At 53.1% G+C, this 63,772-nt stretch overlaps 5 protein-coding genes across 5 annotated transcripts; 4 read left to right on the forward strand and 1 right to left on the reverse strand.

The window, feature by feature from the left end:
- The first annotated feature begins 9,402 nt into the window (after nucleotides 1-9,402).
- Nucleotides 9,403-13,824, forward strand: LOC136313964 (serine protease 44-like). Its single transcript, XM_066244293.1, has 7 exons — nucleotides 9,403-9,519; nucleotides 9,749-9,994; nucleotides 10,093-10,165; nucleotides 10,394-10,550; nucleotides 11,166-11,431; nucleotides 12,180-12,334; nucleotides 13,585-13,824. The coding sequence occupies exons 1-7, from the start codon at nucleotides 9,403-9,405 to the stop codon at nucleotides 13,822-13,824; spliced, it is 1,254 nt and encodes a 417-aa protein (XP_066100390.1).
- Nucleotides 13,825-21,262: 7,438 nt separating this feature from the next.
- Nucleotides 21,263-24,448, forward strand: LOC136314434 (putative serine protease 45). Its single transcript, XM_066245329.1, has 5 exons — nucleotides 21,263-21,332; nucleotides 21,600-21,747; nucleotides 22,213-22,487; nucleotides 23,508-23,671; nucleotides 23,993-24,448. Exons 1-5 carry the CDS (start codon nucleotides 21,284-21,286, stop codon nucleotides 24,224-24,226), a joined length of 870 nt encoding a protein of 289 aa, XP_066101426.1. The 5' UTR covers nucleotides 21,263-21,283; the 3' UTR covers nucleotides 24,227-24,448.
- A 5,089-nt stretch (nucleotides 24,449-29,537) lies between these two features.
- Nucleotides 29,538-36,829, forward strand: LOC136314067 (serine protease 46-like). Its single transcript, XM_066244418.1, has 5 exons — nucleotides 29,538-29,619; nucleotides 30,276-30,453; nucleotides 30,578-30,837; nucleotides 31,588-31,751; nucleotides 36,575-36,829. Exons 1-5 carry the CDS (start codon nucleotides 29,538-29,540, stop codon nucleotides 36,827-36,829), a joined length of 939 nt encoding a protein of 312 aa, XP_066100515.1.
- A 7,816-nt stretch (nucleotides 36,830-44,645) lies between these two features.
- On the forward strand, nucleotides 44,646-48,569 carry LOC136313965 (probable threonine protease PRSS50). The gene is made up of 4 exons (XM_066244294.1): nucleotides 44,646-44,863; nucleotides 46,308-46,591; nucleotides 47,757-47,923; nucleotides 48,339-48,569. Exons 1-4 carry the CDS (start codon nucleotides 44,646-44,648, stop codon nucleotides 48,567-48,569), a joined length of 900 nt encoding a protein of 299 aa, XP_066100391.1.
- Nucleotides 48,570-49,770: 1,201 nt separating this feature from the next.
- TMIE (transmembrane inner ear) lies at nucleotides 49,771-59,109 on the reverse strand. The gene is made up of 4 exons (XM_066244919.1): nucleotides 58,710-59,109; nucleotides 55,444-55,561; nucleotides 51,388-51,537; nucleotides 49,771-51,124 (listed from the first exon to the last, which is right to left on the reverse strand). Exons 1-4 carry the CDS (start codon nucleotides 58,803-58,805, stop codon nucleotides 51,039-51,041), a joined length of 450 nt encoding a protein of 149 aa, XP_066101016.1. The 5' UTR covers nucleotides 58,806-59,109; the 3' UTR covers nucleotides 49,771-51,038.
- Between the last annotated feature and the right edge of the window lie 4,663 nt (nucleotides 59,110-63,772).

Consider the following 63,772-nt stretch of genomic DNA (forward strand, 5'->3'; position numbering starts at 1 on the left):
AGAGGGATAGACAGGGACAGACAGATAGGAACGGAGAAAGATGAAAAGCATCAATCATTAGTTTTTCATTGCGCGCTGCAACACCCTAGTTGTTCATTGATTGCTTTCTCATAAGTGCCTTGACCGCGGGCCTTCAGCAGACCGAGTAACCCCTTGCTGGAGCCAGCGACCTTGGGCTCAAGCTGGTGGGCTTTTGCTCAAACCAGATGAGCCCGCTCAAGCTGGCGACCTTGGGGTCTCGAACCTGGGTCCTCTGCATCCCAGTCTGACGCTCTATTCACTGCGCCACCGCCTGGTCAGGCCCCATTACCTTTGTTGAAAATATTGTCCTGCCCCCATTGAACATTCTTGACATCCTTGTTGAAAATTATTTGACTGTATATGTGAGAATTTTTCTGGTTTTTCTATTCTATAATTCTATTCCAATGGTCTATATGTCTGGTGGTAGGCTAGTTGCACAATGTTTTGATTACTGTAGCTTTGTAGTAAGTTTTGAAATCAGAAAGTGTGAGTCCTCCAATTTTATTCTCTTTTTCAAGACTATTTTGGCCATTTCAGATCCATCCTTGAGAGTCAGGTCCTTGAGATTCCATAGGAATTTTAGAATGGCTTTTTCTGTTTCTGCAAAAGAAGCCATTGTGAGGTAAGTTCACGGACCTTTTTCTGTCTCTGCATTAGGTGGTTCTCTCAAAGCTTCCTCATTCCCAGGGGCAGGGCCTGGGTTATGTACCTCCTCCTTTCATCCTTAGTTGAGGAGGTGCATGGGGAGAACCCCTCATGGTCCCCTGAGCTGGCCTGGCCTGTTCCTTAGAAGGGAGCAGCCCTCAGTGCCTGACAGACAGGTAATACGAATAACGTAAGTTCCTTTCATTGAGGTCCTTCGATGCGGCACTTATGGTGCTGGTGTGAGCATTACCCACGGTAGCTTAGTTTAACCACATCACAAGCCTACAGCACAGACACACCTATTCTATAGGTGTGGTGAGGTCTGAAGACATTAGTTTAAGGTCCGCCTATGAGTGCCTACAGGACTCCTGGACCCGCAGTCTGCCCTCCGCACCAAGCTGAGGAGGGGGCATTTGAGGAGGGGGCATTTGAGCCAGGCCTTACAGGATGAGTATTTGGATTTTTCAGAAAGAGGAGAGCCTGACCTGTGGTGGCGCAGTGGATAAAGCGTCGACCTGGAAATGCTGAGGTCGCCGGTTCGAAACCCTGGACTTGCCTGGTCAAGGCACATATGGGAGTTGATGCTTCTAGCTCCTCCTCCTCTTCTCTCTCTGTCTCTCCTTTCTCTCTCCCTGTCTCTACCTCTCCTCTCTGAAAAAATGAATAAATTAAAAAAAAAAAAAAAAGAGGAGAACAGCATTCTAGGGAGAGGGAAAAGCATATACAGTGGCTCAGAGGTCTGAGGGAACTTGTCATGTTTAGTTTTACAGGTCTGGAGCAATGAGCTGGTAACGATGGACAGAGAAGGGGGTTGGAGTCAGAATATGAGTGGCCTGGAATGCTGTGCCAAGTTTCTAGATACTGTCCAGGCAGGACTGTAGACTAGGGAAAGATGTTGAGTCCTGAGCAGGACCTGAGACAGTGGTGGGGGTGTGTGTGAAGGAGGTAAGTTTAAAAGGTTGAATCCAGGCCCTGGCCGGTTGGCTCAGTAGTAGAGCATCGGCCTGGCGTGTGGGAGTTCTGGGTTCAATTCCCGGCCAGGGCACACAGGAGAAGCGCCCATCTGCTTCTCCACCCCTCCCCCTCTTCTTCTTCTCTGTCTCTCTCTTCTCCTCCCGCAGCCAAGGCTCCATTGGAGCAAAGTTGGCCCGGGCGCTGAGGATCGCTCTCTGGCCTCTGCCTTAGGTGCTAAAATGGCTCTGGTTGCAACAAAGCAACGCCCCAGATGGGCAGAGCATCGCCCCCTGGTGGACATGCCGGGTGGATCCCGGTCGGGCGCATGCGGGGGAGTCTGTCTGACTGCCTCCCCGTTTCCAACTTCAGAAAAATACAGGAAAAAAAAAAAAGGTTGAATCCTCAGTTCTTGTTGACTGGCGGTGAGGGAGAAGTTGAGCGTCTCTGGCTGAGCTGGTTAGTGGTGAGGTCACCAGCGCAGGTTTGGGAAAGGACAAGAAGAGTTCTGCGTGATGTTGGGTACGTCTGGGAGTGGAGCTCACACTATGGAGGGAGCTGGCTTCAGGGCCTAGGGCCTCTAGGGAGACTTTAGGCTAGATGGAAGGATCGAGGGGGCTGTCATCAGAGGTGATATCCAGAATGTTCAACCACGACTGCAGTTTGGGAAGTAACCAGTCATAATATCCTCAGAAGATGCTAGTTTTCCCATTAACTTTTCAGTTTCCAGTTCTCACCTGTGCAGGAACTAGAGCCTGGGGTGAGCGTGGGGAAGGCGGGGCGTGCCATCCGCCCAGGGCTGTGGGGTGCAATCAGTTTGCTCGGCCCGGGTGCTCTCCCAATCCAACAGTTTGTTTCTTTCTCCTCCAGGGAGATTCTGGGGGCCCCTGCTCTGTCAGTATGATGATATGTGGGTCCAGATGAGGATTGTAGGCTGGGGCGTTGGCTGTGGTTGTAAAAATGAGCCTGAAATTTATACAGACATTGCCTTCTGTGCTAAGTGGATAGATAGTTGCAGTGGTAAACCAGACTACCTCTTTGTATCCAGGGGTGATCCTCATCCTCCCCTTGTGTCTGCTGCTGCCCCTGCCGTGCATCCTGGAGACCCCGTGATCACCGCCACACGGTCTGCCCTGAGGCCTCCCCGCCCACCCCCACTCCTTCTCAGTGTCCTGCCCTCCGACCTGTCCAGTTGGGACCCACTGACCCTGTCAAAGCCACACCACAGAGAGCAGAGGCAGGACTGGAGTCCCACAGTGTCCCTGTCTGGTGCTCCAGTCCCCTGCCTCAGCCCCGCCCACATCTTGGCTGTGTTCTGCCTGCTGGGAGGGAAGGGTGAAAGCGTCCCAGCTGGAGGGCCAGCTGCCCTGTCAGGTGGAGCAGGTGCTGCAAAATGGACATCTTGGAGCACGTCTCCAGGGAAGAGACGTTGTCAGTGGTGAACACCATCAGACCTGGGTGGTTCCAAGCTCTCACCTGACGCTGTCACGCCAGTCAGCTTGGTGATGGTCCAGAGAGAGTGACCAAGACGTTGCCCTGTCCCTGCTGTGGTGTGGTTTCCACAGGACTCAGTTGTGTTGGGTGGGGAGAAGTCCCTGCACCTCAGCGCAGATCCCTCTGTGTGGCCAGCCTGTGCCACACAAGCCTTCCTGGGTCAACCCAGTCTTGGAACCCTCTTCCTCAGTGCCCTGGTGTCCACATCCGGGCTCACCCCAAGCTGTGCTGAGACATGAAGGAGTGTGATTTCTAACGTCAGCTGATAAATGTTTGGAGAATGGCTTGTTTGTTCTGCATCTCAACTGGTCTGGGCTGTGGGGCCACTGAAGAGAACTTAGCTCACATTTCTTTTAGGAAGAGGTTTCTGATGCTTTCTGACCCCTGCAGAGAGAGGGGTGAGCCTTGTGGACCCTGATGTGAGTTCCACAGATGCTTCCAGCACTTGGGTCTGGCTGTGTTCTCCTCAGCCATCAGCATGTCTGCAGGGAACTTTGTAGCTGAGTTTGCTGAGATTTCAGATTGCCTCTGGGAAGGAGGAAGGGAGAGAGATTGGAGCAAGAGGACTCAGGGCATTGCATCTGGACTGACCGCAAGCCCTGTTAACGGCCTGTTTCAGCAACTCCCCCTCTAGGATGTAGAGCCTTGAGCACAAGATCCCGTTGGCCAAGCTACGCAAAACACAGGGCTGAAGCCCAGGGAGAGGATAGGCTGGGGTTTACTGTGTCTGTGCTGGTTCACTCCCTTCACTGCCCTATGGGCCCAGAGTAGCTCGTGGCCGTGATGCAGAGCCCCCGACTGCCCCGATTCCCTTCCCTGTTCATGGAGATGGAGGGTTACCTTCTTTGGGGAGGGGATTTGTGAGTTTTTCATCTGAAAAGAAGATCCATGTGAATATTTAGTTGGATAAAGAAATGGACTGGGGTCAAGACTGATAATGGGTCCCCTGGCATCTTTTGACCCTTTCTGTCTGGGCGAATGGGTGATCAGGTAAAGACTGCATTTCTGCCTGACCAGGCGGTGGCGCAGTGGATAGAGCGTCAGACTGGGATGCGGAAGGACCCAGGTTCGAGACCCCGAGGTCGCCAGCTTGAGCGTGGGCTCATCTGGCTTGAGCAAAGAGCTCACCAGTTTAGACCCAAGGTTGCTGGCTCCAGCAGGGGGTTACTCGGTCTGCTGAAGGCCTGTGGTCAAGGCTCATGTGAGAAAGCAATCAATGAATAACTAAGAAGTCGCAACGCACAACGAGAAACTGATGATTGATGTTTCTCATCTCTCTCTGTTCCTGTCTGTCTGTCCCTGTCTATCTCTGCCTCTGTAAAAAAAAAAAAGACTGCATTTCTAAGCCACCCAATATATCTGAGTGTGGCCCTAACTCTGGCCAATAAAGTGTAAACACATGGGGGGGGGGGTGAATTTTGAGAAGTATTCTTAAGAGTGAGGACAGCCCTTCCTCACCTCGTCCTTCTCTCCTGGCTGGAATGTCTGCACGGTGATGGGATTTGGGGACATGAGAAGCATGCTTAGGGTAAGGAACAGGAATTGAGAAGAAACTGGGCTCCCTGGAACTTGTAGGGTGACCATCACAGCTCTTGATGCAAGAGAGAAAAAACTTGCTCTTTTAATTAAGCCACTGTCATCTTTAGTCTCAGTTATTCATAGAAAAATCTCATCCTAACAAATTCAATTTGGTATTCTCTCTGGGGCTTTATTTCTGGGTGGTAATGAATATAAGTATTAAAAGTCGTTTCTTTAAATAAATTTCTTTCATTTATTGATTTTAGAGAGAGAGAGAGAAAGGAGAGGAGGGGAGAGAGGGGGAGAGAGAGAGAGAGAGAGAGAGAGAGAAACATCAATTTGCTGTTCCACCCATCCATGCATTCATTGGCTGATTCTTGTATGTGCCCTGACTGGGGATCGAACCTGCAACCTTGGCCTATCTGGATGATGCTCTAGCCAGCTGAGCTACCTGGCCAGGGCTAAAGTCATGTCTTACTAAGACTAAATTCCTTTTTATTTCTATTTTGCTATATACCATTGCTTCCTTCTGTATTAATTTAAACATTTTTTTCAGGTTAAATTGTTATGTCAATAAATTACTATTATCTCTTAGTAAAATTTTATATTGTTTTCTTTATAAAGGTATATTTTATAGATAGTAAAATGTGCACATTGTCTCATACAATTTTATACGTTTTCGCAAATGCTAACATCACACAATTTTTTTTTTTTTTTTGTATTTTTCCGAAGCTGGAAACGGGGAGGCAGTCAGACAGACTCCCGCATGCGCCCGACTGGGGTCCACCCGGCATGCCCACCAGGGGGCGATGCTCTGCCCATCTGCGGCGTCGCTCTGTTGCATCCAGAGCCATTCTAGCGCCTGAGGCAGAGGCCACAGAGCCATCCTCAGTGCCCAGGCCAACTTTGCTCCAATGGAGCCTTGGCTGCGGGAGGAGAAGAGAGAGACAGAGAGGAAGGAGAGGGGGAGGGGTGGAGAAGCAGATGGGCGCTTCTCCTGTGTGCCCTGGCTGGGAATCGAACCTGGGACTCCTGCACGCCAGGCTGACACTCTACCACTGAGCCAACTGTCCAGGGCCTAACATCACACAAATTTTTACAGAGAATATTTCCATCAATCCAGGATATTCCCTTGCGTCCCGTTTTAATCATCTCCTCCCAGAGGTATGCACTGTTCTGATTGCTATTGGATCAGATTTGCATGTAATTGAACCTCATATTAATGGAGCGATACAGTAAGTGCTCTTTTGTGTCTGGCTACTTCCCTTCCACATACTGTTTTTGAGATTCCTCCATGTTGTTTTTGTATCATTAATTCATTCCTTTTTATTGCTGAATAGTAATCATCATGTGACTATTCCACAGTTTGTTTATCCTCCCATTGATGGACATTTGGGTTGTTTCCAGTTTGGGGCTATTATGACTAACACTGCCAATAAACGTGGAGTACAGGACGTTTTGTGTCTATATGCTTTCGCTCCTTTTGGGAGTAAAGCTGGGGGGGAGGGGGGATCATAGAATAGATGTGTGGTTAAATATCCGTCCTATGGTGGGAGGTCCTGAGCTCTTCCTCACTGAAGGTCCCTCGTCTGACATTCAGTAGTGTGTCGGGAGTTGCTTTTCTTTTAAACTTATTATTACTATTATTTTAATTTTTATTTATTCATTTTAGAGAGGAGAGAGAGAGAGAAGGGAGGAGGAGCAGGAAGCATCCACTCCCATATGTACCTTGACCAGGCAAGCCCAGGGCTTCGAACTGGCAACCTCAGCATTTCCAGGTAGATGCTTTATCTACTGTGCCACCACAGGAGTTGCTTTTCAAATAGTGTAGTTTCTTTGCTGCAGATAGTATAGTCTTCCTCCAAAATAGTAGCAGACTGTACTGTGACGCTCTAAATAGGAAGTAGCAGAATCACCTCACAACATTGTTATTCACCACAGCAAACTAGCACCATGGGAATTGCCAGATCATGCAGCCCCACCTAACAAGGCTGCCTGACTTTACCTCGTGATGGGAGGAACTACAACGCACTGTGGCCACTCATCTGGGTGCACTCACCCCCTCAACATTTCTCATTTCATCACACTCCTTTTGCCATGGAAGGTAATCTATTCACAGGTTCCAGGGATTAGAACGGGGACAGCTTTGGGAGGCCATTATTCTGCCTACTGCAGGGTTGTTTTCAGATGTTGGCTATTGTAGTCCCTCCTTATCTGTGTGGAATACATTTCAAGACCTCCAGTGGATGCCTAAAACCATGGATAGTTCTCTTTCCTATATATACAGTTGACCCTTGAACAACATAGCTTTGAACTGCATGGGTCTACTGATATCTGGATTTTTTCCATAAATATGTATAGTATTGTAAATGTACTTTATCTTTCTTATGTTTTTCTTTTTCTTTTTTCTTTCTTTTTTTTTTTTTTACAGAAACAGAGAGAGTCAGAGAGAGGGATAGACAGGGACAGACAGACAGGAACGGAGAGATGAGAAGCATCATTAGTTTTTCGTTGCACATTGCGACTTCTTAGTTGTTCATTGATTGCTTTCTCATATGTGCTTTGACTGTGGGCCTACAGCAGACTGAATAACCCCTTGCTTGAGCCAGCAACCTTGGGTCCAAGCTGGTGAGCTTTTTGCTCAAGCCAGATGAGCCCACGCTCAAGCTGGCGACCTCGGGGTCTTGAACCTGGGTCCTTCCACATCCCAGTCCAACACTCTATCCACTGTGCCACCGCCTGGTCAGGCTGTATGTGGATTTTTAACTGTGAAGGGTATTGGCATCCCTAGCCCACATGTTGTTCAAGGGTAAATTGTACTATATACTATACACACCTATGATAAAGTTTAATTTAGAAATTAGGCACAACAAGAGATCAACAACAACTCGGAATAAGAAAAGAACTATTATGGGAACTTCGATTCCATCCCCCTGTGGGAAGTGATAGTAGTCATGGTGATTGAACAGATGTGAGTGAATGTGGGCCAGCTGCTCAAGGGTATTGACAGGTACCAGCCTGAAAATTGGGCCACTGGAGTGCTATGTGGAGACATAGGCCAAGGAGATGGCTATGCTCTGAGAGCCAACCTGGCTGTCCCAAAGCTGTACCGGTTCCACCTAGCCTTTTTTCAGACCATAATCACTGCCCAGATCCTGCTAAAGGCCCTCACCAACCTGCCCCACACTGACCTCACGCTGTCCAAGTGCATGATCCAACGGGCCCATTCAACAGATTCTGTACCTCGGGAGACCAGCCGGGCACCTGCCACTTCCAGGCCTTCTGGCAAGCCCTGGATGGAGACACGGACCTGTTGGAAGGTACAACTAGTTTGGAAGATTCTGCCCGGAAATTTATCTGCCAATTTGTGAGTATCACTTGTCAGCACATCAGCTGCTGGCTGCCGGCCGAGATGCTCGGGGACCTGATGGACAGCCAGCTAACGGTGTGGATGAGCAAGCGCGGCTGCAGCACCGATGAGCTGGGCCAGACTGTCATCGCCAGGGGCATCATGGAGCAGATCGGCTTTGACAGCGTGTCTAGCTTCATGGCCTCCTCCCAATAACTTTGGAGGTGTTTAATAAAGTTTTGTTGCCTTAAGGGAAAAAAAAAGAACAATGATAACAATATCATGTAATAAAAGTTACGTGAATGTGGTCTCTCTCAAAATAGCTTGAAGTGTGTACTCACATTTTTATCTAAAGGAAGCACTTTATACCTCCTCTTGGGCATGTCCGAATTGCCGGCATCGTTATTCTTTTTTTTTTTTTTTTTTTTTTTTTTTTTAGATTTTATTTATTCATTATAGAGAGGAGAGAGAGAGAGAGAGAAGGGAGAGGAGCAGGAAGCATCAACTCCCATATGTGCCTTGACCAGGCAAGCCCAGGGTTTTGAACCGGCAACCTCAGTGTTTCCAGGTTAACGCTTTATCCACTGCGCCACCACAGGTCAGGCCGGCATCGTTATTCTTGTGCTTTGGGGTCATGGTTAAAATAAGGGTGACTTGAACACAAGCACTGTGATTCTGAGACGGTCGACCTGATATTGGAGATGGCGATGAAGGGGAGTAGGGGTAGCCCAGAGAGCGTGGACACCCTGGACAGAGGGTTGATTCACATGCCTGGCCGGACAGGGCAGGGGCACGAGATTTCATCATGCTTCTCAGAACGAAGGGACATTTAAAACTTATGAATTGTTTATTTCTGGAATTTTCCATTTAATATTTTTGGACTGCAGCTGACCACGGGTAACTGAAACCACAGAAAACGAAAGCGTGGATAAGGGGGGACGACTGTATTATGAATTTAGCTACTATAAACATTTGAACAGTTATTTTTGTGTGTGTGTGTGAACATAAATCTTTATTTCTCTGGGATAAATGCCCAGGAGTGCAATTATTGGGTCATATGGTAGTTACATATTTTATTTTTTAAGAAACCGCCAATCTGTTTTCCAGGCAGGTTATAATATTTTACATTCCTACCACAATGGATGAATGATCCAATATTTCCGCATCTCTGTCAGAATTCGGGCTTGTCACCATTTTTAATTTTAGCCAGTCTGTTAGGTGTGCAGTGCTATCTCATTGGGGTTTTAATTTGCATTCTGCTAATGGCTCTTATCATGTGGGTGTTGATTTTTCTTTTTTAAGGTAGCAGTGGTTAGTAATGTTAAGTGCAACCTTTATGCTAAGGAGTTTAAATTTTTATTGCAAACAAGTAGCGGAGGTAAACGCTGAGAAAGGCCTAATCCAGGTGCATCAGGGAGTTGGGGATGCATCTGCGTGAACGTGAACGTGAACGTGAGCGTGAACGTGAGCGTGAGCTGAGCGTGAGCGTGAGCGAGAGCGAGAGCGAGAGCGTGAACGTGAGCCTGAACGTGAGCGTGAACGTGAGCGTGGTGCTTTGGGTGGCTGCCTCTCATGGCCAGGGACTTAGGCCGGGGCACGCTGAGTGCCTGGGAAGCGCCCCAGTAGAGTCCACGCAAGTAGAGTCCACTCACCTGAGTGACGACTCCACAGCCAGGTGGTGCCAGGCCCTGACCCCCAGGTGACCCAACGGCGGCCAGCCGCTGTGTGATGTGATTTTTCCCAGGACTCCCGTTTCCCACCAATTCCAAGGCAGAGGCGGGCGCCGCCGCGAGGGGGCGCCACCAGAGGGCGAAGGCCATGGCGGTGCTCACGGTGTCCCTGGGCCTCCTGCTCTGGCTCCTGCTCCTTCAGCCCCGGCGCCATGGGGCCCAGGCGGGCGCGGAGGGGGCGCAGGGCGGGTCTGCGTGGCCCTCCCTCTCCGCCACCCCCTCCCCGACGCCCTCGGGGGGCGCCCGCCAGGACCCCGGGGCGACCCTGAGGAGGACACTGCCACCGGTAGGGGCTCCCGGACTCTATGAGGCCCCCGCAATCCCGAGTGGCTTCCGGGTCCCTCCATTTGGTGGCGTTTACTCTGAGGCCTGTGATTCCCACAGGCTCTTTCAGCTCCACCGACACTAGCAGCAGCAGCAAAGGCAGAAGCAGGGGGAACCCGGCCCATTTCCCCAGGTGATGTTTCTGGGTTGAGCCAACGGGCCTAGGTCCCTGCCTGGGCGGGAAGGAGGGGCTGAGGGGCTGTGACTTTTCCCGGGGGAGTCTGGGTGGCCCCAGGCCTGCCCTGGAGTCCTGAGAGGACATGCCCACCGGCTGAGGACTGTGGGAAGGCGGCCATGGCCTCGCTCTGGGCATTCTCAGCCGCCTTACCCCTCCCTTCCTCCCCTCCCTGACCTGCCCCAGTGTGTGGCCATCGGACTATGAGGATCGTGGGTGGAAGGCCGGCTTCAGAGAAGAAGTGGCCCTGGCAGGTGAGCCTGAGGGTGGAGGATGAGCACGTGTGCGGAGGCTCCCTCATTGCCAGCCGGTGGGTGCTGACGGCGGCCCACTGCATATACGGGTGAGTGTTCCAGGCTCTGGGCCTGGCTGGGGGGCCCCGGGCCAGTCCTGTCCTCCCTGATCTGAGTAAAGGGGTCCCGGTCCCTCCTCTTCAGGCTGTAGTCAGAGGTAGGCTGGAAAGGCAAGACGCTGACTCGGGTTCAAAGCCACTTGTGTCAAGCCGGTGCTGATTAGCCTCCACCAAGTGGCAAGACGGGGGGGGGGGGGGGGGGGGGGGGGGGGGGGGGGGGGGGGGGTGGGAGATGCCAGGGGGAGACTGTGTGTGGGGACTATTTAAGGGGAGTGAAGTGTGCAGAGCAGTGTGGCTAGATCAGTGGTCTCAAACTTCAAGGGGCCTAGAAACACCTGCAGAGTTCCTTAAAACACAGATGGCCTGTCCCCAGCCCCCGAGTTTCTGATTCAGAAGGTCCGGTGTGGGACCCGAGGATTTGTATTTCTGACAAAACCTCACGTGCTATGTTGCTGCTCATTGGAGGACCAAACTTGGAGAACCACTCAGAGAGTGGCCAGGGGTCTGGGGGAGGGGCTGATGGCTGGCACCGGAGATAGGGCTGGACTGGGAAGAACCCTGGGATGTGTGCAAGGGGACTGTAGAACCTGCAGCATCTCTTTGCAGCTTTTGGGAGTACACAGTGGTGCTGGGAGGCATATACAGGAAGAAGACCTCTCCAACGACAGTCACGGTCCCAGTTCGAGACATCGTTATCTACCCGGATTACAGCTTTCTTGGAGTAATCCAACATGACATTGCTCTGATTCTGCTCGAATTCCCCGTGAATTACTCCTCACACATCCAGCCTGTGTGCTTCCCTGAAAAGTCTTTCATGGTGCAAACTGACACGGACTGCTGGGTGACTGGATGGGGACTACTGAGGGAAGAAGGTAAAACTGCCGCATACTCAGGCCGGGGAAGAGGCTGCCTGGGGCCCCGGGCCGGCCTGCAGGCTGAAGGGAGACACCGGAGGCAGTTCTCTAGCAAGAGGGGGAGGGCGGAGGGCGGAGGGGATGGTGCTGGGGATCAGTTGGATGGCGTTGCCGTTTCTGTTTGTATGTCAGGGCCCAGGGGCTAGGGTGACGAGCAAGGGGGGGTTTAGCTCAGGGAAGGGGAGTTGATGAGTCTGTTCATCGGACCTGGTCCGAATTGGAAGTACCTGCCCTGGTGCTGAGGGAGTTTTCTGTAGGTGAGCAGAGGCCTCTCGGTACAGCTGTAGGGCCTCCTGTCCTTGGGGAGAGGCTGGATTTGGTATCTTGGGGCACTCCTGTCCAAGAGTCTGTGATCCTGCTCCAAACTAAAGATTCTTTATTGGGTTATAGGATACCTGTCACTGTTACTAATGGTACTCGGAGTGACAGATATTTGGTTTTGATTTCTCAGGCTGGTAAGGAGGGCCTACCTCTTCCTGTCCTGATGGGTCCTTCCTTTTCTTGTCTTGGTTTTGATTTTTACTCCCTGCTCTGCTCATGCCAACTTGGGTTTCATTCCCTCCAATGTCAGGTGTGGGCAGTACTCAGTGTCCTGAGAGGGTGTCTGTGAACATACTGTGTGAGACCCAGAGTGGGTGCCAGAGTCTCCTGTCCTGGCCCACTAGCAGAGCCACCTGCTCCTTAATTATCTTCACAGATTCAGGAGATCAGAAGGCAGAAGTGCTTCAGGAGGCTGAGCAAAAGATCATTCACTATGAGAAATGTAATGAGATCATGAAGAAAAAGTTGGAAATTAAGAGTAACGTAGTCAGGAGAGGGCATGTCTGTGGTTACAATGCCCAAGGAAAGGATTCCTGCAAGGTCAGTCCATGGCCCTTCTGTCCCCTCTTCACTGTGGTTGTCCCCGGAGGTCCTTCATCCACAGGCAGCAGGGCCTGCATCCCCTGCCAGCGCCTCTATTCACCCTTCATTCAAATTAAGGGGACCAATGGGACAGGGGGCTGAGGCTCTGCTGGGCATGCCTGACCCAGCCCTTCAGTAGAGAGGAGCTCATTCTGCCTGGGGGGCCGGGGGGGGGGTTCAGGCAGGGAACACGGTACCACAGGTCACACGGTTTGAACCCCTTCTATGTGGTAGGCAGTGTACTCAGGGCAGGACTTGATTCATACTGCTGTCTCAGTGTTACATATTCTCTTTGTATTCAGTATTTCTATGTACCTTTTTTTTTTTTGTATTTTTCTGAAGCTGGAAACTGGGAGAGACAGTCAGACAGACTCCCGCATGCGCCCGACCGGGATCCACCCGGCACGCCCACCAGGGGTGACGCTCTGCCCACCAGGGGGTGATGCTCTGCCCCTCTGGGGCATTGCTCTGCCGTGACCAGAGCCACTCTAGCGCCTGGGGCAGAGGCCAAGGAGCCATCCCCAGCGCCCGGGCCATCTTTGCTCCAATGGAGCCCTGGCTGCGGGAGGGGAAGAGAGAGACAGAGAGGAAGGGGGGGGGTGGAGAAGTAAATGGGCGCTTCTCCTATGTGCCCTGGCCGGGAATCGAACCCGGGTCCCCCACACGCCAGGCCGACGCTCTACTGCTGAGCCAACTGGCCAGGGCCTCTATGTACCACTTTTGAGTATGTGTACAAATGGTTTTTAAATTTTTTCAACTTCCAAATCTCCTCAGTAGCCTGGGCATGGTGGGTGCCTGGGGAGCCCCACGCCTGCCCGTGTCCCCCTGCCTTGGAGGGCAGTCAGCCTGTTATGGTTGTTCCTCCTCCATTCCCGGGGAGCCCCACGCATGCCCGTGTCCCCCTGCCTTGGAGAGCAGTCAGCCTGTTGTGATGTTGTTCCTCCTCCATTCCTGGGGAGCCCCACGCATGCCCGTGTCCCCCTGCCTTGGAGAGCAGTCAGCCTGTTGTGATGTTGTTTCTCCTCCATTCCTGGGGAGCCCCACGCATGCCTGTGTCCCCCTGCCTTGGAGGGCAGTCAGCCTGTTCTGGTTCCTCCTCCATTCCCGGGGAGCCTCACGCATGCCCGTGTCCCCCCTGCCTTGGAGGGCAGTCAGCCTGTTGTGATGTTGTTCCTCTTCCGTTTCTCTGTTTCTTTTTCTTTCTCCAGGGAGACTCGGGGGGTCCTCTGGTCTGTGAATTTAATGACACATGGGTCCAGGTGGGGATCGTGAGCTGGGGCATCGGCTGCGGTCGCAAAGGATATCCTGGGATTTACACAGAAGTTAGTTTCTACAAGGACTGGGTCATTGACCAGATGAGTGGGCTTTCTTCTGGAGGCTCGGCGGTCTTCCTCCTCCTCCCTCTGTGTCTGCTGCTGCCCCTGCCGTGCATCCTGGAGACCCCGTGATCACCGCCACATGGTCTGCCCCGAGGCCTCCCCGCCCACCCCACTCCTTCTCAGTGTCCTGCCCTCCGACCTGTCCAGTTGGGACCCACTGACCCTGTCAAAGCCACACCACAGAGAGCAGAGGCAAGACTGGAGTCCCACAGTGTCCCTGTCTGGTGCTCCAGTCCCCTGCCTCAGCCCCGCTCACACCTTGGCTGTGTTCTGCCTGCTGGGAGGGAGGGGTGAAAGCGTCCCAGCTGGAGGGCCAGCTGCCCTGCCAGGCGGAGCAGGTGCTGCAAAGTAGACATCTTAGAGAACATCTCCAGGGAAGAGACGTTGTCAGTGGTGAACACCATCAGACCTGGGTGGTTCCAATCTCTCACCTGACGCTGTCACGCCAGTCAGCTTGGTGATGGTCCAGAGAGAGTGACCGAGACGTTGCCCTGTCCCTGCTGTGGTGTGGTTTCCACAGGACTCAGTTGTGTTGGGTGGGGAGAAGTCTCCGCACCTCAGGGCAGATCCCTCTGTATGGCCAGCCTGTGCCACACAAGCCTTCCTGGGTCAACCCAGTCTTGGAACCCTCTTCCTCAGTGCCCTGGTGTCCACATCCGGGCTCACCCCAACTTGTTATGAGACATTAAGGCATGTGGAGTTTCCTGACGTCAGTTGAATAAATGTTTGGAGAATATCTTGTGTGTTCTGAAGCTCTGCTATCCTGGACGTTGTGAGGTTGCATATAACCACCTTGTGGTGGACTAGCTTCCCATGTAGCTTAGGAAGTATGCAGAGTTTTTATTAAGCCCTAGAGTGAGCAGTGCAGCTCCATCTGCTCACTGCAAGTCCTAGGAATGGTTTTAGGCAGCCGGGTCCTGCTCCCTGTGTTCCTGGGATGGTTGTCTGCAGGGAGCTTTATAGCCTAATTTAAAAGCTTCTACAGCTCAGAACAGGAGGTCAAGAGAAACTGGACCTGGAGCCAGAGTGACGTCGGGGCAGGCAGAACGTCTGTCCTCTCCTGCTCCCCCCCACGCTGTTACCCCAGATTGGCGTTCCCCTCGGGAGGAGGGCAAGTGAGAGGCTCTCTATTGGGATCTAATTCTTTATTCTCATTCCAGGGTCCCGTGTCCCTGAGTCTCTGTGTCTAGATGCTGACCACCTCTCTCCCAATATTCTGTTCCCTGCTCCCGCAGGGGCAAAGGCCTTCCTCCCAGATTATCCAAGGGCTTCAGGGGGCAGTCTATGTCAGTCCATGTTGCCTGAGGATGGCTGATGTTGAGAGACTGAGAGCTTACAGCAAACCCCATCTCTTAATACAGTCCAACCAGCTGCTTTAAGAAGCCACTGACCATTGGTTGACAGTCACTTTAACTTCTTGTTCCTATAACTTGGTCATCAGGTAGCTTTCCTCCTTCTTAGGGCTCCACTCAGCCCTGCGGTTCATGCTGTATCTGCATCAGAATTCCATCAGAATTCCCTGCAGGGCTTGATAAACTACCGACTGCTGGTTCCACTCCCAGAGTTCCCAATCCCGTTTGTCTGGGTGGGATCTGAGGCCGTGTATCTTGAACAAGTTGCTAAGTGCTGCTGCTGCTCCGAGGACCACACTTGGAGAACCACTGCTCTGCAGCAACACGGACAGAAGGCCACCTCCTCTTGACTGCCTTGGCATGGGAGTGATGCACATCACCTCTAGTCACCTCCTATAGGTGGGAATTCACGTGACCCCCCCCCTGGATGCCAGGCTGGGGAATGTGGTCCCCAGAGCTGGACCCTTCACACTGGACAAGAGAAGCAGGAATTGCTGCGAACCAGCACGGCTAGTAATTCCAGGTCCTGGGTGGGAATGGTGCAGAATTAAGAAAATAGACCTAAAGAGAAAAAGGATGGGCTTGGGATCACTTCCTGCAACGCAGAAGACAGTGTGCAAAAGGCAGGCCTCCACCCCCCTACCTGCTTTATTCATAGGGCAAAGGGAGGCCATTAGCAGATCAGAGGGATCATTAAAACAAAGTCACACTTCCAAGGTATCCCAAGAATTCTACCAAGTGCAGAAAACTCTCACCAGACATAACATCTTAACTTCACAAAACAAAGGAATAAAAGGAAATTGCCTCCAGTCTTTCCAGGGATGTGGAGGATAGGAGTAGTATAAACAACCCAGCACCACAGCTAACATGGAGGTGTGGAAAAAAACAGCCTTTAGCAACTTCACAGAACAAGTGAGGTGGGGGGCTGGGCAGACTGTCAGCTTACTGCCAGTTCCCCACACCTCTGCCCCCAAAATCTAAACTCCAAAGACCCTGTTGGCTTTCAGTCCCCGACAAGGAATCTTAGGGGTCATCTCCAAATCTCTGCCACACCAGCGGATTCAAAGGTGGCATCCTTTTGTAAAAAACCCATGAAAGCCTGAGCCCTTCGCGTCTTGAAACGGCACGGTGCAGTGGGTGGTCTGTCTGTGGTCTGTGGAAGAGGAGGAGTGCCTCTCCTTTCGGCTTCCCGAGTCCTTGTTCAAGTCTTAGGTCTCTCAAAGACATCTTCCCTGATCCCCTGTCCTTACTGTTCTCTTGTGCTTTCTACCTCGTCCCAGATTCTCAAACCAATATAAATAGTGAAGCTCTCCGATGCACCAAGCTCAGGGGACCAAAAGTGTGGTCAGAGGCTGAGTGACAAGGTACCAACACTGCTCCTGGGGTTTGGGTGTGCCTTCCCTGGCCATGTTCTGGGGGCACTGTGACCAGTTTGAGACACTCACTGAGGGTGCTTTCACGGGGCAATCACAGATTCAGAGCTCCGAGGTCACCCTGCAGGAACAGGTACGAGGTGGGGGCACAGGGCAGTCAGTGTTCAGGAGGACTCCAGGGCGCCATCACACTCCTCGCACATGGCCGGCCGTTCGAGGAGGAGGGGGTGGGGTCTCGTGCCCAGAAATCTGTCAGGTAACGTGCTAGAGGCGTCAGTGGGCGTCTGAGACGCCATCCTGCCTAGCGGTGCCCTCATGCGCATCGGGGCATCTTCGCGGCTCTGCAATCGCAGGGTGACGCCCCCGGGCCCCATGGCCGCTTCGCTGTCGTTGTCTGGCCTCCGCGCTGGGCCTGGAGGCCTGAGCCGCGGCCTCATCCTGCTGCTGCTGCTGCCGCTGCCACTGGGGAGCTCCGGTGAGGCGGAGCCTCTGCCTCCATAGCGGCTGTTCCGGCCTTCTTCTCCAATCCTCCCCCACCCCTGACCTACCTCCTCACCCCCCAACGAGTCCTGCAGCCTCCTGGGACCCCTGACTTTTCTCCTAGTGGGTCAGCCACTTCCTCCCGCCATCAGAGTGCCCCTGTCCTCACCAGCTCTGGGCTCCAGGCCGAGAACAGAGTGGGAGGTTAGAAAATATTCGGTGAATGAATAAATGAACGAAATAATGAAGATGCACCCTTTCACTGTCATCCTGTCCTGACCTCTCGCTTCATCTCTGTCCCCCTTTTCTCCTCCAGGTTCCGAAGAAGATGACAACAAACCAGGTGGGTAGGACAGGCCCCCGCCTCAGGCCAGCCTCAGTTTCTGGGAGGGTATGTTCTGAAAAATGTCCTCTGCCCTAGTGTTCCTGGGCCCTAGGGAGCCGGGATGTAGTGCGGCTGGCCTGCTTTCTAAAGGATAGCCTGGGGCGGCAGGACACAGGGACCTAGCAGAGCGGAGGAAAGGACCCCGGGGTCTCCCGTGGGAGTGCAGAGCCTCTGAATTCAGCCCAGGCTCTATCCGACAGCGAGGTGTCCCTTTTCTACAGAGAAACCTTTTGAGCTCTAAACTGTTCCTTTGCAAATGGAGCCTCCTGGTCCCTGTGGCAGTGCCTGCGGAGCCTGGCTCTTCTGGGTCTTTCTGTCTATTTCCCGAGACCTCCAGGGTGGAAGGTGGGTTTATCCTGTGCGTTGGTGGTGGGCCTCCATTGTCACGGGTACACCCTGACTTGTTAGGAATTGTTTGATTGGCTGAGTCAGTCAGTCGTTCCTGCTTTGTCCATGCTCCACTCCTCTTCCCTACCTTTATATATATATATATTTAGTGTGAATCTTCCTGTTGCTGTGTTCTTGTAGGAATACATATTGTAGTTTTGTGTGCGCATATTTTTAACTTACACACGTGGTATGTATGTCAGGTCTCTCTCCGTTTCCTTGTTTTTTCATTTGGCCCAATTTAAAAAAAAATGTTTATTTGGAAATAATTTTAAGCTTACAAAACAGTGAAAATACAAATAGTACAAAGAGAACACATAATATTTTCAGAATCAGTTGAGGGTGACGTACAATGTGGTTCTTTATCTCTAGGTACTTCGGTGTGTATTTTCTAAGCGTATTCCTCCCTTAGATAAACCCAGGACACGAACCAACTTCAAACATGTACTTCGACACCATACTTTTATTTACTGCTCCTATTTTAGTGCGGCCAGCCCTCTGCATTCCTACCAGCAGTTTGTGGAAGGTGTACACGTCGCTGCAGATCTACCAACCCTTGGCACGACCCAGCTTTTACATTATTTTTGCTAATCTAATAGGTTAAAAAATGACTTCTTGATTTAATAGACACTTCTCTCATTGCGAAAACGCGTTTGAGCATGTCTTACTGTGCCTTTGGCTTCTTGAGTTTCCTCTTAATAAATTTCCTGTTCTTATTTTTTGCACATCGTCTGTTCGTTTTGCTTGTTGATCTTCTAGAGTTACTTATATATTCCTAATGAACGTCCTGTATTGCTGTTAGATGTTGTGAGTAGTGTCTTCCAATATGTCATTGGTCTGTTAATTTTGTTCCTGGGCTCAAAAAGCCTTCATTTTATGTAATCAAGGTCATCGGTATAATGCTTTCTGGTGTGTGCTTAGAGGTTTTGTTTCAGGAGTGCTATCCTACCCCACATTACATAGTCTGCTTTTAACTTGATAGATTTACCTTCTGTGATTAGGTATTCCAGGGCGATTAGAAAGGAATCCGGTTTTGTTTTCTTATTTCTTCTATAGTGAGCCAATTTCCCCATCACTGTACACTCAATAAGCCACCAGTTTTACCCACCAATTGTGGTGGCTCCTATCTGTACATTAAGTTTCTGTATTCCATGGAACACTCTCAAGTTCACTATTGTTTCCTTTGGTCCATTGTCTGCCTTTGTCAGTGCCACACCTGTAAGGTATTTTTCCCCACCGAGGAAGAAGAGCATAGTCACGAAGTATGGAATAATAAAAGCTTTATTCAGAGCGCTTCCTGGACGAGGTTCTCTGGTCCGCCAAAAGGGGGCCAGAGAACTCGCATGGGGGAATCCGCGTGGGGAAATTTTAAAGGGTTGTTTAGGGTGGGCGAGTTAATATGATGTGGCGAAATTTCATTGGCTGGCAAACAGTCGCTCTTTTCCAAAGGACTCCTGGGAAGTTTCTTTTGGTGCATGGGTGTGGGTGGTTCTAGCCAAAGTTCCCGGGTCTGGTTCCTCATGTGACCTTCCCCCATTGCCCACCAACCTCACAACACCAATTTGTTGTTATGGCTTTGATGGTGTGTTTTAATATCTTCTAGGACAAATGTCCCTTCTTTGATCCATTTTTTCCCCCCAAAGGCTGAGCTACTTTATTTTTCTATTTCAATTTGAGAGTAAGCTTATCATATTTCTTAAAAATTCTAACGTGGAAAGTAACATTTGAGCATTAATTTTGAGAAAAATTGTCACCAGAGAAGGGCTTCTTGCCTTCCGCATCCCCTACCACCTACCCTTCCCCAAGAGCAGAGATGAAACAGATTCAAAAGGAGGTTTACTGCAAACAAGATGGAGGGAAAGGAAGCAAGGGAGGGAGCTTGGTGCATCCGGGGAGTGCACACAACCAGCGAGTGTGGCTCCCCAACCGCTCTGGGTCCAGCTTATATAGCCCTGACTTTCCTCAGGCAAGCAGAGTTGATTCCTTTGTTCTCCAGGTTTGACTGACACTGACTGAGGCGGGCGCAGAGTGGTTATCTCTGTTCCCCAGGTTCCCGCGTGGGCTGGCATGGCCCTGTGCCAGCGCAGACACATTGCTCGGGGGGAGTGCCTGAAGAGAAACTCGAGTCTTATCTAGGAGAGGCTTAAAGAAACATCTGAAGAACATTCCCATCCATCTTCAGGGAGGTTCAGCCTGTCTCAAAATTACATCTGAAATATTTAGTTGTTCTATTTAAGAGCAAGGGGTGCCTCTGCATTTATGCCAATAATTTTCAGAGTTCTTTATTTGAGTTTTCAATGTGTTGCCACAGAAATCTTGCATAGCATTGGAAAGGTTAATTCTCTGGTGCTTTATACATTTTTGCTATTGAGAAATGTATCTGATTTGAATATTTTTTTCTGTTGGTTGTGCTGGGGTAGAGGAATATGACTGACCTTGAAAGTAAGTTGTTGAAGTCTTAAATATATACAAAACAGTTCACAAATTATGAGTGTCCAGCTCATGAAATAGCACACAGCAACACACCCGTGCAGTCCCCACACAGGTAAGGAGAGCGGTGCCAGCCCCCAGGAGGTCCCGCATGTCTTCTCAGTGACTTCCTCCGCCCTCCTCCAGGGAGGTACTATTATCACTGACTTCTGGCAGGATAGATACTCTTTGCCTGTTCCTCGTTTTTTTTTTTTTGTTTTTTTTTTTACAGAGGCAGAGATAGACAGGGACAGACAGACAGGAACGGAGAGAGATGAGAAGCATCAATCATCAGTTTCTCCTTGCGTGTTGCGACTTCTTAGTTGTTCATTGATTGCTTTCTCACATGTGCCTTGACCGCGGGTCTTCAGCAGACCGAGTAACCCCCTGCTAGAGCCAGGGACCTTGGGTCTAAGCTGGTGAGCTCTTTGCTCAAGCCAGATGAGCCCGCGCTCAAGCTGGCGACCTCGGGGTCTCGAACCTGGGTCCTTCCGCATCCCAGTCCAACGCTCTATCCACTGCGCCACCACCTGGTCAGGCGCCTGTTCCTCATTGTTATATGATGTTTACAGTAGATTTGTGGCATAAAACTTTTATAAAGTTAAGGATTTCTTTTCTATTCCTAGTTTGCTAAGTAAGAGGTTTTGTTTTTATCATAACTATGTGTTGCATTTTTCAAAGGCCCTTCTCTGTGTCTGTTGAGAAAAGCCCATGATCTTTGTGTAGAGAATACAGGGAGAGCTCTTCCATTGTGGGACCACCCTTCCCCTCCTGGGACCATCTCCTTGTGATCACAGCGCATTATTTAAAAAAAAATAAATGATGTCGGCTAATATTTTATTTACAGTAGGTGCATCTGTGTTCATTCACAGAATCGTACAGCTTGACTGTGGGAACTGCGTGCACACTGAGAGTGTAAGCTGTGAGTGGGGCTCCAGGCTGGGTTCTTTCTGGAAAGGTCTGTGTGAGAGCGGAAGTCAGGGGCTTGCCTTGGCTCTGAGCCCGGTAGGCAGTGAGAAATGCAGCCAGCATTATAGCCTTTCAGTACGCGGCCTGGGGACTTCACTCCAAGACGCAAGAAAATGCATTTCTTGTCCTGGGGCCTTTTCTATGTTTCTCCCTTGTTTGGAGGTTCGGTGCTGATTGTGTCTCAGTATCTTCCTTCCTTCCTTCCTGTGACGTCTCTATCTGGATGCACTTTATCTCTGTCATTGTCATGTTTGCCTACCTCAGTGCCTGTGGGCAAGACACCGCCCTTCTCTTCCCCTCTTAGAAATGGGGACAAACCCCAGGTTTACAGCTTTGGGCCCCAGGTTTACCCCGGGGCAGCTTAGTCTCAGTCATTCTCATCCTGCTCTGGGTGGTCACTGTGTCTCCTTGGCCCCCTTGTTCCTAAAGCTTGTGGCAAACCCTGGTGGTCGGAGGATTTGGACATGGCCCGCCACTGGCCCTGGGAGGTGAGCCTCCGACTGGAGAACGAGCACGTGTGTGGAGGGGCCCTCATTGGCCACAGATGGGTGCTGACCGCTGCCCACTGCATCCAAGGGTGAGTGTGGCCCGCATGTCCAGGCCCTCCAGAGGCAGGGCTGCCACAGGCCCAGCCGCGTGTCCTCCGTGAAGCGGTGTGAGAAGAGGGAGGTGGAGGGAGTGGGAAGGGATGCCCGGAACAAGGGAGTCGTGGGCAGGATCTCACCGTGGGCCAAGGACTGAGCTGGGACAGGGACCCCAAGCAGCCAAGACCGGACCCTAAACAGGCAAACAGTATAAGCCCCTCCGCCCCTCACACATGAAAACATACATGTAGACCAACACCTATGTGCACAACACACAGACCAGGCCACCTTGAACCAATCTGAATGACGAATGGGGAGGCAGTCGTGTCTCTGACCTGAGAGCCTGCAGGCTGGATCAGCAGGACGGCTGCTAAGGGCGGGGGTCCTCGGCGGAGGGAGGAGCTTAATGCTGCTGGGGACCCTGATATCGACCAGGTGTGGCTCTGTGCCCCCTGTAGCACCAAAGAGTACTCGGTGGTTCTTGGCACCTCCCAGCTGAAGCCCACAAACCCCAGGATGGCCATCTCGATCCCCGTAAGTGACATCATCATGCACCCCAAGTACTGGGGCCGGACCTTCATCATGGGCGACATCGCCCTTCTCCGGCTCCACAGTCCTGCCGTCTTCAGCAAGTACGTGCAGCCCATCTGTCTCCCGGAGCCCACCTACGACCTGAAGGTTGGGACGCAGTGCTGGGTGACTGGCTGGGGCCAGGTCAAGCAGCGCTTCTCAGGTGAGCAGGATGGACAGGGGGCGGGGGGCGGTACCTCAGAGGGGGTGGTAGGTTCCTTCTAGGGGGCGGGGGGCGGTACCTCAGAGGGGGTGGTAGGTTCCTTCTAGGGGGCAGGGGGCGGTACCTCAGAGGGGGTGGTAGGTTCCTTCTAGGGGGCGGGGGGCGGTACCTCAGAGGGGGTGGTAGGTTCCTTCTAGGGGGTGGGGGGCGGTACCACAGAGCGGGCAGTCAGTTCCTTCCGGGGCCTTGCTTGTGGGACCCCCTCACGGTGCCTCTCAGGAAGCTCACGGCTGTCATCTCTGGCCCCTGGTTCGTGGGTGTGTTAGGACTGCTCCTCACGTGGGAACCGCTGCCCGTTGCTATGGGCACCTCACGTCATCCAGGCCCAGCCGTGCCTGGGCTGGGCATCATCGTTTGCCTTACAAAAGCTCAGTCAGGAAGCACAGGTTCACTCATTCATTTGTTCACTTGGCAAACTTCAAGCATCTGCCATATGCTGAACTCGTGGCATTGGGAACACATGCCCTGCCTGTAGGGAGCTCATCCCTGAGTGTGGAGGGGGCGCGGGCTGACGGGGAAAGACTTTGTCAGGCGATCTTGAGCTCCATCCGATGAGCTCTGGGCAGAGGGTCTGCCCGAGATGCCTGTGAGAGGAGCGGATTTATTCCGAGGGTGGAGGGCACAGCTGGGGCGGAGCTGGGAGGCCCAAGAGCAGCAGCATGTGGCGGGGCCTCAGTTTGTCAGTGGTCGCATTGCAGCTGGGGTCGTGGCTCACTTGGTTCAAAAGCAAGGGGTCCTGAGACACCCCCCCCCCAGAGAAAGGGGTCCTGAAACAGCCTTAGGGGTTAGGGGCTTACCGGCCATGATCCTCACGGCAGAGGAGGGGCCAAGGGAAGGAGGCGTGGAGGCGTGCAGGGGCATGGCGTGGCTGAGTCCCAGGATGGAGGTGACAGGTACCGAGAAAAGCCCAGGGCTGAGTGGGGAGAGGGCTTAATTCTGACCCCACGGGCTCCTCCATAGCCAACGCCACGCTGACCCCAAAGCTGCAGGAGGCCGAGGTGTTTATCATGGACAACAAGAAGTGTGACCAGATTTACCGGAAGAGGTCGGCCATCCCCCGCATCGTCCCCCTTGTCTTGGGGGACATGGTCTGTGCCACCAACTATGGAGAAAACTTGTGCTATGTGAGTTCCGGGGAGGTTCTGGGAGCTGTCCTTCTGTGGGGAACAACTCCCAGGTGGGGGAAATTCCCTGAGGAGGGGTTTGCTCGGCCTCCCTCATCCCCGTCACCAGCCAGGTCTCTGCTCCCATCTTTTTCCCCTATGACTTTGGTTTTGTCTAATATTCTGGGATGGGTCCCCAACTCTGGAGCTGATAGTGAGATCCTGAAGGAGAGAAAGACTCTTTCAGGTGGAACTCAGAGAGTGGGCATTCTGGGTCCCCCTGGGTCCCCTGGGTCCCAGGCTGGGCCCAGAGCCTCCTGTCGCTCCTCTCTCTTGGCCTAGGGAGATTCCGGGGGCCCGCTGGCTTGTGAAGTCGAGGACAAATGGATTCTGGCTGGGGTGTTGTCCTGGGAAAAAGCTTGTGCCAAAGCACAGAATCCAGGCGTGTACACCCGTGTCACCAAGTACAGCAAATGGATCAAGACTCAAGTGAGCAACAGAGCTCTGTCGGGCCCCTGCACCTCCGTCTGGCTCCTCCTCCTGTCCTGGCTGCCGCAGCCCCAGCGAGGCCTCTGAGCTCCACCCTTCCTTCTCCATCCTGGTTTACTTCTCTAAATGGGGCCAGATCAAGATTAGATCATGGTCATGTATTTGTATTCAACAAAAGTCAAGGTGGGGACAGAGTGGCCCCTGGGAGACCTGGTCTGGCATCCCCGCAGGGAGGGATGTGGTGGGTGACTAGGTCTTGGGACCTGGAGAAAGGAAGAGTGGCCTAGAAGGGCTCTGGAATTGGGGTCCGGAACAGCAAGGATTAAATTTGTGCAAATATGAACTGGTTCTGTTTTTTCTTGGTGGCCTTCGTGCTTGTGTGGGGTGGGGAGGGCCGGGTGTCCTGGAATTCATTCAACCAGCTGGTTCCCTAGCGAGGGGGCTGAGGGTTTTTGCTCTATCACTAGTGCTGGGGTATAGGGAAAAGGCTTGAGGCCTCAGTTTCCTCATCTGTGAAGTGGGTATGCTGGAAGGGTGCGGTTGGAACACTCCTTATAGGCTGACAGTAGGAAGGACCCAAATCAGCTTTTACTTTTTTAAATGGCATTTAAAACTACTGCTTACAAAAGTATTACATGTTCACATCTACATTTTTTTTCTTTACATTTAAAAAAAATTATGAACAATATCTGAATACAGCCCTGTGGTTTACTAAAACAATTGAGAAGTACCGGTGACTGCCCCCCTCATCCACCCCACCACAGTGCCGCTCCCTTGCCCAGAAGTCGTCACCGGTAGCATTCTTAGGTAAAGTGTCTTTATGATGTTAAGTATATGTATTATTAATAACCTACATTAAAAAAAAATTAGATGCCTTGAAAACCTATGCCAGTACCCACAATGATACCGGAGGTTATTTAACCAGCACCCATTTTTAGGCTATTTCTTTTTCTTTTTTAAATTTTCCTTAAATGAAAAGGGGAGGGGGCAGGGTGACAGACTCCTGCATGCACCCGGACTGGGATCCACCCAGCATGCCCCCTATAGGGCGATGCTCTGCCCATCTAGGGTCATTGCTCTGTTGCTTGGCAACCAAGCTATTTAGCACCTGAGTAATTCCAACCTTTACTTAAAAATTTTTTTTTATTGACTTAGAGAAGGGGGGGGAGAGAGAGAGAGAGAGAGAGAGAAAGAGAGAGAGAGAGCGAAGCATCAACTTGTTGCACTTAGTTCTGAGGGAGGAAGGCCTCAAAGGGCTGACTGAGTTGTTTGAAAAGTAACAAACCACAGCTGTGCAGTCCTGTGGAGTAACTTTATCAGCTCCCTGGAGTAACTTGCAACACAAGCAAGAGAAATGGGATATGTGAACAGTCAAGGGCAAAAGTTCCAAACCTTTTCTCATACCCCTTCCCCTCCCGGAGACACAAAAGTCCCGTAGGTCTGCAGACAAAGAAGTCAGGCGTCTTTTACATGATAGCTGAAGCTGTAAAGGTATATGACTCAGAAAAGCCAAGTTCGAGGAGCTCGTGACTCGGTGCCTAATCGGCTCTGTTGCTCCGTTGGCTAATCCTCTTCCTCCAGCATGTTGTCTGGGCGTCTTTGTCCTCTGGGAGTCACTTCCTTTGTTCCTGCAACAGTTCCATTTAGTTCCGCACTCATTGGATGCTTCTCATATGTGCCCTGACTGGGGACACGCAGCCTTGGCACGGCCAGTCAAAGCTCTATGCGCAGAGCCACCTGGTCGGGGCCAGTAATTCTAACCTTTTACTTTCGAGGGACTTCTTTGTTTATTTAGTTATTTGCATGTGTGTGTGACAGATATAGAGAGGGAGAGGTGGAGAGAGAGAGGAAGAGGACAAGCATCACTCATAGTTTGTTGCTTTTAGTTGTTCATTGATTGCTTCTCATGCATGCCTAAATGGGGGTGGGGTGGGTTGAGCCAAACCAGTGACCCCGTGCTTAAGCCAGAGACCTTTGGGCTCAGGCCAGTGACCATGGGTCATGTCTATGATCCCATGCTCTAGCTGGCAACCCTGCACTCAAGCTGGCGAGCCTGCACTCAAGCCAGCAACCTTGGGGTTTTGAATCTGAGTCCTCAGCATCCCAGGTCGGTGTTCTATCTACTGTGCCACCACTGGTCAGGCTGAAAATTTTATTTTATTGTTCTTTTTCTAACTTCTTGAGTAGGCTCAGTTTGATATTCTAGACTTCTTTGGTTTCTAATATTTTCACTTAATTTCGTAAAATTTCCTCTGAGTCTTACTTTGGATGTATTTCATAGGATTTGATATGTACTGACCTCATTGTCATTTATTTTTATATTTTTAATTTCATACTATATTTCTTATTTAACCCAAGAGTTAAATAGAAGGGTGTTATTTAATTTCCTGTTGGATAGTTTGGGGGGAGGGCAGAAGCCTTCTCCTTTTTCTCTATTAAAAATTATATCACAATATGGAATTAATTATTTCTGCGTTTTGGAATTCAGGTTTTATCTGTGCCTAGTAGTTGGTCAGTTTTAGTGGACGGTTTCGTGAATGTTTGAAATGAAAGTGTTCTTTGAAACGGAGTTCTAGCTATAAACTGGTTGGATCGGGCGTGTTGATTGTGTTATTCAAGTCCTCTCAACACTTCCAATATTTTATGTCTATATAATCCACTGATTTCTGAGAGGTTTACCACAGGAATTAAGACTTTGTCTGTTTCTTCTTGTAGTTATAATAATTCTTGCTTTATGTGTCAAAGCTGTGTTGTTAGGAGTACAAGGTTCATGCCTACTATACCATCTTGGTGAGGTTTATACCCAATCAATATAAAATATACCTTTATCTTATTTAATATTTGTTTTTTCAAATAACTGGCTCATATCATAGAGTTCATTTCTAATTCTGCTACTCTAACCAATTAGGGTATAATTTTATATTTTGTACATGTTCCCCACAGATTTTCCCTGAGTTTATTTTGTACCTTTTATGGCTCCTTGATTTGAGCATTTAATTCATTTATTTTCATTTCTGATATTCAGTAATAAACTCTAAGGTTATGGATTTGCTTTGAACACACCCAGTAAGTTTTTTTTATTTGTTACTCTAATTATTAGTGTTTTCTAAATAGTTTTAGAGAATGTTTTCATTTCTTTGAATAAGTGAAAAGTTTATTTAAATTTTTTTCAAATAATTTAGTTTATTTTGCTTACTCTTTTGTTATTAAAACCCTGTTTCATTGCATCATGCTAAAAAATGTGGGCCAAACTAGTTCAACTTTTAGGGAAGTTATTGTGGTTTCCTTAGTAGTCTAGTGTGTGGTTGATTTTTATAGATATTTCATTCCTCAAAGACACAGAGTTGAAGAGTCTCCCACTACAAGTGAGGCTTTTCAATTTCTTGTGTATTGCTGGTTGATTTTGCTTTATATGTTTGACGTTATATTGTTGATGAACAGAACTTTATGATGTTATATAGTCATTGTAATTTTTATCTTTTTTAAACATAAATAAATTGAAATTTCTGTGTAAATCTTTTGTCTTGAATCAGATTTTTAGAGATTAACATTGCCATTTCTATTTTTGCTTCCATATATTTGATATTTTTTGCCCACCTTTTTACTTTAAATTGCTTTGTGTCACTTTGTTTTAGGTGGGTCTTTAGTAAGTAGCATGTCAGTAGATTTTTTTCTACCCAATATAAGAATCTGACTTTTTTTGTATTCACCTTGGTGCTTATAATGGGAATGTATCTTGCCTGACCAGGTGGTGGTGCAGTGGATAGAATGTCGGACTGGGATCCGGAAGATCCAGGTTCAAGACCCCGAGGTCGCCAGCTTGAGCGTGGGCTCATCTGGTTTGAGCAAAGCTCACCAGCTTGGACCCAAGGTCACTGGCTCGAGCAAGGGGTTACTCAGTCTGCTGAAGGCCCGCGGTCAAGGCACATATGAGAAAGGAATCAATGAACAACTAAGGTGTCGCAACGAAAAACTGATGATTGATGCTTCTCATTTCTCTCTGTTCCTGTCTGTCTGTCCCTATCTATCCCTTTCTCTGACTCTCTTTCTGTCTGTGAAAAAAAAAAAAAAAGGAATGTATCTTTATTCAATTATCTTGTTGTGTTTTATTGATTTTCTCTTTCCTACCCTCCCTCCTCACCCTGCTTCCTCCCAGAGGAAATTTGATTGTAGGGATAATCATTTCCTTGATTTTCTACCATGTATCCCTAAAAATAGTTCGGTCAGCCTGGTTTTCGAACTTGACATAAACATGTGTCTTTTTGTGTCTGGCTCCTTTCTCTCAGAAATACGTTTCTGAGGTTGACCATGTCCTAGGTGTCCATTGTCACTGCTGTTGCGGAGTCTGTGCCTCCCTCCGCCCTTGGTGGCAGTCATGTCGCTCCCGCCTGGGGCTCCGCCCAATGGCACTGCCAGGCTTTCCCGCTGCACCCGTGCTGGCCGTTTCGGGGGCGCACGACCCGGATGGGGCTGCAGGCTGTGGGTGGGCACGTCTCCCGCTTCCCTAAGTGATGCTGAAGTTCTCCGCATTGGCGGCCCCCGCCCATCTCCCCACCCCCGCCCCCAGTGCGTGAACAGCCCGCTTACTCTCCCCCCCAGCACTGGCAATGGGGTGGGTCAGGAGTCGCCTGTCCTCATGGACAGTGAGGAGCATGGGATCTTCGGGAGGGGACCTCGGTGGGGTGGTGGGGAGGGGCCCCAGGATGCCAGTTATTCTGCTGACTCATGAAGACCCAGGCCTGCAAGCTGCTGCTTCTCAGGAAGCCACCTTCCCCGGCCCAGAACACTGGGCCTCCCTCCACCCGGGAGATGTTCTCTCAAAAATGCAAAAACCTGTGGGGAAAAGGAAAACTCTAGTTACAGCTTGATGACCCACACCGGGAATGAGCCATCCCCTCTTCATGTCTCAGCGTCCGTACTTCCAGAGGGGCCCCCAGAAGGGCTTCCTAAGGGAGCTGGGGCTGGGCACTGGGGGTGCTCACAGGCCAGGCCGCAGGGACGGTCACAAGCCAGATACCTGGTGCAGTCACGGGCTTGGGACTGTGCACATGGGAATATGTTAAGGGCCAGGCCAGGCCCCGGCGCACTGCCATGGGCCAGACCCCAGGTGCGACCACAGGCCCAGGGCCCGGCACCAGGAGCAGCGTCCCAGGGAGGTGCCTGGCAGCAGCATCACGCGTGCCCTGATGGGGTCCTGCCATGACCCCAGGACCACACTGCCTCCTTTTCCGCATCCTGCTGCGACCCCAGCAGTGGGAGCCCCAGCCCTGGGGCAGAGCCCCCTCCGCCCCGGCTACCCTCGATAAACAAACCACGAGTTCTAGAATCTTTGCACGTTGGAGATGCCCTGCCCCCACATTCCTGTGTGGGCACCAGCGACGCCAGGCACCAGCTTGCCATGGGGTGTGTGTCAGGAGACCTTCAGGGCCTTGCACCTTTGTTTTCTTCTGCCAGACTTGGGAATCCACTCTATGTGGAAGGTAGGACTTCAGGGCCACGGCACGGGGGCTGGAGGGATCTGTTTGCCTGGGTGACCGTGTCAGCTGCTCTCATGCCTGATGGCTACATCTTCACCAGACTGCATGGTGTGCCAAACCCGGGGACCCACCGTGACCATGAGGAAAGAGCCTTATTGAAAATTGGGGAACAAGCTAACGTCCGTGGGACAGATGAGCTTGTTTGGGGGGCACGCTCTAGGAGAATCGGGCTTGTGATAATGATGGGGTGTGCGAGGGGCTGCTCACTGGGCTGACGGCACCTTCAGATGGCTTTTGTCTCCACACCCTGGGAGGGGGGCTTTCCCAACACCCCGGTCTCACATCAGAAACCACGGCCCAGAGAGCTTGAGGATCCAGTACCAGTTTTCAGGAGACTCTTTGTGGGTGAAAAGTGTGGAGCCCCATGTGACAGGAGGTCTCTGGGGCCACCCTTACTGACCACATGTATTCCTGCGGGTCAGCCCTGGCTCGGGCCACCTGCTAGCTGCCCAGGTGCGTGTGCAAGTGGCTGCTTGTGACGGCTGCCAGGCGGTTCCCTCTGCCTCCATGGTCTGCTGTGCACAGGGGTCTGAGGGCTGCCTTTGCTGCCTAAGAATCTGCATGGGGCTGGCATGGCCCCTTTCTATTTCTTTCCTCAGATCCCTGGTTCTGGGGCTGTGGTCAGACCAACATGTCCTGCAAGGTGGTGAAGGGGCAGCTGGTGGAGGTGGGCAAGTGGCCGTGGCAGGTGAGCATCCTCTTCCTGGGTATCTACATCTGCAGCGGCTCCCTCATCCACCACCAGTGGGTCCTCACGGCTGCGCACTGCTTACAGAGGTCAGTCGGGCTGCGGCCGCTCCCGGGGCCTCTGCTTTCCGGCCTGGGAGGCCCCGGTGAGCCTGGGCTTCTGCGAGCCGCGGCCTTATGGCTGGTGATCTGCCTCCTCCCCACGGCCCCGCAGGTCCGTGGATCCCAAGGAGTACTCTGTGATGGTGGGCGTCCAGCGCCTCCCAGAGAACGGCACGCAGCTCTCGCTCTCTCACATCGTGATCCACGAGAGTTTCAGCAACCTCATATCCAATGACATTGCCCTCCTGAAGCTCAGAGACCCTGTCCCCTGGTCGCCCCTCGTCCAGCCGGTCTGCCTCCCTACCTCCAGACTCGCGCCACCTATTGGAACCTCGTGCTGGGCGATTGTGTGGGGTTATTCAGACAGGCAAGGTGAGTGGAGGCAGGCAGAGTTTCCAGGACACCTGCCTCTTCAGAACACACGGGCCCTGTTATTCATTCTTCACTCAGTTCACTCCATCAGCAAACATTTCCTAAGCACTTACACGTGCTGCACACTCTCCTGGCCTCTGTTGAGAGGAAGATATACACAGTGCTCTAGTGTTGAAGACACATGTGGCCTCCATGGACTTCAGTTCCCCAGGTTAAATCCAGTGCCAAGCCGTCACCTTGCAGCATGGTAGGAAATTAATTCTTGACCATTAATGGCCTTCCCTGTCTGCAGGTGGCAAAAGGGCCGTGTCTAGGAGGTACCTAGGCATTGGGTAGCTGAACACCTGTTACCTTGAGACACCAATAATTTCTGGAGGTCTGCCCCTTCTTGGTGTCATTCCGGGAGTCCTGCCTCCCAGAGGGTGGCACAGTCTGGGCTCTAGGGTCTTACCAGCCTGCTAGGTAGCCATGGAGCAGTGCTCAGCCCTTCACCCTCATGAACACGGAATTACTGGGGTAATCTCTCTTTGTCCTCAGTGCCTGGATGTCACTCTAAGCACCTTGGGAGACTTTTGCTTAGTCTTTTAAACGAGCGTGGGCTTTTTCAAAGGTTAGGCTACAGGCTAGGCCTTGGTAAATCATCTCCCCAGGAAGTGGCCCTGCCCTCCACCTCAGGGAATGTGGAAACCCCAAGATGGAGTTGTGCCAAATTGTTGAAGGGATGCTGAGGTAGGATCTCTCTCTCTTTAGTGGTCCCAAAGTCCCCCTACAGTCTTGAGGAGATGTCTGTCAAGATTGTAAACAAGGAGGTCTGCAACCAGCAGTACCAGTTCCTCTTCTTGAAGGGCCAGAAGTTGTCCATCGGGAAAGACGCGCTGTGTGCCATCTCCCAATGGGGTGTAGAGTCTTGTAAGGTACGGAGTGTGTGGCCAGGGGCAGGGGGGGGCTTTCGGGGGCCATGTCCTCTTTTCTCCAGGACAGTGGGAGCCCTCATACAGATCTCCCTTCCCAGGGCTTTGCTTCCCAGTCTGTAAAACTAGGTTGAAAATACTCTTTGCTCCTGTCCACAATGATGGTCACAGTGACAATACTCTAAGCCATTTGAGTGTGTCTGAACATCAATCATTCACATACCTGGATCTGAGCCAGGTGCTAGGCAGAACCAGTTTTGCATAAATGGACTCATTCTGTGAACATGCTTCTCCCTCTTGCACCTTCTGTTTAACATCGCTTTTGAGATTTAGCTGTAGTGGTATGTGCAGCCCTAGTTAATCAGCTCTATCTACAACATTCTCTTTGGTGAATACATAGCAGTTCATTCTCCCACGTTGGGATAGCTTCCAATCTTTTTCATATCACAAACTCCACTCCTCTGAATGTTGTTACACACATCTCCCTACGGATGTTCCAGAATTTCTCCATGATCTGCATCCTGTAAGGAACTGGTGGATGAGAGGCTGTGCAAACCATCCTCTTGAATAGTAATTGCCAAATTGTTCTCCAAGTGATTGTATTGATCTATATACTCTTACAGCGGTGTTTGAGAATTCCATTTTTTCATATCCTGCCAACTTTTGATATTGTCATACTGTGACATGTTTTCCGTTCTGATGGGTGAGGAATAGTGTGCCACTGGGGTTGCAATGTGCGTGGCCCCAATTACTAGTACAGCTGTACATCTTTTCATATGTTTCACCATTTGTGGTGATCCTTCTATAAATCACTTATTCAGATATTTTACACATTCTTCTATTGTGTGCCTTTGTTTTCTAAGTTGGACACTGATTCTGTGTTCATTGTGTATATTGCAAATATCTTCTCCTAGTTTTTGATTTATCTTTTTATTTTGTTTATCTTGTCCTTTGTTGAACAACAATTTAGATTTTATATCAGTTAAACATATATTCATGTTTTTCTTTCTGGCTTATAATTTTTGTGTCTTATTTAAGAAATTCTTCCTTTTCTCAAAGTCATAAGGACATTTTTCTATATTTTTTGCCTAAAAGTTTTTAAATTGTTGTTTCCACATTTCGGTCTTGAATTCACCAGCATTCATTCTGTGATGGCATTAGAGAATTGTTTATTTCTATTTGTCTCCCCATATGGAGTACCAGTTGTCCCAAAACCATTAGTTGAACAAAAATTTTCATAGATCAAATTTTTATGTATAAATAGGCTAACTTCATGAGTTGGATACCTAGAGAATTTATTTTTGGTCTTTTTTCTTTTCTAATACCAGTATTTAAGGCTACAAATTTGCCTCTAAATATTGCTTTAGGTTAATGCTTTAGGTATTTTGATGTGTAGCATTTTTACTGTCATCCAGTTTTAAATATCATTTATAATTCCCAATTTTAATTTCAGTTTGACCCATGACTTATTTAATTATCTTTTTATATTTCCAAATATATGCTTACTTGAGCACTTTTGTGATTGATTTCCAACTCAGTTTCTCTGTTGTCATAGGATTAGTTCTACAGGAATGCCATTTGTATGGAATTGTGTTGAGACTTGTTTGGTGGCCTGGTATATAGTTAAAATTTTTTTTTTTTTTTTACAGAGACAGAGAGAGAGTCAGAGAGAGGGATAGACAGGGACAGACAGGAACGGAGAGAGATGAGAAGCATCAATCATTAGTTTTTCGTTGCACGTTGCAACACCTTAATTGTTCATTGATTGCTTTCTCATACGTGCCTTGACCACAGGCCTTCAGCAGACCAAGTAACCCCTTGCTCGAGCCAGTGACCTTGGGCTCAAGCTGGTGAGCTTTTGCTCAAACCAGATGAGCCCTTGCTCAAGCTGGTGACCTCGGGGTCTTGAACCTGGGTCTTCCGCATCCCAGTCCGACGCTCTATCCACTGCGCCAGTGCCCGGTCAGGCGAGTCTTATTTTAAAACATATGCTTCAGCCTAAGTCATAAAGTCATGGCCCTACATGTTTTCAGTTAGCTTTATCTTTTTAATTTTTCCCATTTTAGGGTTTTCATTCCTCTGGAGCCCTGATATGGTTAGGGTCCGACTTCATTTCTCTCTATCATTTCCCATGCCACCTCCAAGAGAGACCTTCCCCATCAGAAAGACCTGCCCCGCAGCCATCACCCTGTGCTGAGTCTCCACGTTCAGACATCGTGCTGGCTCTCCATTGCACAATTGGTCTGTTTTCCTGCCCCTATGCCAGGACCACAGTTTCTGTAATTACAGCTTGGAAACGGCTCTAACTCTCTGGTGGGTCAAGTCTGTCCCCAGCCTGACTCTGCAATTTGCTTTGCTTTCTCAAACCTGTCATAGAATCCGTGGACTTTTAGTCTTCAGTGTCAATTTTAGAATCAGATTGTCAAGGTCCTGAACAGCTCCTTCTGCGGGCACTTTATCTGGAATTGCGTGAAGTTTAGAGATCAAGGGAAGGAGAACTGACGTGGGCTAGAGACAAAGGAATATTTATAAACCATGTCTGGAGAAGCAAGAAGGAGACAATAAGACCCACCCCTTGACCACTGAGCTGGCAGAGCTTCCCGTGTGACACTTCCCAAAGCTCCTGCCGTGATGGCTCTCACCTCGCTCCCGGTGTTTTCTGCTGGCTGGCATTTGCTCGTTCCTCGTGTGCGGGCTCATGTTTGAAGAGTGAGGATCTGTTCTTTTAGCATGTTCTCTGTGGGAATTCTCTGAAGCATGGCTCAAAAAGCAGGTTCCTTCAGACAGAAAACTATATTTCCGTTTGCCAGATACCCGGGCATATGACCACCCCAGGAGCATGTTAAACAACATCCTTCGGTCAGGTTTTCTGAACCACCCACCACCCAGACCATATGAATTCAAGTCGCAAGTTCACACCAGGGCAAGTGTTCCCAGTTGATCCTCCCTTGGAAGGTGTGGTCCTTTTTTTGGAGGTGTAGCCTTTTGGAGGAGGTTTCCTCTTAGGCTCCCCTCCTTGGACAGCCCTGGGTTTTGCCTTTTGTCTCCTGCACCCAGGAACAAGGCTGTGAGAACTGAAGCCCAGTGTCAATGGGTTTGGCAAACGGCCTTGGGGCAAGAGCCATCTCCTGGGCTTTGCTGACAGTGCTCTGGGTTTTAGCCTTCTCTTGGGTTTTGGACTCTAGGGAGTCTTTCTTTTCTTGCCAGCTCACTCATGCATTTACAATGACAATTTTTAAAAAATCACATGTATTTAGTTATCTTTTGATTTTTTTTATTAAGTGAGAGGTGGAGAGGCAGAGAGATAGACTCCTGCATGCGCCCCAATTGGCCACCCAGCAAGCCCCCCTACCAGGGGATGCTCTTCCCATTTCAGGACACTGCTGTTGTTCTGCAACAGAGCTATTTTAGTGCCTGAGGCGAGGCCATTGAGCCATCCTCAGCACCTGGGCCATAGCTGCAGGAGTTAGAGAGAGAGAGAGAGAGAGAGAAAGGGGAAGGGAAGGGATGGAGAAGCAGATGGCCACTCCTCCTGTGTGTCCTGATAGGGAATCAAACCTGGGACTTCCATATGCCAGGCTGACCACTGAGCCAACCGGCCAGGGTCATATTTAGTTATTTTTAGCAAGGTTGGGTAGGGTAGCAAGTCTTTTATACTGTAGGAAGCCAAATGCTGAGAACTGGTATCATTACATTATTCTAAGTGACTCATCCAAGAACAGTGGTATATTTGTACATTCATGTAGGTCTTCTTTTACGTTATTAGGTATAGTTGTTTTATTTCTTAATTTTATTTATTCATTTTTAGAGAGGAGAGAGAGAGGGAGAGAGAGAAACAGAGAGAGAGAAGGGGGGAGGAGCTGGAAGCATCAACTCCCATATGTGCCTTGACCAGGCAAGCCCAGGGTTTCAAACTGGCAACCTCAGCATTTCCAGGTCGACGCTTTATCCACTGCGCCACCACAGGTCAGGCCGGTATAGTTTTATTATTATTTTTCCTTAAGTGTTTTATGCACTGTTCACTAGATTATGTCCTATAAATCTTGGTTAACATTATATATATTTTTTTGGTCTTTATTTTTTTTTCTATTTTTGAATCCAGAGAGAGGAAGGGGGGTAAGGGGGAGACAGAAGCATCAATCTGTTTCTGTATGTGCCCCGGCCAAGGACCGAACCAGCCACCTCCGCATCGCAGGACAATGCTCCAGCCAAGCGAGCCATCCAGCCAGGGCTTGGTTAGCATTATCTTAAAAAGACCTCTATCTGTATCTATAGAGAAAGAACCATTTTTCTGTTTTTCTTTCTAATTCATAAAACTTTTCAACGATACAGAAGACTATAAAGAAAGTTTTTAAAATATAAACCCACCATCAGCAGAAATAGCAGCCGTTAACCTTTTAATTGCTGTACGCTTTTGTAAACGTTATTCTTGTCTGCGCACCTGCTCTGCACAAGAAGAGTAGGGGTTGGTTTGCATTTCAGAGAGGTCACTCTGTAAGCAAGACTGCAGGAAAGAAAACGGTCAAGGGCACTACGCTGGAGGCCCACCAGGATTTAAAGGGAAAGCTCAGGAGAAGACCAGGGAGTTACGGTCAGAGCATTAGAAGGGGAATAAAGGGAGAGCCCAGCACGGTCCCCAGCTTGGGCCCTAGTGCAGAGCTTCCATGTCCCAGAGCAGGTTCATAGCCGGGCCACAGTCTCGGGGGCAGCAGAAGCTAACACCGCTCATGCCAAGCCTGTGGCCGGCCGGGAAGGGACAGGTCCACCCAGGGCCTGCCGTGGACTGTCCTGCTGCCCCCCTTACGCTCCCTGCCTCCCCGACACAGGGTAACTCCGGCAGCTCCATGGTCTGCCGAGTGAACAAGACTTGGATTCAGATGGGGGTGGCGAGCTGGAGCTTCAGCTGCAACCAACGCCGCTTCCCGAACGTCTACACCAGCACCGCCTTCTTCTCCCAGTGGATCCGGACGCAGATCTCGGACATGGAGTTCATCAGCAGGGCCGACCCCGCCTTCCTGAGCCCGTTCTTCCTCACGGGCTACATTCTGCTGGTCTCCCTGGGCTCCCTGTGGCTCCTGTGAGTGCTGTTTCCAGGGCGGTCACTCCAGGAGGCTGCTTCCTCCTCCCCTCTGCCTGCCCTCGGAAGAGGCACAGGCTGGATGAGCTCAGGACTTCAGGGCAGCGCACCCTTGGGGGAGGGTCCCGCAGCCACTGTTCCTTCAGTTGTCCAATAAAGATGCTGTTATACTTTTTGCCACTGAAGTCACTATCTCTCTTCTTGGGTCTGGCTGGGAACCCTTCAGAGATGGTCCTGACCCCGGGCCCCCGTGACCCTCGCCTGGGTCTCTGACCAACAGCTACCCTCAGGCTTTCCTGAGAGGGTTGGCCTCTTGCCAAGACACAAAGACCAGACCTGCACTGTGGACCTTGTTCCAGAAAGTGTGGGCCTCTCTCTTGACCCCTCATACACCCCCTAAGGGTCCAGAGGCCCTGACCAGTTTCTCTCCTCTCCCTGGCAGGGGTGGCTGCTGGTGGGGGGCGGGAAGGGCAAGGTGGAAGGCCTGCTTGGGTGAGCTGGGTGAGGTCAGCCTCGCCTGGAGCTCCTGAGCTGCCTCGGTGACCTCCGTTAGACACTGGGGAGTGAGGACAGGCTGGCCCCGGTTAGCCACACTGAGAGGGCAGAGTCTGCCTGTGTGTGGGGCGCGTGGGGGTCCCTCAGACCTGCTGGGTCTTGGGTTCAGAGCAGACAGCTCCTTCGCCCTGTGGGGCCTTGAAAGCTAGTGGCTGTGACTTGTTCTCTTCTCAGAGACCGGAACACTGGCCGGCCGGCCTGAGCGTTCCTCCCGAGAAAGCAGGCCCCGCCCGGAAAAAGTGAGAATGTCCTGGTTTGGTTCTAACTTTGACCTTATCTTTTTGTTAGGCTAGACTTCTCCAACAGCTCTGAACCAAAGCTGCTCATAGGCTTCTCCCCCCTACACACTACTTTTTAAATGTACTATCCAGCTATCTCTCTGAGCCATCAAAATGTTCCCCAGATTTCAGCATGCAAAGTGGCCTGCTCTTTCCCTGTGAGTGGGCACCTCACCTGTGCCATCTTTCCGAAGTAGGTGGACCTGTAAGGGAAAGGCATTTGCTGAAGGGAGGTTGCGTGGGGCGGGCGCTGCACTGCTTACAATTACGCAATCTTTACAAATCTTTATTGCAAACTTTCAATCTGCTTAATTTTAGTAACCTGGGCCGAAACCCCACTATATTAAGGTGACCAACTTTTTTATAATGAAAAGGAGGACAAAAATAAATTGAAGAAAATAATATCGTAAGTAAAAGAAACATTTTATTCATTGCAACAATAATACACTATAATATGATTAATGTGTAATAAAAACATTTGCAGCCTGACCTGTGGTGGCGCAGTGGATAAAGCGTCAACCTGGAAATGCTGAGGTTGCCAGTTCAAAACCCTAGGCTTGCCTGGTCAAGGCACATATGGGAGTTGATGCTTCCTGCTCCTTCCCCCTTCTCTCTCTCTCTCTCCCCTCTCTATAATAAATAAATAAAATCTTTGGAAAAAAAACATTTGCAATCTTTTATTTTGTAATTATACTTACATGCCTATTAATTTTTAATAATAATTAAAGAAAAAAGTACTCATTTTAAAAAAAATTTTTATTTTATTTATTCATTTTAGAGAGGAGAGCGAGAGGGAGAGAGAGAGAAGAGAGAGACGGGGGGAGGAGCTGGAAGCATCAACTCCCATATGTGCCTTGACCAGGCAAGCCCAGGGTTTTGAACCGGCGACCTCAGCATTTCCATTTCCAAGTCGACGCTTTATCCACTGCGCCACCACAGGTCAGGCCCTCTCATTTAGATACAAATACGTCACATCACCTGCAATGGATCAACTGCATCGATCAAATAGGGACATTTACAGATTAGTCTTCCAATATCAAAAAGGAGGACATGTAGGAAGACATTTTTTGAGGGAGGATGGAACTTACAAAAGAAGGGCTGTCCTGCCTAAAGGAGGATGATTGGTCACTTTAACTATGGTTACCGGGCTGGAGGGAAGGGACGTCAGCATCAGGGGTTGGGCCATCTCACCTGGGGAGGGATGAAGGCATAGAACCAGCCCAGGGCAGTGGGCTGCGGGAGCCGGGAGGCGCAGGAACTGGCGAGGTTAGCGGAGGGACTCCAGGAAACTAGTTGGCCAAGCAGAGTGAGGAAACGAGGGGGGCGCTGTGGGAAACAGGGCAGTTCACGGGCGCCCTCAGGCCAGACACTAGTCTGGCGGGTAGAGGAAGGCCAGTTACTAGGGGGCGCCCTCGCCAGGGGACACCAGGCGCACCATCGCAGGTGGCTGCTAGGGGGCGCTGCGCAGGCTGGGACCAGGGACGCCCGCACCCACCACACGCCAGAAGCCGTGGCGGGCGGCCAGTGGGGGGCGCGCTCGCTTAGGGAAGTTCCGCAGCGCAGTCGCTGCTACTCCGGGATGGATTCCTGGTGCCAGACACCTGCGCCCTCCCTGGTCCAGGCCGGTTTCCTGCTGCTGCTACAGCTGCTGCTGCTGCCGCTCAGGCCGGCGGGTGAGCCCAGCCCTCTCCCCTCCCCCACGCCAGGGCCGCTGTCACCTCTGACTCTCTCTGTATCCTTTCACAGATTGCTTGAGCACAGCCCAGGCCCCGGTGACCCTGTCCATGGCTGCTACCCCGAACCCGGGCACCCCCTGTCCCCCCGGGGCCACCTGCCCCTCAGGTGGGCCTCACCTTACTCAGAAGGCCCCCGCCACCCCGTTGCAGACCACTGTTTCTCAAGGCGATACTGAAGTACCTCTTCGTGAGTACCGTGGACTCCACGGGGGAAGAGGGTGTCGGGGAAGTCTTTGGGGCCTTGTGGTTCTGAAGGACCTTTTGATCCTTGGGTTCAGAACGTACAGAGGAGGACAGGGCAGGCAGGAGTGAGACGGGATCTACGTGCCTCTTAGAAGCGTTTACTGAGCACCTCTTATGGGCCAAGCCCTTCCCATCCCGGTGAGGTACGCGGCACCGGAAGTGGGAGGGGCCTGTGGAGGCACCGGAAGTGGGAGGGGCTGCAGTGTGCCGTGTGTTTAGCCTGCTCCTGCGTCTGCTCCCAACCACGGACTACGGGGGATCTGCAGCCTAGCTTCCAGGGAACCCTCATGCCCATGCCTTGGGGCACCCACACAGGCAGGGGTCAGGAACCTCTGGCTTGCCAGCCAGATGTGGCTGCATCTGGCTCGCAGACAAATCTTTAATAAAAAAAATAATAATGTTAAAAATATAAAACATTCTCATGTATTACAATCCATTCATTTCCTACCGCTCATGGTCATGGTTGCAGGTGGCTGGAGCCAATCACAGCTGTCCTCTGGACCAAATTTTTATTGAATAATGCGTAATGTACATGAGTAGTTGTGAGGTCAGGAAGTAAACTTCCTTCCTTTTAATCAAATAGTCAGCTAGCTAATTGCAGAAACCCTTTTGACGAAGAAGATGGCTAAAAGAAAAAAAGATGAAGAGTATAGTGCTTTTCAGCAGGAATGGACAGAGGAATTAGCCTTTGTGGAGAGAGCAGGTTCTGCAGTGTGTCTAATATGCAATGATAAAATTATATTGATAAAATGGTCAAATATAAAACGGCACTTCGACATACGACATACTTCATTTGCATCAAAATATCCAGCGGGGACAGCAGGAAGAAAGCATGTCAAGAGCTACTGTGCAGAGTGCAAGCGAGTCAGCAACAACTCCATGTTTGGACCCAACAAGGTGACTGGAATTCAGCTAGCTTTGCTGGTGCTCTAGCAATTGTGAGAAACGGAAAGCCATTCACAGATGGGGAGTATGCCAAAACATTCATGCTCAATGTTGCCAATGAACTTTTTTTTTTTTTTTTTTTTGTATTTTTCTGAAGCTGGAAACAGGGAGAGACAGTCAGACAGACTCCCACATGCGCCTGACCGGGATCCACCCGGCATGCCCACCAGGGGGCGATGCTCTGCCCACCAGGGGGCGATGCTCTGCCCCTCCAGGGCGTCGCTCTGTTGTGACCAGAGCCACTCTAGTGCCTGGGGCAGAGGCCAAGGAGCCATCCCCAGCGCCCGGGCCATCTTTGCTCCAATGGAGCCTTGCTGCGGGAGGGGAAGAGAGAGACAGAGAGGAAGGAGAGGGGGAGGGGTGAAGAAGCAGATGGGCGCTTCTCCTATGTGCCCTGGCCGGGAATCGAACCCGGGACTTCTGCACGCCAGGCCAACGCTCTACCACTGAGCCAACCGGCCAGGAGCCAATGAACTTTTTGACGACTTTTTGGATAAAGACAAGATGATCAAACGAATAAAAGACATGCCTCTGTTGGCAAGAACTGTTCACTATCGTACCATCATGATGGCAAATCAAATTGAGGCAACACAAGTGAAGGACATAAATGCAGCACCATTCTTTTCTCTCGCTTTGGATGAGTCAACAGATGTAAGCCATTTATCCCAGATCAGCGTGATTGCAAGGTATGCTGTCAGTGACACACTACGTGAGGAAAGTCTTGCTGTTTTGCCTATGAAAGAGACAAGAGGGGAGGATTTATTCAAGTCTTTCACTGAGTTTGCTAAAGAGAAAAATCTACAGATGGATAAACTTATTTCAGTGTGTACTGATGGTGCTCCGTGCATGGTGGGGAAAAACAGAGGATTCATAATGCTTCTTTGTGAACATGAAAAGAGACCCATCCTAAGTTTTCACTGCATCCTACATCAGGAGGCGCTTTGTGCTCAGATGTGTGGCGAGCAGCTTGGTGAGGTGATGTCGCTGGTCATTTGGGTGGTCAACTTTATTGTTGCCCGAGCTTTAAATGATTGCCAGTTTAAAACACTGCTGGATGAAGTTGGGAATAATTATCCTGGTCTGCTTCTGCACAGCAATGTGCATTGGTTGTCAAGAGGGAAGGTGCTCAGCCATTTTGTGGCTTGTCTGAGCGAAATCCAGACTTTTCTTGAAATGAAAAACGTCGAGCATCCTGAGTTAGCTAACACTGAGTTGCTCCTGAAGTTCTATTATCTCATGGACATGACTGAACATCTGAACCAGCTCATTGGAAAATTGAAGGTGTTGGAAATTCAGCTTATCTCTTCAACAAGCAGTGTTTGCATTTGAAAACAAGCTGGAACTTTTCATCACCAATATTGAAACAGGTCGTTTACTACGCTTTGAAAAACTGGGAGAGTTTAAAGATGCATGCACAGCAAGTGACCCTGCTCAATATCTTGATCTCCAGCAGCTAGCAGTCTTCACATCTAATCTCCTGCAGTCATTCAAAGCGCGCTTTGGAGAATTTCGTGAGCGCACTCATCTTTTTAAGTTCATCACCCATCCACACGAGTGTACAGCGGACAGCACCTACCTGAGTTACATCCCCTGTGTCTACGTCAGAGATTTTGAGCTACAAGCTGCAGACCTGAAGGCCTCAGACATGTGGGTGAATAAGTTCAAGTCACTGAATGAAGATTTGGAAAGACTTGCACAACAGCAAGCAGAGTTGGCGAGCAAACACTAGTGGGGAGAAATGAAAAAACTTCAACCGGCGGACCAGCTGATTGTCAAAACTTGAAACGCACTTCCCGTCACATACCACACACTGCAGCGTGTGAGTATTGCTGTACTGACAATGTTTGGCTCTATGTATGCATGTGAGCAGTCTTTCTCACATCTAAAGAACGTTAAGACCAACCTACGATCACGTTTAACGGATGGAAGTCTCAACGCCTGCATGAAGCTTAACCTCACCACGTATCAACCAGACTACAAAGCCATCAGCAAAACCATGCAGCACCAGAAGTCGCATTAGTGGTAAGAAGTACTTTATTCATCATTGGTTAACAACAGCATAACAAGAATTCAGTTATTAAAAAGAATTCAGAGACTTATTGTACTTTAAAAGTGTTGGTCTTACATAAAATGCACACATTTACTTGTATTTAGTGTTAAACATACTGTATGGCTCTCATGGAATTACATTTTAAAGTATGTGGCGTTCATGGCTCTCTCGGCCAGAAAGGTTCCCAACCCCTGCGTACAGGCGTTGTCTTGAACAGTGGCTTTCAAGCATGTGTAACTGAGACCCCCTTGGGAAATACTTCTTATCTTGGAACTCAGTTCCCACAATTTAACTGCCATTGATGGCCTCACACGCAGGGCCGAGTTTTCTCCTGTGTTAACCTTCACAAATGCTGGGTGTGGCCCACTTATTCTGGTTTCACAAACCACTAATCCGTTTGGAAGACGCCTAGGAGTGGAGCTGCTGTGATGTTGGATGTGTGGCATCTGCAGTTTTGGTGTTTTTTTTTTAATTTTTATTTATTTTTTATTTATTCATTTTTAGAGAGGAGAGTGACAGAGAGGGAGAGAGAGGAGAGAGAGACAGAGAGAGAGAAGGGGGGAGGAGCTGGAAGCATCAACTCCCATATGTGCCTTGACCAGGCAAGCCCAGGGTTTCGAACTGGCGACCTCAGCATTTCCAGGTCAACGCTTTATCCACTGTGCCACCACAGGTCAGGCTGTGGCATCTGCAGTTTAAAATCTTTTCCAAAGTGTCTGCACCCACTGACACCCCCTTCAGCAGAATGAGCTGTGTGAGAGGCAATCATCCTCACCAGCACGGGGCATCGGGGACATTCAGTTTTCTTTCTTTTTTTTTTAAATAGATCTTCATTATTTATTTATTTTTTATTCATTTCAGAGAAGAGAGAGAGAGAGAGAGAGAGAAGGTAGGGAGGAGCAGGAAGCATCAACTCCCATATGTGTCTTGACCAGGCAAGCCCAGGGTTTCAAACCAGCGACCTCAGTGTTCCAGGTCAAGGCTTTATGCACTGCGCGCCACCACAGGTCAGGCCAGGGACATATAGTTTTACCTGGCAGGTGCATGGAGTGGAATGAACCTCCCTGTGATTCACGTCTGCCCTTCCCGGAGCACTGATGGGGCTCTGGGCTGGTCTGCCGCCAGCGTTTCCTCCCCGGGCTGTGTCTGTTCGTGCATGTGGCCTGTTTTTCTGTTAGGTCATCTGCCTTTCTCTCACTGAGTCACAGGAGAGGGTTTCCAGAGGAGGGAGAGGGGTCTGCCTTGGATGAAGTAGGGGAACCAGATGGAAACACCAATGAGTTTGTGAAGGGTCTGACCCAGTGGTGGGATTCAGCCGGTTCGCACTGGTTCGTCAGACCGATACCTAATTTTTAGTTGAGTTTGGCGAACCGGTTGTTAAAATGGCGCTTGGATCAGGGTTCTCTCTAAGGTGGGCACCTGGGCAGCCGCCCAATGTGGAAATCACAAATTTACATTCCTTACTCTTTTTTAGCGTTCACCTGCGTAACAGTGTATTCTAAGCACCTGTAGTCATGTTCATTCCGTCCACAGGTGAAAAACATTGCAAGTGAGGACGCCAATCAAGAAACAATATGGAAATATCTTAAATAATAGTTTTATTGTTTTTTGTCAGGTATTATTTAATATTTTTTCATTAATATTTTAGAACTCTTTCTTACAATCTAGTTTTGTGTACCTCTTTATTGTTCATATTTAAGTATTAAATGCATGAAATAATAAACTATCTTTCGGTGTATCTTTTTTTTCTTAAAATAGTCATTAGGGCAAAGAACCGGTTGTTAAATTATTTGAATCCCACCACTGATCTGGCCAGGTAAAAGGGGCCAGTGGGCGTGCTCTGGGGCCTGGGCAGTGGGGACAGGGAGAGGGGTCCTGGGGAGTGTTGAGGCCGTTCTGAGGTTAGATACCTATTATGTGATGACCGGTGGACAAGGAGAGTCATTGGATGGGTTCAAGCCAGAGGCTGGAGAGGTGGGAGATCAGGCCAAGGGGAGGGGAGGGGAGGGAGCCATGGGACGCAGCTGGAAGGTCCCCTCCCTCATCAAGTTCTCACCTTTCTCCTCAGCCTGCGGCATGTCCCACGAGAGCGACCCCACCCTTGTGGACCCAGAGGCTATGGCTCGGCGGTGGCCCTGGATGGTCAGTGTGCGGGCCAATGGCACACATATCTGCGCGGGCGCCCTTATTTCCTCCAAGTGGGTGGTGACTGTGGCCCACTGCCTGATCCAGTGAGTCGGGGCCGGGCGGGCGGGGGGTGCAGAACGGCATTTGGAGCCACACGGGGCTCAGTTCTCTCGCCAGCCAGCCCATCAGCTGTGGCCTCGGCAGAAGCCCGCAGTCCCAGCCCAGCCTCGGCCCAGCTCCACGCAGGTGGGGACTGAGTTTCACAGACTCTTCCCTGGGAGCAGGGTGCGTGCCGCCCTCCTCGGTCGGGCCCCTCAACCCCGGGCAGTCTTCTGCAGACTGGGAACGGGCTTAGAAGCCATCGTCCAGGCCTCCTTCCTCCTCGCCTCCGAAAGAAGGCCCCGATTCTTTCATTCTACATCCTGTACTTCACTTCCTTGTTCCTGTCTTCATTCAGCCAACAGACTCTGACACTCCTAGGAGGCTAGGCCCTGGCCTGGGCGCCGGGGGCAGAGAGAGGGCACATCACGTCTCCCAGGTGGCAGGGCAGACGGACAAGAAAACAGATGCTCACAGGGCAGTCTGGTTGGTGGAGGGATGAAAGACAAGGTGTGTCCGTGTTCCGGGGCCCGGGGAGCAGCCTGAGTGTGACAGCTGTGCTGGCCACGAGGGCTGACCAGGGCAGGAGTGCCACCCGAGCTTAAGGGTCGACACAGAGACTTCCAGGGCACTTCCTGGGGAAAGAGGCCAGAGGGCAAGGTCAGGGCTGATGGCATGAGGCCCCTGTCACTTCCAGGCCCTGCATGGGGTGTGGACAGAAGCCAGGGTTTGGAACAAAGGAAAGCTGGGTCCACATTCCACCTTGACCACTTCCTAGCTGAGTAGCCTTGAGCTGGTCCCAGGGCCTCATGAGCCTTGGTTTTCTCCTTCATAAAAATGAAGGTTGGGCCCTGGCCCGGTTGGCTCAGTGGTAGAGCATTGGCCTGGCGTGCGAGGGACCCGGGTTCGATTCCCGGCCAGGGCACATAGGAGAAGCACCCATTTGCTTCTCCACCCCCCCCCTCCTTCCTCTCTGTCTCTCTCTTCCCCTCCCGCAGCCAAGGCTCCATTGGAGCAAAGATGGCCCGGGCGCTGGGGATGGCTCCTTGGCCTCTGCCCCAGGCGCTAGAGTGGCTCTGGTCGCGACAGAGCGATGCCCCGGAGGGGCAGAGCATCGCCCCCTGGTGGGCAGAGCTTCGCCCCTGGTGGGCGTGCCGGGTGGATCCCGGTCGGGCGCATGCGGGAGTCTGTCTGACTGTCTCTCCCCGTTTCCAGCTTCAGAAAAATACAAAAAAAAAAAAAAAAAAGAAAGAAAAAAGAAAAAGGAAGGTTGTTGTGAAGACATGACCAAATTGTGTGTGCGGGGCCCTGATCACGTCTGTTGTGTAGGCTCAGGGGGCTTGAAGCAAGTCGGCGGTTTGCCTGGATTTTCTCAAAGTGCGAGAGTGGGGTGGAGGCCAGGCAGGGGTGCCCGGAGCCGATGGCAGACTGCCCTGGTGGTCTCCCTAGGCATGATGTTACCTATTCGGTGCGAGTGGGGAGCCCCTGGATTCACGAGGTGGCTCAGACTACCTCCGACGTCCCGGCGCGCCAGGTCATCGTGAACAGCCGCTACCGGCCCCGTCGCTTATGGTCCTGGGTTGGCCAGGCCAACAACATCGGCCTCCTGCAGCTTGAGTGGGCACTCAAGTACAGCAAGTACGTCTGGCCCATCTGCCTGCCTGGCTGGGACTACGTGATACAGGACGGCTCCCTCTGCACTGTGATGGGCTGGGGACTCCCTAGGTTTGATGGTGAGTTCAGGTCTCCTCAGACCAGGGTGGGTGGTGTGGGGGAGGCTCTGAACACAGGCCGGGGTCTGTCATGGACAGACAATTCTGAGACATTGTCCCAAGAGTCCCCCTGCCCCGACCTTCCTACTGGGCTCTGATATCCGAGGTCTTCTTCCCCTTGCGGTTTCAGCAGTGAGCACGTCACGACCATTCAGGCCGTAGGGGGGACAGGATTGCCCATGAACCCTCAGGTCCAGGCCAAGGCATGTAAACAGGACTTCCCTGAGGCAGAAGGGCCAGAGTAATGTGCTGTCTGCACAAGCCCACGGGACCCACGACTTGAAGCAGAACATCGAGATGAGAGGAGCAGGTTTCTGTGACTATGAAAAGCTCCCTAGAGGGCCCTCCATGACTGGCCAAGCTCAAGCTCTACCCAGAGGGTGGGAGTCACTCAGGGTCATCGATTCCATGTCATCTCCATTTAGGAGCCAGGCCCAAAGAGCCAGGGTGTTGTCCCAGGCCATCCAAGGGTCCGTTTCCTTATGAACCCCAAGAATGGCTACTCCCTTCAGGGACCCCTATTCTTTCCCACTAGAAAAGTGCCCTACCCTGTAACATCATGGAGTCAGCTTGCCTAAAAACAGCCCACAGGGGCTCCGGCCCAGGGGAGGGAGTGGCTTGTGGTCTTCCTGGCCATGGCCTGTCTGGGGAACAGCTGTGAGTGGTCAGCAGTCTCTTCTCTCCCAGGACCTTGGGCTAGGGACAGAGACAGGAGTAAGCTGTGCTTGGGACCCATGGAGGGGTGTCTGGGGAGAAGAGGCCTTTGAGGAGGGCTTGAGAAAAGGAGGGATTTGGACCTCGGAGGGGCTGGGCAGGCATCCGGGATAGAAGGATGGGCAGGAGCCAAGATGCTGAGGTGGGAATGGACACCGCAGATTGGACTCTGCCAGAAGCGAGACCAGGTCCGGCAAGGCCAGAAGGTGGGCAGCTCTAGCCGGTCTCGAGGGGTGCTTGGGAAGAGCCGGCTAGTATGGCAGGTGGGCTGGGCCTGGAGAGCCCTCCCGGGCTGTGTGGCACATAGACGGGGCTGGGGGAGCGGCGAGGAGCTCAGGAAGGTTGACGACAAGGTCGGCGGCAGTGGGCAGGAGCGGAACTACCAAGCCTGAGTGGGACTCCCGTCCCACAGGTCAGTGGCCCCAGTCCCGGACCATTCTGCGGAAGGACGTCACCATCCTGAACAGCAGGGAGTGTAACGGGTTCTACCACAAATTCTCCAAAGTCCCCTCCGTGGTTCGGGTCATCAATTCTCAGATGATGTGTGCGGAAGACACCGACAGGGGGAAGTTCTGCTATGTGAGCACCTGTCCCCTTGCTCACTGACCTCCAAGGCACCTGGCCAGGGCTGGGGGTGGGGGGCGGGGGGAGGGCAGGGAGGAGGGAGAGGAGGGGGAGGGCAGGGAGGAGGGAGAGGAGAGGGAGGGCAGGGAGGGGATGAGCAGGGGTGACTGGGGAAGGGGAGGCGGGGTGGAGAAGAGAGGTCGGGCGAGAGAGTGGGGAGTGGGGATGCTGGGAAGACAGAGGGTGGGTTTAAGGGTGTGGGGGACGGCACCAGAGAGAAGGGGGGGCGAAGCCTGCTGTAGAAGGTATCTTGGGTACCTCTCAGCCATGTGACACTTGGGGACTGGGAGGAAGAAGTGTGAGGGCACCCTGCTTGTCCCTGAGCTGGGTCATGTCTCCCTGACCTGTTTGTCCTCCCACCCCTCCACAGGAGATAAGCGGGGAACCCCTGGCCTGTCCCGTGGAGACCACGTGGTACCTGGTGGGAATGGTGAGCTGGGGCCCGGGCTGCAATAATGGCGAGGCGCCGCCCATCTTCCTGCGCATCTCCGCCTACCAACAGTGGATCTGGGAGCGCATCAACGGGCAGCCTCTGCCCGCGCCATCTGGGGCCCTGCTCCTGGCGCTGCCGCTGCCCCTCAGCCTCCTTGCTGCCCGCTGACTCTCCCTGGCCACCCCCGGGGGCGCCCTCCCTCCTCAGGCCCCCCTCACCGTCTGTGTACAGGGGATGCCACTTGCTGGCCCTCACAAGGCAGGGCAGAGACCAGGTGCTCAATTAAACAGTTAGTTCTCCTCCCCGTGCTCCCTCCTGCCTGGGCCTGCCTGCGTGGGAGATGACTGACCGGATGCAGGGCGGTGGGGACTCCGGGCCCTGAACCGCGCAGAGGCCCAGGGTCGGCCTCCAGCCGGAGATTGGGGGTGACTCCTGCAGAAGGTGGAGGGAGTGGGGGTGCTGGCATTGGGGTCAAATGAAGGCGGGCCTAGAACGTGCTGCCCAGGCTGAAGCTGGCGCTGCCAGGGCAGGTGTGAGGCTGGGTGAGGGCACAGTTCCGTCTGGGCCAGGGAGCTGAGTGGGTTCTTTCTGTGATGCCTTGTTGGCAGTCAGGCTACCTCGACGGTAGCCCATCTCCTGGTCAGTGGCTAGAACACGCCCTGTCATTGACTGGAAGCACCCTAGTGAACTCTGACCTCCCAGGGCCACCCCCTGCCTGGAGACTGGGGCAGGTGCCCAGCGGGGTCAGAAATTATCCTCACCATCGACAGCCATGCCTATTCATAAAGGGCTAGTGGAGGCCCCGGTCAGAGGTCAGGGAGCCTGGGCCTGGACTCCCCCAGGTTTACAAGCTGCCCCTCTGGGCTTCTGCTGCCCAGCCACACAGGAGGGCTCTGGCCTGTGTGGCTAGAATGACCTTTGCCACAAGTCTCTGTCCCCTCACTGCTCCTGGTCAGGATCCAGCTGTGACTCTTCTATGTCCCCAGCACTGGGCTCAGACCATCGAAGGGCTATTGAAAGCCGAGGGGGGAGTGGAGGGGGGAGTGGAGAGCGGGCAGCTCCCTCCCTGGCTCCGATGCCCTGTCTTAGCTGGGCCCAGCTGGCTGAAGCTGCCCCTTTGCCCCTTGGTCGCCGTCTCTCCCTCCAGCTCATCCTAATTCAGGCTTGGAGAAAAGTCAGGGGAGGGAGCTTCAGCCTGGCCTCTGCCACCGATCACTGGTGGCTGCATCGCCCTTCACATAAATGTTCCAGGGACATGGTGTCCTGAGGGGTCACTGACTCCAGATCATTCAGCTATGAGAAGGCTCTCGGCTTTATTTACAAATCTCTGCCAGCTGCAGGGTCGGCACGAGCTTTGCCACCAGCTCTCCTGGCTCCGGAACCTCTGGTGTCTCCTTAGTCTCCGGGCCCAGGTAGGTCAGAACACCTCAGCTGGTGTCTGCTGCCATCGGGAAGGCCCTCTGTGCGTCTCTCATCCCAAGGGGCTTGTCCCCCGGTGGCCTTTGGGCCTTCTCGTCAGCAGAGCTTCTCTTAGGCACTGTTGTTGAGAATGGCAGGACCCCTAGCTGCCCCCTCCGGTGATCCCCTTGGGCCCTGGCACCTCCCACCACTGTGAGCAAGGGAGATGCTCACAGAACAGCCCAAGGGCCCCCCTGACGTCTCAAATATCCCCTGGATCCCTAAGGGGGGGCCCACGTGCCAGCTTCTTCCCTTACGCCCGGCCCTCTGGCCTCGGCCTTCGGTGCCCATGACCCACCCTGCAGCCCCAGCCCCGAGCCCCGGGCCTCGGTCGGCCTCCCAGCGGCCTCATCTTCATCACGATGTGTAAACTAAGCACATCTCACTGCCCAAAGTTTGGACTGCTGGGTCAGAGGTTCTGCTTCTGGTCACTTCAGCTTGCTCCACTGGACCAGCGCCCCCACGAGGCCTGGGGCAGACCCCTCGCCCCCGGGACTACTATCTAGCGCCGTCTGAAAACCTCCTGCCGCCACAGCTTCTGGTCATCCATCCAGTTCACGCCTCTTTCCGGAAGTGAACCATATCCCATCCCCCCTTTAGAGCCTCTGCTGGTTCTGGCCAAAGGGGTGGGACAGAGGCATATCTGCGGGTATCTGAGGCTGCTCTGGATCTGCAGAGGGACAGTGGCCCTAGCCCAGTGGTCGGCAAACTCATTAGTCAACAGAGCCAAGTATCAACAGTACAACGATTGAAATTTCTTTTGAGAGCCAAATTTTTTAAACTTAAGCTATATAGGTAGGTACATTCCTTATCAAGGTAGTGCCCGCATGTGGTATTTTGTGGAAGAGCCACACTCAAGGGGCCAAAGAGCCACATGTGGCTCGTGAGCTGCGGTTTGCCGACCACTGTCCTAGACCAACTTTGCTGAGTGGATGGAGTACAAGAAGTGGAATCCAGGCTGGGAGACAGGACACCTGTAGTCTTGTCCTTGCCCCTGGTTGGCCATAAGGACTTGGCCATGGACCTCAGCAGCCCCCTCTGAGCGGAGAGAGGATGTTCCACAACCTCTGTGGTCCATGGATGAGCTTGGAATCCAAGATGCCCGGCCCTTGGCCAGGACTGGAGCCCCAGGGCCGGCCAGCCCCTGCTGCCGCCTTCAGGAAGCTCTCCTCACTTCTATCATTTCTTGGCTTCATTCTTCTCGTCCTCCTCTACCTTGACAGCCACTGTGTCCACAGTGTCCTTCTTCTTCTTCTTCTTACCACCTGTGGGGTAAAGAGGCATGCGACAGGAGTGAGCCAGCCTCCTAAGGTCCGCACCACAGCCTCCCACTGCAGTCCTTCGCTTTCTTCTTCCTTCCTGCACAATACCTCCTTGTCTTACCTGCCTCACTCTGACCAATTTCTGTGCTCTGGTGTCCAAGGACAGAGCTGGGTCCCCTCCCTAAATCTACTAGGGGGCCAGTCTGAGGAACCGCTGGCTCCGCGGGGTTGGGCGGTAGCGGGGCTGGGGGCCTGGACCCGCTCACCTCCGGGGACTTCTGTGAGCTCTTCGAGGGGGGGCACGGTCTCCAGCTTGTCGGTGTACATCTTGGCTGCCTTTCGCTGCAGGTACCGGGCTTCGATCTCCTTGCGGGTCCGCGGCACGCGGCAGTTGAAGACACAGCACAGGGTGATGACTGGAGGGAGGACAGAGAGGGCTTGGCCTGGGCCGGAGCTCAGGCCCCCAGGAAGGTGCCCACCCTTCGGGCACGCCTTCCTCTACCTAGTGTGTCTCACATCTTGACCAAAGCGCCGTAGGCCCTGGGGTTTCAAAGCTGTCACCTGAGCAGGGCCGGACCCTGCAGTCTCACAGGACCCCCCTCTTAGAACGGCCTGGTGCTTGGCTTAATGCTCTGCCCTCACTGTCTTGAGATGCTTAGTGACTTTTTAAAATATATATTATTTATTGGTTTTACAGAGGAGGGAAGAGTGAGAAGTATCAACTTGTAGTTGCTTCACTTGAGCTGTTGATTGCTTACTTGTCATATGTGCCTTGACCTGATAAGCCCGGGGTTTGAACCGGTGACCTCAGTGCTCCAGGTCGAGTCTCTATCCACTAAGCCACCACAGGCCGGGCATGAAATTCTCAATAATTTTTTTTTTTTTTGTATTTTTCTGAAGCTGGAAACGGGGAGAGACAGTCAGACAGACTCCCACATGCGCCCGACCGGGATCCACCCGGCACGCCCACCAGGGGGCGACGCTCTGCCCACCAGGAGGCGATGCTCTGCTCCTCCGGGGCGTCGCTCTGTTGCGACCAGAGCCACTCTAGCGCCTGGGGCAGAGGCCGAGGAGCCATCCCCAGCGCCCGGGCCATCTTTGCTCCAATGGAGCCTCACTGCGGGAGGGGAAGAGAGAGACAGAGAGGAAGGAGAGGGGGAGGGGTGGAGAAGCAGATGGGCGCTTCTCCTGTGTGCCCTGGCTGGGAATCGAACCCGGGACTTCTGCACGCCAGGCCGACGCTCTACCACTGAGCCAACCGGCCAGGGCTCTCAATTTTTGAACAATGGATTTCATATTTTCATTTAGCACCGGGCCTGGTCCTGAGGGTCCTTCTGACTAGACTGAGCATCCCTGGAGGGCAGGGTAGACGGCTGCACCTTGATTCAAGCCACGGCTTGGCGAGCCAGGCCTCTGGGCTTCGTGTACGTCCTAGGTTTTCCTCCCCGGGCTGCTAAGAGCAGGCCAGAGCGACACCGGAGGACGTAGCTGAGTCCTCAACCTCCCTGAGGACCAGCCGGGGCTCCTCCTGGCTGTGACAGCTGCGAGGACACGGACCTGGCCCTGGGGCGTTCACCTCAGACGGAGTTATTCCAGGAGCGGTTTTCCTGCCGAGGGCGGCTGCACCCACGCAAGCTGAGCCAGGGCAGGGAGCTGGCCTGCCTGGCGATGGGCACGGCTGGGCAGGGCTGCCAGGACTTGGCTGGGCTGAGTTTATTTTTCTGAGGCCCCCACAGTCTGACCACCTTGGTCCCAGCCTCAGGGGAGGGGATGAAACTGCTTCCTATTATAAACCAGATGACCAGACATGACTTCTCGGCAGACTCCTGGGGACAGGAGGGCCTGGCAGGAGAAGCCGGGCACATTTTGGGGACGACGGATCGGACCTACGTAGCCTGCGCTGGAGCACCCTCTGGAGTCGTCTCGTGCAACTTCAGCCAAATAGGGTCCTGCTGAGTCTCACCCAGATTCACAGAATGAAAGGGAAAAAAATGAATGAATGAATGAATGAGTGAGATAGTCTCAAAGCCTTTGCTGCTGAGGACAAGATTGGACTCCTGAATGCGTGAATGGGGCGGGGGCGGGGGCAATAGCGTCTAGGAATACTCCCGGGAGGGGCTACACGAGGGCCCCAGCAGGAGGTCTGAGTGAACTCTGCTGTCCGCGGTAGGCCTGAGTAGACAGAAGGCCTTGCCTATCCAAAGCGATGGGTCCTGGTCTTCCCCAGACCTCGCCATGCACGCCTGATGCCCAAGGTTGGTCCTGCAGCCCAACCCCGTGGCCTGAGCCCCCTCCCCTAGCCACGCACCGGGCACCTCCTCCGGACCACGCACGCTCGGGCTCTGCACAGGACTGCTCCCACCCTGGGAGGCCCAGGCTCTGCACAGGACTGCTCCCACCCTGGGAGGCCCGGGCTCTGCACAGGACTGCTCCCACCCTGGGAGGCCCGGGCTCTGCACAGGACTGCTCCCACCCTGGGAGGCCCGGGCTCTGCACAGGACTGCTCCCACCCTGGGAGGCCCGGGCTTCAAAGGGAGCCCCAAGGGCAGCTGCTGGAGGCCAGGGCAGGGCGCAGACACTGCCCCCTCTCCAGGCCCAGCCTGCTTGCTTTTCTTCAAAGAAGGAGAGAAACAAAACACCTTGGACCGAGTTCCAGGGCCCAGGCAGGAGGAGACCCCCAGAGGTATCCCACCCAAGCCCAGCCCTCTTCACAAGGGCCCGGGGGTGATGCTGCCGTCACAGCAGCACCTGCTCGGCCCAGGCAGATTGGGGACAGGAAAGCTGTTCCACCCTCAGGAGGCCGGGCTGTACATCCCTGCTTCCTAGAGCCCCGCATGGAGGTCCACAGTGCTGCTCTGCTGCTCTGGGGCCTTCAGGACCGCCCCTGAGCCTTTTCTAGGAAATGGGGTGAGGAGGGGGAGTCGGTCGGTGTGACCGATGTCCGGGTGCCTCTTTGGGTCTGGCACAACAACGCTCTGTGTGGCCCCAGGCACCTTGACCCTGTGGAGCCTAGCAGAGCCCAGGAGAGGCCACTCAGCGCCCTCGCCCCTGCTCCCCGGGGTGCCCCAGAGCTGCTCCCCGTGTCCGCACCCCAGATGGCTCCTGCGGCCCCGGCAGGGCAGATGCCTCCCAGCCTTGCCTGTCGGTGTGGGGGTTGTTCCCCTCCGTGGACAGCGGGACTGAAGCTGAAGCCACATCGCTCTGTCTGTGTGGGGCCTCCACCGAGAAGCCCGACTGGTTCTCAGCCTTGGCTAGAAGCAAAATGCTGCCTCTTGCTTGAATCCTGGTCCCACCTTGGTCGCGAAGAAATGGTGGGGGGATGGGGTGGACAGTTTCTCGCAGGGAGGACACTTCTGGTGCCAGGAGACGCACATGGACATCAGAAGCCCTTGTCTCCCATGGAGCCCACATCTGGATGGGCCTGTGCTGTTGGCCTGCTCTCAGGGGACCCCATCCGGGACAGCTCGCAACCCAGGTTGCACTCAGTAAACATCCTGGAGGGCTTACTTGGGACCTTCATGGAGGCCGGTTCCTCTCACCTCTGCCCACCCCATTGCATCCACATGGAGTGCCTTTCCAGCCTGGAAACCCCATTCATCCTCCTCCGTGTGCCCTCAGAGGACTGCTCCCCACTCCCCTTGGCTTGTAGGAACCTTCCTCAGACTGCCATCGTGGCCTCCCCCACCCGACTGGCATTTCTCTGTCCCCTCCCCTTAACTCGGGACCCCTCCCCCCAAAGCCCGGCTGATAGGAGCTTGCCCAACCCATTTCTGTTGTGACTTTGTGTCAAGCAGCCCCCGGTCCCAGGAGAGAAAGGGGTCTCCTGCTTTTAATTGAGGGGGGTTGTGAGTCACTCGAGGCGATGGTGTTTGACAAGGCAGGGTCTGCAGCCCAGGAGACACATCTGCAGGGTGTCTGGGGAGTTTCTGGGCTGAGCTGCGGCCAGGGTGGCCTTGCTGGGCCCCTGGGTGTGGGCCCTTTAAGCTGGGCCAAACTGCAGGAAAAGCATCAAGAGGCCTGCCATAGGGAAAAATGACACGTCCTCGTCCTGGTTCATGGAGTCCCCTGTAATTACCGTAATTGCCATGTGGCTGCATCCCCGGTCGGGCAGAATACTTCAGGTCACCACGGGCCTGTCAGCCCTCCACAGGGACTTTGTGTGGATCAGGAGGTGCCAGAAACCACAGCAGGCCTCCTGCGGGCGCCTGCCCTGCTTGCACTGCCCGGAATTGCTGCTCTGAGCCCCTGGGGGTGGAGCTGGGGGGTGGGGGCTCCGCGCTCCCTCTGCGGCAGTCTGGGGAGGGCAGGGAGCGGCTACTCACTGATGGACAACACGAAGAGAGAGAAGATGCCCACCACGTGCCACAGGCGCATATCCCAGAACACCACCGTCTCCTTCGTCAGCGGGGGCGGCTTGGGCTTGGGCGGCGCTGTGCTCGGCTGTGGAGGGGGAGAGCGGGGCGTGAGCCAGGCAGCAGCCGGGGTGGGACTGGGCCGGGAGAGGCCCGGGTCTCAGCAAATACTCAGCGCAAGCGTTTCAGAGTCTCCCAGAACCAGCTGTCTTCAACATTCACAACTAATGCCCTAGACTAGGCCTCACTATTTAGAATGAGAAAATAGCAGAGCCTCAGAAACATGGAGCTGGGATTTGGGGTGCAAGGGTGGTCGGTACTTGGGGAAACCAAAGGCCCAAAGGGGCAGAGGGGATGGTCTGTCCCCATCAGGCCCAAGGCCCATCAGGCAACCTATAGCTTTCCTCCTGCTCCCGTCTTGGGCCCCCGCAGGTGGTGGGGACTCAGGACCAAGGCCAGAGGCAAGGCAAAGTCTGTGCTGCCCTCCGGACTTGGCTCGCCTGTATCCCCAGTGTAGGGTGGGGGGTGGGGCTGGAGTCAGGGCCCATGACTCTGCCGCCTGGCCCAGACCCCCACCAGGTGACACCAACACTCGCCTACCCTACCAGAGTCACTTCCTCTGACTAGAAGGCTAAGGACAGTCCTTACAAGACTGGACCAGATAAATGATTTAGCAGCGACACCTGGAGGCCAGAAGATATAAGCACAGCTGGAGCAAATTGAGCAGAGCAGAGCCAGCTGCCTCCCACCTTCCTTCCCATCCAGACCCAGCTGCACTGGGGGCTTGAGGGGGACACGGCCCATATTTAGGGGGTCTAGGAGACACACTCTACCTTGGAGGACTGAGGGGACACAGTATTGCCCTAGGGTGTCTGAGTGTAATGACCTTACCCTGCAGGTCTCTAGGGGACATGGGTCTGCCTGGGGGACTGAAGAAGACATGGCCCTTCCCATGGGGGTTCTAAGTGTACATGGCTTTGCTCTGGGGCCTGAGCGGGCCCAGCCCTGCTCAGGGCGGGGGGGGGGGGGGATCTGAGCAAGACCTGTTCCTGATCTATGGGGCTGACAGGGATATGACTTCTGTCACCAAGTTTGGCTGGAGGGTATGGATGGGAGTTAGTGCTCAGAACTAGAGAGGACCCTGGGACACCTGTGCCACATGTGCTCTGATCAACCAAACAAGGACACGCCTGAGAAGCCTCTCTAGCTCTCTGGGGAGGAAAGGCAGCCCAGAGTCGCCCTCCACCCCGTCCTGCCCCTGGGGCATAGGCACGGACTGGGTTCCTCCCACAGCCTGATGCGTCCTCATCTAATGAACACCCTTCAGCAATGTGAAGGTGACTAGCAGATGCCCCTGGTAACCCAGAGGATCTTAGTGCCAGGACTGCTCCATGACTCCCAGCTCTTTTCTCTTAACTGGGGTAGAGGGGTGAGTACCACATGGATGTAAGGTCAGGCACAGGTGTGGGGTCAAGGTACCTGTGCGGAGTGGGGCACACGTGGGGTTGGGCCCACACATGCTTATAGGACACCTGGGTGATGTCAGGGCCAGGGGCTGGGCAGTGGTGGGGGCAGAGGGTAACATGTAGTATTCTGGCATTTCCTTGTGGTGGGCACTGCTGGAGGTATGAACTCTGAAGTTCGAAGGCCCTGGTCCCCATCAGAGCCTCATAGCCCGTAGGGGTAAAGCCGGTAGGGCTGGGGTGGGTGGTGCCATGCACAGACCAGCCATGCCCATCTTTCTGGTGCTTCCCTGGACCCCCGGGCTCAGCCTCCCCTCAGATCAGGCTGTAGGCAGATGGCAGGTAGATGGACTCCAAATGCAATTTCCCTTAATGAGCTGGGGACAGAAGTGCTCCTGGGGGCTGGGGAAGAGTCCTTGGCTCAGATTGACACCCCCCCCACCCCACCCCCCAGCTCAATTCTGCATCTGAGGCCTCAGGACAGCCAGTGAGGGACCCAAATACACCCCATGCAGCTCAAGCCAGCCCGGCTCCCCTTACAGGGACACTGGAGCTGACATCCAATTCCAGCCCAGCCCTCTGATCACACCCCCTGTCAGCAGTAGGCACAGGCTAGCTTCCGGCTCCAGGATGTCCCCACCCCTGTCCCTGAGACCCTTCAGTTCACATCTGCGTCCCCTCAGGCCCTCAGGATAAGGCTCTCTCCTCCCTCTCTCATCCTGTCCCCTAGCACCTGCCCCTTCAGGGGTCTCCTGGGTGCCTCCCTGCTCTCTCTACACTCTGCCAGTATGGGCTCCGTTCCCACACTCCTCCCTGGTCCTTCCTCTTGGCCTCATGTTTCAGAATCCTGGGTCGGGCCTGCCTCTGGCGCTCCTTCCTGGTTCGGCAGTAATGGGGCACAGACGGGCCGGGGAGGCTGCAGACAGCCTCCACCCTGCCGCTCCCGGCCCTCCTGGCCGGCCACCCAGACATCTTTCTCACCTCCCTCCTGGATACCCTCAGCAGATCCTCCCAGTTCTCCCAACTACATGCCATTTTCCAATTTATTCTCTTCCGTCCAGACCAGGACTCATCGCAATTTTTCCCTGCTAGAAGCCTCTGCTAGCTCCCCACTGTCACCAGGACCAAGGCCCCGGGTCCTGCCTGGCCTGCCCCTTCCCTCCAGGGCCAAATGCTCCGCCGCACGCAGCTGAAGCCAACATGTGGTTGCTCTATGAAGGGTCTCCTCACCCTCTGCCCCCGGCCTCCAGCCTGGAATGCCCTCACCTTCCCACGGCTGTGTCTAGGGGACCCTGGACAGTCTTTGGAAGCAGACGCTGTTTCCTCCACCTAACATCAGGGAATAATCTCCCCTATCAGACTAGAGGTCAGTGAAACGAAGGACTATTCCCCCTCCCTCTGTCCAGGGCCTCCGTCAGACGGGAAGACTAGAAGGGAAGACCCTGAGTGACTCCCGCAGACTGGACACCGCTGTATCTCCCAATCAGACAGGGAATCCTTAAGACCAGATCGGGATGAGTCTCCGTCACACGAATGCTCCTGAGATCAGGGGCTGTGTCCTTCCATCAGGCCAAGGACCTTAGATGAGGGCCTGTTTCCCGCACAGCCTGGAAGCCTACGGGGCAGGGCAGGGCAGTGTCGCGTCTCCCAGGGCAAGAGGGAAGGAAAGGCAGCTCCCGGTCAGAAAGGCACCCCCCCCCCCCCGCCACCCCATCCTCTGCCTGGACGGTGACGGTCGGTCACTCTGAGCCCCCTCACGCCGCCAGGCCTCACCTCCACCAGCTGCCCGGCGACCCCCGCGAGGCAGACCCCCAGCGCAGCGCCGCCCAGCGCGCAGAGGGGCCCCGCGCCCCGCCGCCGCCCCGCCATCTTCGCGCCGCCGCCGCCGCCGCCGCTCGGGTCCGCAGGTCCAGCCGCCCAGCGGTGCCCAGAGATGCCCAGGGACTGCCCCCCGGCCAGCTGGCGCTCTACGGTGGCGATCTGGTCGCAGGCTGCGAGTGGGTATCACTTATTCATCGTGGGTGTCTGGTTGCTGTGCCGCCCGCCGCCACTTCAGCGCGGGTGGAGGACCGGCCCCCTCCGGGAGGATCGGGCTCCAGACTCCCTCCCCCACCCCGACCCCCGACTTGGACCGACCTGGGGTGGGAGTGGGTGAGAGGGAGGACGAGCTGGGGTCAGGTTTGAACAACAGGTTCCACCCTCCTTTCCCCACCGGGCCTCAGTTTCTCCATCTGGGATAAGGGGAGGGGCTGGGATCTGCTGATCTAGGAGGCCCTTCCCATTTTGACATTCTGAATTTGAGAAATTGTACTGGACCTAGGTGGAGGGGGACATGGCAGGCAGGTTGTCATGGTGACAGGCACTTAGGGAAGTCCTGGACTCTCTGGGCTGGCTTTCTGCCCAGAGCCGGCTCTGGTCACCCTGGACACCAAAGCTGGGGGTGGCGGATGGGGAGCAGGGGATAGTATGGCCAGAGCTGCCGGCTGGCTGCAGGTGCCATGGAAGGTTCCGGAGAGAGTCAGCATCTGTAGCCAGCAGGACAGGGTAGGCTCCCTTGGAAGGGCTGACTCTGGCTGACCCTCAGCCTCCGCCAAAGCCTGAGCCTCAACCCTGACCTCACACTGGACCCGGCCCACAACTCACTCGGATCCTGACCCCAGGGTGAACCTTGACAACAGGGATGGAGAGAAGGAGGGAGGGGAACTCTGGGGGGCTGTGAGACCTGGGAGGACTTTGGGAGTGCCGCAGCCTGCTGGGGGGACCCTTCTGCTTCATGCTTCTTCCTCCCTCCCTCCCTCCCTCCCTGCTTTCTCCTTCCTCTCTTCCTCCCTCCCTCCCTCCCTTCCTCCCCCCCTCCATTATTATTAATCTGGCTGCTGAGTGCTGGAGAAAGCAGCTTAGGTGTAGAACCCCTGCATTCCTCATCACCAAGAACACCAGGGGAGACGAGCTCAGAGCTGGGGACCCCATAGATCCAGAGCCTGTGGGGCTCTTGCTGGGAAGTGTCGTAGATGAGCAAGCACCAAGGCAGGCTGCAGCAGAGGGCAGAGGGCAGAGGGCCGGCCTTCGACACTCACAGGTGTCAGGACTGGAAGACGACAGGGCAAGCAGGAAAGCCAAAGAGCCACTGACAGAGCATGGCTGGCCCAAGGGACCTCTCAAGGAGCCCTCCACAATGTGTGCCAAAGTCTGGGGGACTGGGTGGGCTGCCCCCCCGCCCAGGCTTGCCCTGGCCAGGCAAACGGGAATTCCTAAATCACCTGCCTCACTTCTCCATCCATGCTCCACTTCCTCACGCCATCTGTCATGGGCCAGGCTAGGGAAAACCACACTGACCAGCCAGGAACATGGGGTCACCTTGGGATGTGGGGTCAGAGAGAACTTGGCTGGACCTGGCTGGGGTGGGTGAAACTAACAGTGGCCTTGGGCAAACCATTACTCTTCTGTACTTTGATTTCCTCATCTTGAGGTGGAGAGCACAAGACTATCACCACCGGGCTGAGGGAGGGTTATACGTTATACAAGCTAACAATTATGTGGCTGCTGACTGCACCCTGATAGGGCGGCTCAGCCCAGGAGGGGAAGGGTGTCACTGTTTCCTGTAAAGTTCATCACCTTTCTATCCAAGAAGCAGGGCAAGCCCAATGAAGAAATCGAAAGGGAATACAATCATGTGTGTCCCCATTGTCCTCTGAGCTGGCCACTGCTCCCAGTGGGCTCCGCTGCTCTGTAGCTGAGACCTCACTGTAGGCTAGTTATCACATACCTTTTCCCCAGAGCTTTTTACTCAACACCAGCATCCCAGATTTCCCCTACCCCCAACCCCAAAGCACCATCAAATACTATCACACAGGCTTCAACTCAAAATGACTTAAAATAACTGGGTATTCTGAAAGCCTCAGTACAGTTTTAAGCTTTAATGACCTCAGAAGTATAAAGCTACAAATTTATAAGAAGCACTATGTGAAAGTTTTATTATTCAACTGTCCTTTCTTGCCCTCTGAAGGTGGCAAAAGTTGAATGGGAAAAAAAAATTAAAGTTATCCCAAATTCACTAAATTACCATAGAGAAAATTTAAGTAATTAAACTTTGAAATGATGTTTCTTGTAAATGTGTAGCTTTATACTTTATAACTTCTAAAGTGTTTAGTGCTTTAATGCTTAGAACTCAGGCTTGTGGGGCACAATCACACTGACAGCTGTGTGCTCCCAGTGGGCTCCTTACCCTCTCTGAGCTCAATCTGTCATCTGTACAATGGGGCTGACTACAGTATCCTGGCAGCTTCACATCACAAGCCTGCAGTAAATGCTAGTCATTACCACTGTTGTTGTCACTGTTGCTAAAGGCAGTGTGGCATTCCACTGTAGAGAAACCCAACATCTTGTTCAATCACCCTGCTGTCGAACATTAGCCTTCTTTCCAGTTCTCCATAGTGAACACCATGCTGAGAGGAACAGCTAAAAGCTTTATTCATCTTTTTATTCTTTCTCCGTTTGCTCACGAAGAAATGAGGCCCAGATAGGGGCTGTGCCCTGCCTGTAGACACTCAGGAATGGGAGCCTCAATCTCCGTTTTCAGCCCCTCGCCCAGGGCTCTCTGCCCACTGTCCAGTGCTGTTTCTACTTCTTAGCAAGTTTCCATATCTCCTTGCCCCCTGTTGGGCCCATTAGGTCTGGGGTGGTTGGGAATTCTGGCCCCCCAGGCCCCCCAGTGGCTTCCCTGGAAGTCAGTGTCCCCTCCATGCCTGGTGGCCTGAATGCTGGCCTACAGAGCCCTGTTTGCCCCTTGTGCACTATGTTTAGCTCCTGTGGGTTTCCTGCAAGAACCCAGTGCAGCTTCCGGGGCCTCGGGGTTGGAAGTCATGAGTCGTCTGTCGGCTGTGGCCAGGGGACATTGTGGAGAGCTCTCTCCTGAAGCCTGAAACCCCAAGGTTTAGCTCTGGGAGGTCAGGGGGTAGGAAGCAGGGGTCCCCCAGTCAGAGTCAGGTTGGGATCTGGGGCATCTTGAACTTAGCATGGGCTGGGAGTGGGGGCTGGGCCGCCTAGGTCTGCTACAAGCCACTGGCCTGCTGGGAGCTGGCAGTGTCTGACTCTGCTGGCCTCAGGCCCGGCCCAGAATAGCTCTGGGGCTGGGTTGGGCCTGGGTGATACCTGTGTGTGCATAAGCATGTACTTGTGTCCCAAGGCATTTGTATATACAAGAGCACACGTGCCCTTTGCCCTTGCCTGTGTGTGTGTCTGGTTGTGAGTCTCGGTGTGCATTCCATGGAGCAGTGTGTAAGTCTGGGTCCATGTGTCGTATGGGCGAATGGTCTGCATACATGTGCCCATGTTCAGGGCTGCCACCTGAGTTGTGCAACATGCAGGCCCTGCCAGTAAGCTCAACAGTAGATGAGTCTGTGTGTCACACACAGAGTGTACATCCCCCACATTACTGTTTTATCGTATATGCGGGCAGGGGGCGTGGGGTGGGGTGGGATTGGACAAGGACCTTGGCTGTGTTGCAGGTAGCCAAGGGTAGGTGGACCCAGTGGAGGCTGTCCTCTGGGCACTACCCGGGGCACTACCCAGGGCACTACCCGGGGCACTACCCGGGGCACTACCCGGGGCACTACCCAGGGCACTACATATTACCTGGCTCCAAGTCAGGGAAGAGCTGGGAGAGAGGCTGGGCAGGCCTTGCCTCATCTGGCAGACGATAAAACTGGATTTTGCAATGTCCATGAAGTCCCCCAGTGAGTGGGGAATGGGTGAGCGAATACTAACCTCCTCTCTTCCAATTCCCCAAGATGTGGCTGAACAGGAAGTCTGGACTCTGGGGAGGAAATGGGTGGGGCCCTTCCCTTCCTGCTTGAGCCCAGGCAGCACTGTCTTCCCTTGGCTATAGGCACAGATGAGGAAACTGAGGCCGAGAGGGGAAGGGCTGTCATAGTCACCCAGCCTAAGATCTGATCCCTCCTGCCTAGGGCCCTGCCTACTCTACTTGTCAAAAGGGGTGAGCTACACACTCCTGAATGATTTTGCTCTCTCCACATGTGGCCATGGACACTCTCCAGCCCTTGGCCCCTCCCCTCAAGCCCCAAAGACCCCTTTGCCTGCCCACTCCCATGTGCCAAGGGACCCCCAGTCTTCCCCCCAGACCCTGCTCATCTGCTAAGGAACCCCTAGAACTGACCATGCACCCCTTCCACCAAGATCTCTCTTCATTCAACCTGGCAGGAGAGGACATGCCTGCCACCACCTCAGACTTGCGCAGGGGGTTGGTGGGCCACCCTCTTCGCTCTTCCACTGCCTGTCTTTGAACCAGCCCTTTTGACCTCAGTGTTCTCAGTGGAAAGAGGCAGAGGTGGCCCAGTGTTGCTGGTCACCCCCTGAAAACTGTGCTACAAGAAGCAATGGGGCCCTGGCCTAGAGGCCAGAGAGGGAAGGGGTCAGACAGCGGGCTCCTTTGTTACAGGCAGGAACCATGGTCCCTCCTCCCCCAGGAAGTCTTGGGGACTAGGCTTACATCACCCTTTCCAAGGTCACAGGCCCTGGCGAGGCAACCACTGGCTTCACGCTCTACCGGACCACGTTGAGACCCAGGAGCGGGGGGGGGGGGGGGGGTTGGGGGGGGAGGATTTCTCCAAGGTCACAGACAAGAGTGGTGGCTAGCCGTGGCCACCCAGCCCAAGAGGTGGCGGGGCAGCCTGGCTTTACCCTACTCTCATGAACCCACCCCGCGCTCCACTTGTGCCGGCCTCTGTGACTTGTTGCGGGTCTAGGAGGTCACGGGCTACACCCCAGGACAGAAGGGCATCAGAATTGGAAGGAGAGGGGCGAGGTGAACTAGGAAA

Source organism: Saccopteryx bilineata, chromosome 10, assembly GCF_036850765.1.
Source record: "Saccopteryx bilineata isolate mSacBil1 chromosome 10, mSacBil1_pri_phased_curated, whole genome shotgun sequence".
NCBI lineage: Eukaryota > Metazoa > Chordata > Mammalia > Chiroptera > Emballonuridae > Saccopteryx > Saccopteryx bilineata.

What these genes read in the sequence shown, in the direction of transcription:
- LOC136313964 (XM_066244293.1), top strand. Translation starts at nt 9,403, where the DNA reads ATGCATCTGCGTGAACGTGAACGTGAACGTGAGCGTGAACGTGAGCGT. An exon ending in GCGGCCCACTGCATATACGG is followed by an intron (nt 10,551 to 11,165) that starts GTGAGTGTTCCA and finishes ATCTCTTTGCAG; the next exon opens with CTTTTGGGAGTACACAGTGG. An exon ending in GGGACTACTGAGGGAAGAAG is followed by an intron (nt 11,432 to 12,179) that starts GTAAAACTGCCG and finishes CAGATTCAGGAG; the next exon opens with ATCAGAAGGCAGAAGTGCTT.
- LOC136314434 (XM_066245329.1), top strand. Translation starts at nt 21,284, where the DNA reads ATGCATTTCTTGTCCTGGGGCCTTTTCTATGTTTCTCCCTTGTTTGGA. An exon ending in TGTTTCTCCCTTGTTTGGAG is followed by an intron (nt 21,333 to 21,599) that starts GTTCGGTGCTGA and finishes TTGTTCCTAAAG; the next exon opens with CTTGTGGCAAACCCTGGTGG. An exon ending in GGTCAAGCAGCGCTTCTCAG is followed by an intron (nt 22,488 to 23,507) that starts GTGAGCAGGATG and finishes GCTCCTCCATAG; the next exon opens with CCAACGCCACGCTGACCCCA.
- LOC136314067 (XM_066244418.1), top strand. Translation starts at nt 29,538, where the DNA reads ATGGGGTGTGTGTCAGGAGACCTTCAGGGCCTTGCACCTTTGTTTTCT. An exon ending in GAATCCACTCTATGTGGAAG is followed by an intron (nt 29,620 to 30,275) that starts GTAGGACTTCAG and finishes TTCTTTCCTCAG; the next exon opens with ATCCCTGGTTCTGGGGCTGT. An exon ending in GGGGTGTAGAGTCTTGTAAG is followed by an intron (nt 31,752 to 36,574) that starts GTACGGAGTGTG and finishes TCCCCGACACAG; the next exon opens with GGTAACTCCGGCAGCTCCAT.
- LOC136313965 (XM_066244294.1), top strand. Translation starts at nt 44,646, where the DNA reads ATGGGACGCAGCTGGAAGGTCCCCTCCCTCATCAAGTTCTCACCTTTC. An exon ending in GGGACTCCCTAGGTTTGATG is followed by an intron (nt 46,592 to 47,756) that starts GTGAGTTCAGGT and finishes CCCGTCCCACAG; the next exon opens with GTCAGTGGCCCCAGTCCCGG. An exon ending in ACAGGGGGAAGTTCTGCTAT is followed by an intron (nt 47,924 to 48,338) that starts GTGAGCACCTGT and finishes ACCCCTCCACAG; the next exon opens with GAGATAAGCGGGGAACCCCT.
- TMIE (XM_066244919.1), bottom strand. Translation starts at nt 58,805, where the DNA reads ATGGCGGGGCGGCGGCGGGGCGCGGGGCCCCTCTGCGCGCTGGGCGGC. An exon ending in TCTCTTCGTGTTGTCCATCA is followed by an intron (nt 51,538 to 55,443) that starts GTGAGTAGCCGC and finishes TCCTCCCTCCAG; the next exon opens with TCATCACCCTGTGCTGTGTC. An exon ending in GCTCACAGAAGTCCCCGGAG is followed by an intron (nt 51,125 to 51,387) that starts GTGAGCGGGTCC and finishes TTTACCCCACAG; the next exon opens with GTGGTAAGAAGAAGAAGAAG.